At 34.9% G+C, this 60948-nt stretch overlaps 3 protein-coding genes across 3 annotated transcripts; all 3 read left to right on the top strand.

Annotated features, from left to right (window-relative positions):
- Positions 1–2216: 2216 nt before the first annotated feature.
- Positions 2217–6201, top strand: LOC123535791 (uncharacterized). The gene is made up of 3 exons (XM_045318542.2): positions 2217–2780; positions 4270–4433; positions 6136–6201. Exons 1-3 carry the CDS (start codon positions 2555–2557, stop codon positions 6199–6201), a joined length of 456 nt encoding a protein of 151 aa, XP_045174477.2. The 5' UTR covers positions 2217–2554.
- A 51-nt stretch (positions 6202–6252) lies between these two features.
- LOC123537426 (uncharacterized) lies at positions 6253–35060 on the top strand. The gene is made up of 17 exons (XM_053527978.1): positions 6253–6484; positions 13010–13162; positions 13991–14138; positions 15715–15981; positions 16279–16445; positions 17833–18046; positions 18465–18667; positions 21667–21874; positions 23073–23273; positions 23947–24010; positions 30165–30337; positions 30611–30763; positions 31764–31892; positions 32368–32490; positions 32942–33037; positions 33546–33609; positions 34924–35060. The coding sequence occupies exons 2-17, from the start codon at positions 13028–13030 to the stop codon at positions 35009–35011; spliced, it is 2433 nt and encodes an 810-aa protein (XP_053383953.1). The 5' UTR covers positions 6253–6484; positions 13010–13027; the 3' UTR covers positions 35012–35060.
- Positions 35061–35732: 672 nt separating this feature from the next.
- Positions 35733–54450, top strand: LOC123537425 (G-protein coupled receptor GRL101-like). Its single transcript, XM_045321140.2, has 12 exons — positions 35733–35862; positions 37721–37808; positions 39048–39163; positions 41859–42034; positions 43079–43213; positions 46242–46358; positions 47672–47736; positions 47977–49486; positions 49856–49995; positions 50707–50758; positions 51614–51852; positions 53170–54450. The coding sequence occupies exons 2-12, from the start codon at positions 37764–37766 to the stop codon at positions 53320–53322; spliced, it is 2748 nt and encodes a 915-aa protein (XP_045177075.2). The 5' UTR covers positions 35733–35862; positions 37721–37763; the 3' UTR covers positions 53323–54450.
- The last annotated feature ends 6498 nt before the right edge of the window (positions 54451–60948 follow it).

The raw sequence follows: 60948 nt of genomic DNA, 5'->3' as shown, positions 1-60948 counted from the left end.
GCTTTGAATGTCCATGATAAAAGACCGTAGGTTTCTGTGTGGGTTATTCTTTCGTGTTCTATTTCATAACGTTTAAATCAGAGATATCTGGCTTAAAGTAATTGCTATGTTTTGTTTAAAATAAAATAATTACTCCCTGATGCCGCCTCGAAAGGCAAATCGGTCATTTTGATAAGTATAATATGAGATGTGCATATTTAAGATAACATGTACCTTTATGTCTTCAGGATAATGTTTTATTCAAACCTCTCTGTGACTTTTCAGTGGACAAGATAACACAAAGGGAAAACGTTGCTTACTTCAAGCGAGTAGATTCTCCACCCGGATCTGTGTTTAAACCTAATGAAAACCTTCATAACTCAACGGAAGAATACTTGAATCAGCAACTTATTGTGAATGGGCTATTCTGTAAGCCGTTTACAAACTATCACGTTTATCACATTTTCTTTTGCAACAATTCAAAGCTGCCCCTCTAGTTTCTTTTTCCGAAATTTAAAAAGCTTATTGGCAATCGCAGATGAAATAAATTTTAAAGTATTTTTGTGTGTTTTCATGAACTTTTATCTACAATAAAATGACATTTTGATGTTGATCTGGAGGCATCTTATTTTGAATCAATATACATGTACATGTACACTGACATCCCTTTATGACGCGAAAATGTGGGTTGTAATTTCGAGTGTCTTTGACAGCGACATATCCTGAGCTGTGTATGTATTGCAATCACGTTAAGAAAAATAATGCTTTATCTCGGCTGTCAGAAATAAGGAATACGTATTCTGTAAGAAAAGGCCTGTAGTTTATTCTGTGAAACATTATCATTACTACTTTCACAATTAAATTTTTATGAAAATGTCAACTTTCATAGGTAGCAATTTCTGATCGTTTAATGACATCTCTTCTGAGAAATTAATGTTTAAAGTTTAATTTTACTTTACGGCTAATTACCCTGACATTGTCATGATTTGAACATAAAATATCTCTTATTCTTTATTATCCTTTCATGTGTGAATTCTCTAAACAGGCATTATAGACGTCTCATAGTTCAAAGAATTATACGTATTAACGGTCATACCAACATCGAACAAAAATATGAAATAACATATATACCAAAATATCATTTTTGCAAATAACATTCATTTTTATGTTCATTTATTATTCAACAATAAATTTGACACCTAGTTATTACCGTGTTGGAGAGTGACGGAAAGTAAGCGAATGTTCAATACATGTTGTGATCTACAGCTTATCGAACAGTAATACTACATCCATGGTGCTTATTACGTCGACGTTATCCACATGAGCTTCGATACATCTAAATTCTTGGCAAATTCTTTAATTTTAGCAGATTCAAGACGTTAACTGATATTCGATAATTGCTATTGGCGATCAAATAACTACATCCGCAAAAAGGAACCTGAATATCAGTTTCACAAGCGGTAGTCCTGATTCTTGTAGAAAAAAAATATTTACCATCTCTTATGTCATATATTATAGTTTATGAAATAAATATGAAAATTTTCCAGGAACATACGTTTTTATAATCCTAAACTCGTGTTTTTAAATTACTTTGACATATACAACGAAGCTTTATTTGAGCTATATTTAATTTTGTGGATACAGTATTTTTCACTTAAAAATGCGGTTAAAAAGGATGAGAGAACGTAGTAATAGTTACAGTTTTACAAGACAGTTAACAAAGACTTTTTGTATTTTATTTCAAACCGATATGAAAAAATGCTATCTTTAAGCAATATATTTACTTGTTTCAAGATGTATATCTTTTTAAATAAACACATTTTCTTTCATCAGGTTGTTCAGAAAGAGTGAATTTTAGAATTTCTCCGCCTGTTATAGAGCCGTATTTCAAGGTTGATCTTGGTTTCAGTCATAAGATTTATGGAGCAATCATTCATCGAGAGCTTAAAGACAAAGGTTTGTATATCTTTCTATTTTTGTTGATCAGAACTGTACAGCAGCTTGTGTATATGCTCCTAAGAAAGGGTTACCACGCAGACATGTCTAACTGGTGTACTTAATTCTTACATTCATTGTCAAAACGTGTATTTCGTACATAATCTTAAAACAGTAACATGTTCTGGAACATTTTGTCTACAATATACGTGAGAGCGATTAAGTGTCACCGTGAAATGACTTCACTAACGTAGGTGAATGTTGCACTACAGGCTAGTTTTTACATGGTATTAACGGGAATTTCGATAAACCTACACGAGGAACGTGACATCGACTAGGAACTAACGTAAATTGTGTATACCTATATGGACTAATAAACGTGAAAACGACGAGGTAATAATGGTACTTGTATGTACATACACGAAACCAGCAACTCGTAACCAACCAGACATTAACAGAAATTGCATTCGGAAACAAACCAGCAGAAGTGACCCAGACTAGATGATACCGAATTTTGCCGGAATTTGTATATCTTTACTAGATCTATTTAGTAAATGTGTGAGTAAATGTGTCACTAATAAATTTTCTATACAGATTGGTGGTTTTCTTTTCGTTAGATGCCGGGAGTTTTTGGCAGAGAATGGTTCTATGGATAAGCAGGGACGAATGGAGCTTTCTTACATTCGGATCATATATGTGTGGTGGTATGATAAACGCCCATAAAAATGACAAGCACCTGTTCGTATGTGAAGCTCCAATGATTGGTCGTTACGTTACACTACAAACAAATGTACATTCTGATCCGGATATTGTGCCGTATGAATACTTGAACCTTCAGATCAATGAACTTATCGTTTATGGGAAAGGTATGTGAAAATATTTTGGATAAAACCCGGATACGTTTGCGGCTGCAAGGGAAGTCATACTTAGTCGTACTGGTAAATACATGTATCAATATAATTTCTAACCGAAGCTTTTTGTATCTTGAAAGAAAAATGCATTGGCTTATTACTGTCTTCGCAGAGATATTGGTCAATGAATTTCCCTACATCTAGGGCACATAAACGTACTGTAAATGATTGTGTTAGAAACCGTTTTACATTCCTGCCGTAAAAATATCAAAACGATAAAAAACAAAGACGATTTCAATATTATCTATGGATTCAACTTAACCGACGAAGCCTGTTATTCCCTGTGGTCACTATGACTGCCTACAAAAATATTAGGGGTGGGAAAGAATACTGAAATCAATATTCGGTTTGCCATATTCAAATATATTCGAAAATTCGGTTTGTTTTAATGGAATTTTTAAATTCTTATTAAGTGATTGGCATATACAAAATATTCCTTCCGTTGTTTTAAACGTGAATCATCGTACGTAATAAGGCCTAAAAATGTTTCTTTCGGGTAATCCGACACTACCTAACTAAACCCACCGACCCTAGCGTTTTATTTCACGATTCTGACAGTATAATCATGGATATATTTAACTAATTCAGTTTTTAAGCTTCAAAATGATAGAAAAAAAACATTCAAATCTATTATAATTTAGACCGTCGCAACTTCATCTAAAAATAACAGGTCGTCCAATTTAAGCAAGTGTCGCGTTGTTGTTTTACCGCCGCCATTTTGAAAAAAAATCTATACACTAATTTACGAATATTCGAATTTGATTTTCATATTCGAATATTCGGCCGATATTCGAATATACGTTCCCATCCGTAAAACATATATTATGGTAAAATTGACGGAATTTACTTTTGTTACCTTTGTTATTTTGACACTGAGCGACTAGTTCCGAACAATGCTAAGTATTATTCTAAGGGCATCTACCTATTCTTTCTAACAAGATATCATTTATTTTATTGAAGTATTTTGTAATTTCGTGAGTTTTGATGTAATGCGTTGGAAAAAGTAGAGACATAAGAATATATAGGTCTCTTAAATCCGCCATTTTGCTTTCGTTGGAATGAAAAGGAAACGGCTACCATTTTGATCTTATTAACATTCTCCTTTGTGTCAAGCCATGTTTGAAAATTCTTTCACTGCCATAAATAATTATGAAAACCTAATAGGAAGAATGAGCATTACAATGACAAGTTTGCCTTTCTGTTTGGCAGTAATAAACTCAAATAGGCTCTCATTTTGCAAAAAAAAAAGTCAGAGAAGGCTTTTAAAAGGATGTATATATTTCTTATTGTGGTAAATTTAAGTTTTAGCCATGACCACATTTTTTCTACGGTAAACGTCTTCCTTGCAATTAAGTTGAGCATTTGGCATGAAAAATTGAATTGTTACAAATTTCTCTGAGTTAAAAGCAAATTGTTGGTGTATATTGAATCATTGTTCATTCAGCAACAAAATGTGGGCGTCTCCTTGGATTGATGACTGACGAAGTAACATTGGCACAAATAACAACGTCAAGTTTCATTGATGGTTTTCATAGTAACCAATCAAGACTAAATGAAAATGGACCAGGATGGTGTCCGAAAGTAGAGGATAAAAAACCTTTCATAAAGGTAGGGGATCACTGATAAGATTTTATTTTGAAAATAATAATTACGTTTACGAACACAAAAAACAGCTTTAAATGGGTATTTGATAACAGGTGTGCGTTGTAACAGTTGGAAATTGATTTAACAGGTAGAGCATAATACTACGGTGGTATGTTTAGGACATGCAATTATTTTTTTAGGATTAAATTATCTTGAGCGATCAACATCTTATTTCGTGCGCACGAAATCTTATCTTGAGCGATCAACATCTTATCTCGAGCGATCAACATATTATCTTAAGCGATCAATATATTATATTGAGAGATCAACATCTTATTTCGAGCGATCAACATCTTATTTCGAGCGACCAACATATTATCTTGTCATGAGCGATCAACATATTTTCTTGAGCGATCAACATATTATCTTGAGCGATCAACATATTATCTTGAGCGATCAACATATTATTTTGAGCGACCAACATCTTATCTCGAGCGATCAACATCTTATTTCGTGCGCACGACATCTTATCTTGAGCGATCAACACATTATCTCGAGCGATCAACATATTATCTTGAGCGATCGACATCTTATTTCGAGCGACCAACATATTGTCTTGAGCGATCGACATCTTATCTTATCGCTCGAGATAAGATGTCGTGCGCACGAGATAAGATGTTGATCGCTCAAGATAATATGTTGATCGCTCGAGATAAGATGTTGATCGCTCAATATAATATGTTGATCGCTCGAGATAAGATGTTGATCGCTCAAGATAATATGTTGATCGCTCGAGATAAGATGTTGATCGCTCAATATAATATGTTGGTCGCTCGAGATAAGATGTTGATCGCTCAAGATAAGATGTCGTGCGGACGAGATAAGATGTTGATCGCTCGAGATAAGATGTCGTGCGCACGAGATAAGATGTTGATCGCTCAAGATAAGATGTCGTGCATACGAGATAATTTAATCTTTAAAAAAATAACATATGTCCTAAACATACCACCGTATAATACAATGCGGCCACTCGGAAAAGTAATTTATCTAAAGAGGTTAATAATATGTATCTGATGGAAAAGAAAATACTTTCCTTTGTAAAGAGGTATTCATTTCTTTTTAATGGAGTCATATCACATGTAATATCAGAAAATTTTTCGTTGTGAAAATGCCTAAGTTTGTTATTTTTACTGTTAGAAAATATTCTGGCATTCACGAGTTCACAAGAAAATATAGCCAAAAGGAAAATATTAAAACAGAAAAAGAGGAAAAATAAGAAAAAAATGATATTTCAGTATACAGATAGTGAGAAGATTTCCAAATTAAGTACAATGTCAGACAATTTAGAATATTTACATTCACAAAGAATTTTAAAGAAAAGGAAATAATTTTTTTGTTCTTTTAAAAATCTTGAAAAGTATCAAGGGCGACCTTTTCTGTGCAAGGCAGCATGTTAGATCTTACGTCGTTTACAATTAACATAAAGAAAACTATGTCATTGAATCTTTGAAAGTCGGCAGTAAAAATTTCAAAAGGAATATCTATTTGATAGTAAAAATGTCTTGTTTTTACTGACGTTAAGGATCAAGACAATGCGATTTTTTTGGTTAAGTTTGTTTAAGTCAAAATCAGGAACTGTATTATTTTAGATCCTTTCTTTATTTTGGTTTTGGAAGGCAAACTAAAATGTCATATTATAAGATTCTTTCACTGGTTGTTGGTGCAGATGGGAGTTTCCGGCCTCGAGGGTAACTGTTTAGGCGGTAACGAAGCTCCTGCCTATAACCAGTGACATAATCTTTTTCTTGCATACCGATTTCAAAATAATAATAATAATAATAAAATCAATCGAACGGCTTTCTTTTTAGAACTATTTCTTATAGCAGCGTATTTAAACAAAGCGCGGGAAACCAACGTACGTAAACAGGAAAGACGTCATGACGTTTCAAAGACAAATAACAATGTTTAGTTCCGGTTTTGTTTTATCAGCTACAGCGTAACGTTATGAAATTTTGATAAAATAACGTGTTTTGTATCGAGAAATATCCTGTCAGGAACAAAGAGGAACTGTCAAGGTATAGGATTTTTATTTCGTTTTATTTTTTTTAATAAAATGTAAATTACTACATAAATCTTCTACATATATGTAGTTCGTAATACGTCACTTACAGCACGAGAGTCATCTTACACCGCACCGGCAAAAATACCGAAAATCCCCGTCTGTTATGCAAGAAAGGTGAGTCTTTTTTGTAAAGATCGATAGTCGAAGATTTGTTATATGGTTTTCTGATATTGATAAAAACAAGCCTCATATTTTATAGTAATCAACTGTAAAATGTTGATAGTAGAAGCTCGTTCTGGGATGCTGTATGTATTCGGCTCTCGTGGATTTTGCCAGAATGGATCTCACGAGGCGCATAAGCGCCAATTGTAATCCGACCTTGCAAAATCCACGAGAGACGAATACAAAATCCCAGATATAACTGTTGTAACAATGACCCTTATCAAACACCTCCACCTACTTATGTGACGTTTTGTTATCAAACGAAATTTAAATGTTTATCGATGAAAGTAGCCAGGTAACATACAATACAAAAGGTACAATACGGATTTTTTTCACACCCGTTAAAACGCACGTGAAATAACATCCAATTCTTCCATCAGCGTAAACACTTGTACATATGTTAGCAAAATAAATGAACCATGACTCCTTGATTGTTGTTTATCATATACATTTAATCATGAACATTCACAATAACAATGCCGGTGTAACATTAAAGTGTGAACCCGTTGAAAATTGACCCCATGGGTCATTTTTCAACGGATTAATGACCAATTTTCAACGTTGAAAACTGACCCGTCCCGTTATTTAATGACCCACCCACGCGTAAAAATTTGACCCTCGTTGAAAACTTATCAACTATAGTCATGTTATATTTCAACGTTGAAAACTGATCCCAATAATCTTACGCAATATATCTATTACCATACAGATGAAAGATTAATATCTCTGTATTTTTTCAGTAATAAACGTTTAGGTATACATTCGAGCACGCCACGAGCTAATAATACTTCTAATTACTTGCCAATTCATCGGCAATAACTCTGCAGATGAAGTTAAAACCCATCTACACATCTGTGGATGCTTATTTACGAACTGATCAAGTACAGTCGGGTCATATTTCAATGTTAAATTCAAAAGCACTCATCGATTTTGGGCCAATGGTTCGAGTGACAGTACTGACCTGATTGTTTATTACACATAATTGCATTATTTGTTTATATCAGATTATAATCAGACGAAAAGAAATGAGCCGCACCATGAGAAAACCAACATAGTGGGTGTGCGACCAGCATGGATCCAGACCAGCCTGCGCATCCGCGCAGTCTGGTCAGGATCCATGCTGTTCGCTATCAGTTTCTCCAATTCCAGTAGGCTTTAAAAGCGAACAGCATGGGGCCTGACCAGACTGCGCGGATGCGCAGGCTGGTCTGGATCCATGCTGGTCGCAAACCCACTATGTTGGTTTTCTCATGGCACGGCTCAAATTATTTGTTTCCGTATTTAACGAGAGACATTGCCTAGTAAGATAAGACACTATATTTGTATTTGTTAAGCAATTTGGCAAAATATTTGAAAAACATTTCTCTAGTTAGGACAAACGAAACGTGAAACGACTTCTCATAACTTTTAAGATTTTGAAGAAATTATCAGGTGGGACATCTATAAGTCCATGCTTTAAGCGGATTTAATTGCTCTAAGTGTTTTGTGACATACGCGATCTCGCTAGAAAAAGGCGTAGTTAATGATAACAGGCTAAGGGGGAAAATACTACAGCGAACTTAACCTAATTGTTGATCATGATATGTAGAGAGTTTGGCTGTACGATTTCCGCATAAGGGTTCGGAATGTGCGCAATACTATCTCATTTCACAGAGTGGTTCGACTTGATCCACCAATAATGTATTAGGCATTCGTATCAGTTAGTTTTTTGCTTTTGGTCATGTACATAGGGGTCATTTTACAACGTTGAAAATTTACCTCCTAGGCCATTTAAACGTTACACCGCTATTTCTAAAAGCCATATCTATACATTCTATAAATGAATTAAAACAGTAGATTATACAAGTTCGTAAATGACCCTAATTATGAGATAAAATTTCAAACCTAAAGACAAAAAATATATATCTTTGTGTTAAAGAGATATCACTATAATTTACAGAGATATCTCTCATACATACCTTGTTATGATCGGAAAAGATGCTCCCTTTGTGGTAGTCTCGATGTGCCTGTCGAACACCGTCCACATCCAACCACATGTCGGAAATCGTTGTGTTAAATTTTCGGTAACAGATCCCTGTCCAACATATAAATGATCTTGCCTACCTACCCCGGCGAAGTTGTCAGTTTGAGCTCGGGCTCGGTCTTGTGAAGTTATTTTTAAGAAGCTGTCCAGCAAGACTGTGATAGTTCGGGTTCTTTTCAGTGTGTTTCTCTACTACAAACAGACGACTGGCGTTTAATTTAAATTTAGCCAACCTTTAAAAAATGACCCCATTATTGATAAAACTTTAACGACTGATCAGGTCTCAACGACTTTTTGATCACAATTTAATATATTATATATATTATACCAGATTTATTTAATGTTGAAATGTTGGCAGGGTCAATTCTCAACGTTAAAAAATGTCCTAGGGTCAATTCCCAACGTTAAAAAACGACCAATGTGGTCAATTTTCAACGGGAGCAAAATTTAATATTACACTGGAAATAACAATTTTCTAGATGTAAGTTAAACACGTTTGGTAATTTTCAAAGGTAAACACATAAATCGAAGGCACAGTCTACAGACTAACTATTCTAAAAAGAGAATTAATAATCAATCAATGGTCCAGTCGCCAAATGTCCGATCGCTCCGCCTCTTAGATCACGTGGTCAGTGTAACAAACAAGCTTACGATAATGTTGAATAATTTTCCTTAAGGTGTTGGCGAATATTTCTTTCTTAACAAATCATTGTGACTATTAAGTTTGTGCTGTAAAAGCACATTTTCATATATGCGCGTTCCGCGGAAAAGCTTAAACGTATAACGTCCCTAAAACGGATTATTCAGAAAGAAATGACGTCAACGTAAAAAAACAACGTAGACATTTCCGCGCATTTCATAAAATTTGATACTGTTCAGGGACAATGTATTCATTTACTTGGTTATTTGCGTGTTTTATGCTAGAATAGCGTTTAACTTAGTGCATGTTCTTATAGTGTAATAACATCTTCAGAATCCTCCGGGAATCGTTTTTACCTCGGGATTTTGCATATGTTATCACACAAAAAACATGCGTTATCCCTACATTATAGCATAAGATTGCTGTTCTTGTCACTTTTCGGTGGTATTTTAGCAGGAGAAAAAACGTGTGTTAACAGTGAAATTCTCGGGCCCACGTACTGTTTAAACACCTTTTATATATGCGCGTTCCATGGCAAAGTGTAAACGTATAACGGCCCCAAAATGAATAATTCATAAGGAATGACGTCAACGTGAAAAAAAACTCAGAGATTTCCACGCATTTCATGGAAATTTTATGATGTAGGGGGTAATCTATCTAATCTAATGTATCCATTTATTAGTTTTTACGCGTTTTATTTATTTTATTTTATTTTATTTTATTTTATTTTATTTTATTTTATTTTATTACGATATGTACGAACTGAACAAATCTACGACCGTTTGTCTGTATTTACGTTTCGTGACTTCTTCCTAATTCTTGATATCATTTCTCCATTTTCAATCTCCGTATATAAACTGTTTTTCGTTTGTTGCTATCAAATTGCAATTACAACCTGAGGTTTACTGCTTCTAATAAGCTCGCTTAGTTTATTATAGGGAGGGGATATTGGCATCCCACCAGTCACCGATATTTCAGCATGATTCAAACAGGTCTCTTGCCTAGGACTCTTTTTGAATTATTCAACATTTTCAACCCTTTATCTATATTTGAAAATCTGTGTGGTATTTATTAAATTGATAAATATTTTCAAATAAAACCCACACTTAAAGTGGGATAGCTTGAATATTTTCATCTATATTATTTTAATCAAATAAAAGTAATAACTACAATACTGTTGGGAAAATATCAAAAAAATAGGAGGAGTTATTTGAAAGTTTGCGAGTTATGACCGTGTTGCGCTGAAATGTGTGGAAATTTGGTCATTAACTCGATGCAACAATGTTATAACTAAGCAATTAAAGATAATATACTCAGTCTGGAGAAATTAGCACTACTGCATATAAACATTTAAAACATCAAAATTACAGAATCTCTTCAATTGTTAATATCAAGAAAGCTTACAAATTCAGTTTCCTTTTTACTTTACAATAAAATATAACTCGTTTAGTTACAAGACCTCATATCTGTCGTTTCATATCAGGATTAGTAAAAGGGCATATTTTTCCAAGGTATTTGAATATTTTACTGTATATAGGCGTCGAGAACCTTCATGGTCCAAGGTATTCGAATATTTTACTGTATATAGGCGTCGAGAACCTTCATGGTCCAAGGTATTCGAATATTTTACTGTATATAGGCGTCGAGAACCTTCATGGTCCAAGGTATTTGAATATTTTACTGTATATAGGCGTCGAGGTTCATGGTCCAAGGTATTCGATTATTTTACTGTATATAGGCGTCGAGAACCTTCATGGTCCAAGGTATTCGATTATTTTACTGTATTTAGGCGTCGAGAACCTTCATGGTCCAAGGTATATAGGCGTCGAGAACCTTCATTGTCCAAGGTATTCGAATATTTTACTGTATATAGGCGTCGAGAACCTTCATGGTCCAAGGTATTCGAATATTTTACTGTATATAGGCGTCGAGAACCTTCATGGTCCGAGGTATTTGAATATTTTACTGGGAGCCTTTAAGGTCAAAGTTATTTCATAAAATTCAGAAAATAGGCAATAAGAGCTTTTCTGGTCCAAGGTATTTCCATATTTTACACATATAGACACTGAGTGTCTTTATGTACATGGTATTTGCATATTTTACAGTATATAGGCATTGAGAGTCTTCAAGGTACAAGGTACTTTTATAATCTACAGAATATAGGCACTTTAGTGCCTTTAATGTACAAGAAATGTGCACATTTTACAGTATGTAGGCACTGAGTGCCTTTAAGGTATAAAGTATTTGTATATTTTACTGAATATAGGCATTGATGGTTTTTAAAATATTTCTAGGTTACAAGAAATAATTATGCACAATTTCTGCAGCGGAAGTATTGCGCGACTCAGGAGCACAATACTATTCCGCAAAAGAACACGTGCGTACTTCTCAATACAAATCTTAAAGTCTTTTTATTACATACAGATCTACAAATAAACATATTTTTCTTATAAATGATATAAATTTGTTCTTTAGCTAGAGAAACATTTTAAACATAACAACACGCATCAAACTGATATCAACAAAGACTTGACACACCTGATGTGAAATTTGAATATAAATATGGAAAATATAGACGTTTAAGGATCCATAAGTAAGGTGGTATGTTTGGGACATACATTTATTTTTTAAGATAGAATTATCTCGTGCGCTCGACATCTTATCTCGAGCGCACGACATCTTATCTCGTGCGCACGATATTTTATCTCGAGCCCACGACATCTTATCTCGTGCGCACGACATCTTATCTCAAGCGCACGACACGACATATAATTTCGTGCGCATGACATCTCATCTCGTGGGAACCACATCTCATCTCGTGCTTATCTCGAGCGCACGACATTTTATCTCGAGCGCAAGACATCTTATCTAGAGCACACGACATCTTATCTTGTACGCACGACACGACATCTTATTTCGTGTGCATGACATCTTATAACAACATGTTATCTCGTGCGCACGATATCTTATCTCGTGCGCAAGACATCTTATCTCGTGCGCACGACACGACATCTTATCTTGTGCACACAATATCTTATCTTGTGCGCAAGACATCTTATCTCGAGTGCGCGACATTTTATCCGAACCGTACGACATCTCATCTCGTGAGGACGGCATCTTATCTCGAACCCACGACATCTCATCCATATATATTATGGCCCTTTGTATGTATTTTAATACATTGTAACTTTACAGTTTGATGAAACTTTTTAAGGTCTCCAGTTGATTATACTTCAGCCGAGGTAACTGCTTATTGAAGTGAAAAATACGTAAGTCTGCATTCCTGTGGAGAAGGGAAATGAATAACTTGCAAAACTCCAACTTTATTTCAACCAGTTAATAATAAAAATCATCGTTATTAAACAGATTTTGAAGACAAATGCTATACTAATCTGCTAATCTCGACAATCAGCTTGTCGGAGAAAAATGGCCGAGATACGCGGTGCGCATGTATGTGTTAAAGATCGATACTTGATAGGACCACAGATAAGTTTGATTGACAGATGGCGACTGATCAGTTCTAATAAATACACATACAAACAACAATAATTTCAAATGTTTCCATAATTTCGTAAACGCCATCGTAGGAGATAATAGAGGAACAAATAAAAGATGTTGAATTTGATCTTAAATTCTTTCGTTATTTATTCCAGGTTAATTTGTTGCTTCCCATGCTGGTCGAAGGTGTTATCATACAGGGATGGTTACATAACGATGGGAATTTAAAGTTCATAAGTAGCTTTAAAGTACTGTATGGCTTTAACTATGATAATATGGCTTATTACAGTGACAGTTTTGGACCAAAGGTAGGTTAATTTGACTTAAGGAAGTTCGAAATAAGATGATAATGCAATGCAATTCGTCTGCTGTGTGCTCGAAAAATATAGAAAATAGTAAAATGAGATTCGATTTGCTAAGTTTTCTTTACCTTAACATATGTTGGCGTTGAATCACGCTCACAAAAATATGGGGCTCGAATTTGCCCAGAAAAATCTGCGAAAAAAAGGCGACTACATTGTTTCCTACCCGGGAAATTCTGCGAAAATATAAATTCATCTAAAGTGTAACGTGCAATACCAAAGAACATTAACTGAAACTGAAAAATAAAGGCGGGTTCAGTAAATCTTACCAACGAAAATTTGCGGAATGAAAAACAGGCGGCTACAGCATAACGTACCCACAAAACTCCGAGGAATGAAAAAGGCAACTACAGGACATCTTACCCATAAAAATCCACGGAAAGAAAAGGCAACAAAGGTGTATATAACCGACGAACATGTACAATTCCTATGCAATGCTGCAGCCCACAATGTGACATTAGTTTTCAAAACCGACGATAATCCGCGGTTAGAACTGACGACGAAATTTCACCATGCTCAAAAGACTCTGACTGAATATTTTCCATGCCCCTAACAGTTCGCGGCTACAATTGTCTACTAGAGATTTTAATCTATATTAAAAGGCGACTACTTGCACCACGTCCATTAAAGTCATGCTAGAATATTGATTTTTTAATAAAAATGTATTTGAAGCATATCTATTTATTTGCAACATGTAAATGATTAACGTTAGTTTTGAAAACTGCGTCAGTGAATTTTGTATACATGTCTAACGTTTACATGTGATTTTTTCAGGTTTTCTACATATCTAATGAAGCAGAATATAATTTTACTCAGACGTTTTGGTTTTCAAAGCCATTTCTGACAGGGATAGTTGGACTTGAGATTCCAAGCGAAGAAAACTCTTGCCTTAAAGCCGAGTTTATTGTATGTAAACGGAATGGTAATCTACCAATAAAACATCTTTATTTGAAATATGCATGATGTAATTCTTCCTCATGTGGACATGTTCAGCTATACTCCTATTTTAGTTATGAATTAAGGCAATGGAGCCGTAATAGTGTACCCCCTTTTGAAGAGTATTCATTTCCTACCACAAACCTACATTGACTAATTTTTCAGGAGGGCGTAAGTTCAAGCCGCACTAGGACCAAACATTTTTTATTTATATTTCTTTTTTCTAGTTGGTTCAACTGTTTTTTCAAGACTTATTATTGATCTATTGTACAAAAGCTGAAATTTTACATTTGCTAAACCCTTTCTTGCTGTTTAAAGTGAATTTTACCTCTGATACAGAATGGTGCAAGGTTAGAAAATACATGCGTCAAAAGTTCTTTATTTTGCCATCACTCTTTGGTTTACAGATTGTGGAAGAAATGTAGATAGGTTTTACTTCTGTCCTATAGTTATTTTTAATGTACAGAGCAAAGTATTAAATAGTCTCAAAGGACTCGGCCATAATATTTCAGTATTGGAGAGCTAAATTTCTGTCCAATTAATTCCTTTTACTTGAGGCTCCCTAGAAAAAAAGTGTTCTTGACAGTTAGCAGGTGTTGAACTTTTCACAGACTTTATTGTTTGATTATTTCGTTAGTTAGAAGGCAAGCCGTTCCATATGACAATCTAGTTTGTCATCCTAACTTCCTGTCCTTACTTCTGAATTGGACATTAAAAAGGTGTCCAAGACACACATTGCAAGTGCCTTCGATGCTTAACCCGTTTACGGATATGAGCCGTGCCATGAGAAAACCAACATAGTGGGTTTGCGACCAGCATGGATCCAGACCAGCCTGCGCATCTGCGCAGTCTGGTCAGGCTCCATGCTGTTCGCTTTTAAAGCCTATTGGAATTGGAGAAACTGTTAGCGAACAGCATGGAGCCTGACCAGACTGCGCGGATGCGCAGGCTGGTCTGGATCCATGCTGGTCGCAAAGCCACTATGTTGGTTTTATCATGGCACGGCTCATATTATCTTCTACTTAGCAGATGATAGGGACAGGTTGTAACAAAAATTTCAGAGAACAATTTTACTTACAAGATGTTTCAAATACATTTAAAACACAAGCTACTTTCACTTGTATAATTATTCTTTATTATACATTATAATATGTTATTATATTATATATTATATTATATTATGGCCCGCCCGCTAAGCTCAATAGGGAGAGCGCAGATTTACGGATCGCAGGATTGTGAGTTCGATCCCCTGGTTCTCTGTGACTCGTCACAATTTGACAAAGACATGGTGCCTGAAATCATTCGTCCTCCACCTCTGATTCATGGAGGAAGGGAGTTGACAGTTGCTTGCGGAGATCAGATTTGTATTGGTATAGGATCGAAGAACACTGGCAAGGTTAATTGCTCGCCGTTATACAACTGAAATACTATTGAAAAGCGGCGTTATACCCACAACAAACAAACAAACAGATTATGTTAGCGCAAGATGCTTTGGTATAAAATGTAGTTAGAAAGAGGTCAGTTCTATACATTGTTACTAATAAGAGCTATATTTTTTTCAGTGGAACGTAACTGTGCAAGTGCCCCTAAAATTGGATGGCAATCCCTCACAGAAAGGTCTATACCAGGCGTTAAATTTCAAACAGGACGACGGACATCTTCTTACAGTGCTTGTTTACAGAAGTGTAAAAGGACATCACTTTGCAATGCGTTTCAATATAACAATTCATCCAGAGCGTGCAGACTTTCAATAGATCAACCTTTGCCTCCATCATATTCATTTAGGATAACGAGAAATCTATCTTTTACGTACAAATTATGCGTTGAGGGTAAGTTCTTACTGAATACATTTGTATTTTGTATCATTCTGTCACAAAACTGAAATGTGCAGTGGTACTACATGTATTTTATTTTATCAACAATTCGAATACTGTATATATTTGTTATGTGAAGGTAGATGCAGATCAGTTTGTATATATTTAAGGTACAGAAACTGTTGATATGTTATACAGTAGTAAAAAACGCCTACGGCGTGTTTTATTTACAATAGATAACATGGTTGCATGCATGCTTAAATTTTCTTCTTTATGACTGATCACTGTTGTTGTATGTACTTCTTATTTCAGAAGTTACTTTTCCTCAAAACATTTCATCAGAGACAATTATAACGTCACCAAACTACCCACATTACTATGGAGATCATATTGAATATATATGGAACGTACGTGTGACTGATGCAGTCGCCCTCAATATTGACGTTCTTGACGTCTTCATGCCAACCGTAGATAACGATGTGAGTAACATAAATACATGTGTGTTTTGATATCAAAAAGTAACGTTATTCGTGGTATTATCGGACACTGGGATATCTATATGGGGCAAGCCAATTAACGTAGTGTTTAGTAGCTACGATGCTTAGATTAATATATAAGACAACGGTCGAGTACTTCAGAATCTATAAGTTTTTTCCGCCTGTTTAAAAAGTAAAACAAAAGCTGTGCCAAAACTATTGTACAATTTACTTTAAAGAACCGTAAATGCATAATTAGCTTCGAGTTCTAAATAATTTGTTTGTTTTTTTTTTTGTTTTTTTTAACACCGTTTTTCAACAGTATTTCAGTCATGTAACGGCGGGCAGTTAACCTAACCAGTGTTCCTGGATTCTGTACCTGTACAAACCTGTTCTCCGCAAGTAACTGCCAACTTCCCCACATGAATTATCAGAGGTGGAGGACGAATGATTTCAGACACCATGTCTTTTATGAAATCGTCACGGAGAACATACGCCCCGCCCGAGGATCGAACTCGCGACCCCGCGATCCGTAGACCAACGCTCTCCCTACTGAGCTAAGCGGGCGGGTTCTAAAATTAATAAAACTCCAAGTAGATATTTATTAAAATCTCAAAAATCTAATTTAAATCAGTTAATTAAATTTCATTTAGATTTTAGAAATCTAATTTAAATCGATGAAACAAAATATGACGATGTACTTGAGAAGTTTGTGCTGTGTAACGGAAATCTGAATATTCTCCGACGATAAATGCATTGCTTGATTACTGAAAGATGTTCTAAGATGGGATATTATCTGACCAGATGTCCACATATCCGGATCTGGATGCTAAGACCATTATGCAACAGTTTCTGTCCACGTGATCTTGGTTGAAAAGTAGATACTTGATTGCTGATATATCAAATAACAGATAAAGAATAATAGACGCAAACATTCTGGTAACACAAGATGATAATTATATTAAAGAGATATATACTATCGAATATTAAGTCATGGTGATGAAGTGTAATAACGCTTGCTTGAAAAAATAGAATTGAGCCGTGCCATGAGAAAACCAACATAGTGGGTATGCGACCAGCATGGATCCAGACCAGCCTGCGCATCCGCGCAGTCTGGTCAGGCTCCATACTGTTCGCTTTTAAAGCCTATTGGAATTGAAGAAACTATTAGCGAACAGCATGGATCCTGACCAGACTGCGCGGATGCGCAGGCTGGTCTGGATCCATGCTGGTCGCATACCCACTATGTTGGTTTTGTCATGGCACGGCTCAGATGTTGGTTACATATTGATGTTATACCACTTGGTATGTAAATTTTTATTTACCTTCATTTCGATCCAACTGACAATTGTGCTGAAATATACTAATTGGCTTTTTTGTTTTATTGCAGAAAAGTGGATTACTGTGCTACGATAGATTAGACTTTGGTCAGAATGAAAAGCATGCCAACAGAGTAGAAATAGCATCAAAACAGGATCAGCACTATCATCGCCAGAGCAGAATTATTTCGGAGAAAGGGAATCAGTTGTTCATTCGAATTAAGTCTTGTTATGCAAATCGAGCGATGCCTTTCAGAGGTTTTGCAATCAAAATTACCAAATCCGGTACTGTAGTATTACTCAATGTTGTCGATTTCTTTATCTTAAGCATTTACATTACTCATCCTACTGCTTAGTGTAGAGTTCACTTATTGATTTTGAAAAGAAGTATAAAAAAATTCAAGTTTCTGTTTTAAACAGTACTTATATTAAACAGAAGCGAAATTTAGACTTTTTCGCCAATCAACAATCACACTCTTCAATAAAGCAAACACCTACTAGACAATTATTAAAAGCGATTTTTTCATAAATAAATGCTATCATATCGCATTTGAGTATGCGACTTCGCTATAATGTCAGTTTGAGAGTTCCATGGCTGTTTTATTCATAGAACTTTATTTTAGAACAAAAATACACAGATACATTTAAACATAAATAAGTCCAAATATGTTTTTTATGGAATTTGTTGTGTTTTTATTTTCAGATTGTCCTGCTTGTAAACGCAAACAGGACTGTAATTATCCCTGCGGCTACATCCAAAGTCACTATTTCCCTACTGGAATGTATCAGAAATCCTCATCTGCAGTCATATTTAAAGCATATACAATTCGGGGCAATAATTACGAATACGTGAAGATACATATAATCTACCTTGATGTCCCCGAAAAACGTACAGTCTTCCTTTCGGTTCGTTTGTCTTGTCTTTACGCTTTTCTTATATGCTTTTCTTCTGATATTTCAAAATGCTGCTTAGTTACTCGAGAAAACAACTTCACATATAACCTTTTTTTAAACATACCTGTTTATTTTAGGTAACGTTTTTTCAATAAGTTTCATCCTATAGTTTATAATTCTAAGGATGTTTAACTGATGTATTTGAACATACAGAAATGAAAATATTGCTTTTATTATAGAGCTGTCAGTATGAAATACTTAGATTCTAATAAATAATTTATTTTTGGCACTTGTTACTTTACTGGCACTCAAAGTTTTGTTCTTTACGTTAAAACAGAGTCAAAGCAAAACAGCAAGATAGTTTAGACTTTTAAGTTATAGCACATTTTAGTATGTGGCCCAATTAAGAATGGCTTCATTAACTATCACATTAGCAATATTAATGGGCCGTGGGGCGGCTATAAAATGTCTCCCCATACTTGGATTCTGTGTTGTTATATTTTCTGGTCCTTTGGAATCATGGAGTCAATTCAACATAATATGTATTATAGAGTTCCGCTTAAGCCGGTGCTAGGGGGCGTGACGGGTTTTGCACATTTCATTACCTCTTATGAACAGACTCAGTCAAACCGAGTCTGCTATTATTCTTAGTGGTTGCATTCTTTGCTTCCACCGGATCTTGTTACAGATTTTATTAGTCCCCTACTGGTTGAAAACCAGTTTCGGGGACTATAGGAATGCACTTTTCTGTCATTCCGTCCGTCTGTCCGTCCGTCCGTCCGCAATTTCGTGTCCGGTCCATAACTGTGTCATCCATGAAGGGATTTTAATATTACTTGGTACAAATGTTCTCCATGATGAGACGACGTGTCATGCGCAAAACACGGACCCCTAGCTCAAAGGTCAAGGTCACAATTGGAGGTCAAAGGTCAACAGGGCTTTTTTCCTGTCCGGTCCATAACTCTCCCATCCATGAAGGGATTTTAATATTACTTGGCACAAATGTTCCCCATGATGAGACAACATGTCATGCGCAAAACCAAGACCGCTAGCTTTAAGGGCAAGGTCACAATTAGAGTTCAAAAGTCAACAGGGCCTTTTTCCTGTCCGGTCCACAACTTTCAGACCCCTAGCTCTAAGGTCAAGGTCACACTTAGCAGTCAAATGCTAACATAGCATGAACAGGGTCTGTTTCGTGTCCGGTCCATAACTCTGACATTCATTAAGGGATTTTAATATTACTTGGCACAAGTGTTTCCCATGATGAGACGACGTGTCATGCGCAAATCCCGGACCCTTATATCAAAGGACAAGATCACAATTTGAGGTCAAAGGTCAAGAAGGGTTTTTCCTGTCCGATCCAGAACTCTGTCATCCATCAAGGGATTACAATATTACTTGGTATAAATGTTCCCCATGATGAGATGACGTGTCATGCGCAACACCCATTACCCTAGCTTAAAGGTCAAGGTCAAACTTTGAGATCAAAGGTCAATAGGATTTTTTCCTATCCAGTCTATAACTTTGTCATGCAAAACAGGATTCAGTTATCAGTTGGCACAAATATTCCCCTGGATGAGACAACATGTCATGTGCAAAACCCAGGCCCAAGGTCTAATGTCAAGGTCACACTTAGAGACCAAAGGTCAGACACAAGAATGACTTTATCTGGAGCATTTCTTCTTCATGCATGGAGGGATTTTGATGTAACTTGGCACAAATGTTCACCAACATAAAACGGATTGTCAAGTGCAAGAACCAGGTCCCTAGGTCTAAGGTCAAGGTCATATTTAGAGGTAAAAGGTCAAATTCAAGAATGACTTTGTCCGGAGCATTTCTTCTTCATGCATTGAGGGATTTTTATGTAACAAGGACCAAATGTTCACCACCATGAGGCACTCTTGTTTTTAGAATTACGTCTCTTTGTTTTTACTATAAATAGATTTTATTGTAACTTTTTTATTACTGGCCATAGAGAAAAATTGAGACCACTTTCCTGTGATACAACATACATGTTACATCCAATTTATAGGTATATTTTGACCTATCTCTACATGGTAAAGAGTTTCTTGTGGACTTACATTATATAGATTTTTTTTTGTTTTAAGATTAAGTACTATACGGCCAAACAATTCAATATGAAAATAACTGTGGGTTTTTATATATGCACATTTCAATTCAAGTGTGTTGTTATAACATATTGTATATATAGTACAATATTGTTTATACATCATTGACAGATATCAATTTATTATGTTATACTGCAGTAGAGAAAATTAGGTGCCTTCCAGTAGGGGACTTTGTATTGCCGGGCAATAATTCTTTCACTTGTTATATTTGGATTCCAGTTGACATTGCGCCCAGTTACACTGTCATAAACAAAAACTAAACCGTCAATAAATTGTTGTACTTGATTCTACGTAGCAGGTGACATACAAGAGATATACTACTTGCGAGTTTGTCAACACCGACTTATACCACATCTTTATTTCATACTATAGGGATTGGAGTCATGTTTCTCTGTTCAACTATATTTTAAAAAAAGCACAAGTTTTAGACAATGAAACTAAAATTACAAACTTCAGGTATATACTACATTTTTATATGTATGTAGTTAGGAGCACAACAGTTAACAATCTGAAAGAATATTTAAAAGATCCTTTTCTGAAAATGTTAGGTTGAACTAATGAGCCTTGTTTAAATATTTGGAGGGAAAATGAGACAACTCAGAGAAAACTTCTTTATTTTTATCGAGGCACAGAGAAAGCATACATAATAACTGCATATAGATTTGAGCAGAGCTTTTATTGGTTTAAAAAAAGGAAAAAGAACAAGAATCAAGAAAACCCCTAGGGAAATTGTGGCATTTTCTATGAGGTCACTTACAATCAATAGACTATATGTTTAAGAATAATACAACCATACTACAGAGTTTTCACTTACAAATTCAATTTCTATAATCAGGTTGTTAATTTTGTGTAAAGAGGGTAAAGCTCTTTATATTTTTGTAGTTTGCAGATATTTCTCCAGAAGGGACTTCAATCACAACAAATATAGATGGGATATCCATGCCGTACCCAATCTTTTATTCGCAAAACAACTTCCTACATGTTAGTTGTCCTTATAGTGTGAGCACAGAAAACAATGGGTATCAACTCCGCTACAGCTTAATGAAGATGCGTAATTGGAAAGAGTCTGTCTATCATATGAATACGTCAAGTAAATTACTTTACTATTTACTCGTAAAAATTCGAAAATTTGTAAATCTTATATTTGACAAATAAATGAATACATGAAATTGCAGAAATAAGAAATGTATAATTTATAGAAAAAAGATATTAGCAAATCGGATTTCTACCTTGTGCAATACACATTAGATAGAAATCCGACTTGCTAATCGCTTTCAGTCTGCCCTACTTTCGTCAAAATGCATGACCTTGTATATAAATAGTTCTTCCTTAATAAAAGTGAAGTGTATGCTTAAGTAAAATAAAATTGCTTTGACATGATTAAAAGGATTTTAAAGTCGTTTTTTTTAATTTTTTTTTTGCTAAAATAGAAACAGGAATTCTTACATTATCAGTTTTGCTCGAAATTCGTTTAGGTAGTCTTTAGATGCAAATAAACAAAAATGAAAAATAAAACCGACATATGTTATTGAGAGCAATTCCAAAAGGCAGCTTCGTTGTATTTTGACCATTCCAGTATTTTCCCTAAATGTGTTCCATAACCTCATTTTCCCCAACTATGTTTGTTTTAGCTTGTTCATATTGTAATAATTTCATATCACAATTAACATAATACCACTGGATGATGGTTTGAAGGATACTGCGCCCTTTTATCTTTGCTTCTTTTGTTTGATGATTCCTTTGTTTAATGCTTAGCCTAGTGGATATAAATCCAAAGGTAATGTAAATTTCATGTGTTGTGTGTACAAATGTTCTATTATCTGGAAGATTAGAAGTTTAGATTTTTTGTTAGTAATTTCTAGTTTACATTCAAAAGAGGTGAAATATTATAAGCCGTCTACGAAATCCTATTTTCAGATGCTTCGGTATATATATCGCTATTTAGTTCACGAGTAAGACTTTCTGCAAGTAAACCTGTTTAAAGATTCCAATTATAGTATTCCAAGAAATTGCTTAGCTGTGATATTTCTTCACTTTTCTTTTCCTATTCATCTTTTTGTATGTTTACCTAGTCTCTCTCTGTGCATTTATATTAACACGTTCCATTACTTGCATATAGTCTAGTTGACCGCCGGTTAAGGTTAAGTCTTTTCACATATTAATTAAAGGGGTTGCGGTCTTGGAACGCAGCCTTAATTTTTAGATTATTTGTACTTGCTTTTTAAACAACATGGGTATAAAGGACATGTCATTGATATTTTAAATTCAAAATTAAACTGATACTTCAGAATGCGAACCTGGCTGGATGTTTTTTAAAGGAAGCTGCTATACTCTCACACAGTTTTCGGAGAGAACATATTTGGAGGCCCGGAGATCATGCAAAAGTAATGGCGCAGACCTTGCAATAATTACCAGCATAGAAGAGTCAAATGCTATCAATTTTTATCTTCTATCGCACAGGAACTTTGTATCGCCGGATATAGTATTTGGTGAGATATATTTATAAATTGGTAAAATGTGTCTTTGCAGATTCAGTTAACTTGGTATTTTTGTTGCCTATCTTAAATTTCAGTTGCTTTTTCATTTATAGTCACAATAACTATGCATTTATAGTGTTTATGTGTCCTTATTTGAAAAGCCGTGTCAAATTCTTGCTGCTAGAATATGCTTCCATTTGATTTTGTATATTATTATTATTATACCAGATTTATATAGCGCCCTTTTCATGATCAGTTTCACGTTCAAAGGTGCTTTACATAGTTCAAATACAGCCACACAGGGCGCATAATTCATCCTCTACTAGTACAGACACAGAGCGATCTGACCAGAGAGACAGAGAGACAAAGCCCCAACGACAGAGAGATCTGAAATCAGATACAAGCTTGTCCGGCTAACTTAGCGTAGCTCGTTGCGAATAGACAGCCTGGTTCTTTAACGTGCCCAGTGTATATCATTGATACACGCAAGGATTTGAGACAAGAAAATAAAGACGATATACATAAAATTATATATCAAAGATTTTACAGTTACTTAAACTTTCCGAATTTGCTTTATGTCGTGCGGTTAAAGTATTTCGGACTAAGCCCTCGTGTACCAAAGTTATTATGCCGCTATATTTGTCAAAGCAAGCTTCTGTATATAGTATTTCTTAAATTATACAAGGTTTGGGAGTCAAAGACAACAAATACAAATGGATTGATGGCTCAAGAGCAATCTTCCAAAACTGGTAAGTGTTTTTGCATAACTACGAAGTTTTTGTAGGTTTATAGTTCAAACATTCATTCTATCCAATGAAAAGCGAGGGATTTTAAGGTGGTTCGCGGGGTTCCTACGAAAATTTCGAAGTATGAGATATAAGACTGATAGTAAGTCTGTATGTACTAACATATCCTGTCTTTCATTTTGAGAAAAAAGAAAATCGTTCCGAGTCCATATTTCCTTTGAAGAGTGCCACCTAGCGGCATATGTATATTTCAAGGGAAAACGCCGTTTTTCTGTAATAATCGCATTAAAATTAATGTTAATTTATTTTTTTTAACTCAGGAATATAGCTAATTTCAATGTTTTTGTTTACATGGTGCATTTTGTAAATAATTTCATTTAGAAAATGCTTAAATAAAGAGATATGCGTAGTAGGGGTGGGGAAAAATGGCGAAAATATTCAGCGTGTTTCATGGCCGTTTAGCTGAAATAAAATAAAATGGAACGGTCAAAATTATTGATTTTCAAATATATTCTTCTTTAATCATTTCTGAACAAGAAAATAAAATAAAAATAGGGGGTCTTCACGGCAGATTTTTTATAAATTTACTTTTTATTTGTTTTGGTAATGTAAATATTGTGACGTTGATACGTCATTTATGGTGTTAACGTCACACAAACGTTTTGTTCATTATGTCCTTTAAAGATACATTTTTGTATATACAAGATGATGAAAGTACACAGAAATGAAATATTTTTACTAAATAGATTCACATTATTTACAGTGTTAAGTAATTTACAATCTAAGTATATCATCTAGAAATATACTTCTGAATACTGGCGTCGTAATTAGCATTGCGTGCAACCAGTACGCAGCTGCTAGATTGTTTTATCCATTTTTGAAACAATTTTAGAGCTAATTTAATGCATTAAGGCTTCACTGTAATCAATTCAAGGTACATTTTTAAGCCTTGGATCTCCAACACAATGAACACAGTAATTCATTAACTTAGGAATATAACCTGCGTAGAATAGTAAACATAAACCAAAAACAACATTTATTTTATAATGAAATAAACTAATATTCTAGACAAGCGATTTTCATGCCAGTTTGTTCCGTTGAAGCAAACTATAACTAAAATATAAGCACAACATACATCGTCGGAGGGAGGGCGGGAACAGACTTTTTGCTGCCAATCATAAACCTCGAGTGGGGAGAACAATGTCAGTTCACACTTATATACGCCGAAATATTTCACGAAATTCACGTGACAAAGAGCGCCCAAATATACTAGCATAAACTTCAGACCAAACTAGTACTGGGATAAACTACCAAGAAAAGTAATTTTGAAACGCGAATAACTTTATTTTGATGCTTGCATATCGTAGCTTCTGTTCACTTTGCGCTCAATGTCACGGACATTCTTTATATGCGATGTTGCTCATTGCAGTCTGTCATAGCTGGAGCGGTCTTCTGCGCATGTCCTGAACTGATTATCAATCGAAGCGCACGGCAAAAATACGCAAATTATTGTACGACAGCATGCATTTAATGTATAATATGTATAATATACTGACAAAAGGTTAGTGTTAGTATTACAATGGTCACAAAATATTTACATTAAAGATAATTTTCATTCAAATTGCTTGAATCCGGTATATTCCGAGGTCTGTAATTTATAAAGGCGTTCCAGGTCTGCAGTGAGTAGCAGTCTTGAAATGTCCGAATTTATTCGCATCTGCGTCAAAATGCACTTTTACACTAAATACCAGTCAAATATTTTGTTTTCAGCATTCTGGCGAAAACATTTCAAAGTACATGTAAATGGTGGTTTTATTTATTTCTTAGTTTTATCCGTCTTTTAAAATGTTTGAAACACCAAAAGAAATGCACGAGATGAAATCATAGTGGTTACTTTCTTGATATTACATTCACCACTGGAATACAATACTTCGATTTTGAATAAAACCTTCATCAAATAAGAATGATCCCAATTTGAAGCCAAAATTCTATAATCGAAACTTTTTGTATGTACAACAGTGAACCATGCCGAAAGTGCATTTCCTTGAAAACAACTGACAGAAACAGCGGGTTTGAACAATGAACGCATGCCTCTAAACCTTTCGCAAGAGCAGCCTCAGTTAAACCACCCTTCTTCCATCTTTCCATCATAAAATATCGTCTGCGTCGACTGTATCTGTTTTATATTATTTTCTGAATGTTTTGAAGCGAAACGAGTTAAGAGTTTTATTTTTGTTCTGTCATTTCGAAGCAAGTTTTCCCTCAACACGGTTTGCATTGTGCATTCACGTTGACGTTATAAGTTTAATGCACTAAGCAGCACCAAAATGAGCTTTATTCAAGTAACGGTTTCAAGTTCACAGACTGAAGTACATTTTTACCGTAAGAGGCATTATCTCATTTATCCATCATCTGCTTAAGATTCCATGATTTTATTTATTGAAAATATTCAATATAGGTTTAAAAAGCAATAAATATAATACACAATTAGAATTATAATGAAAATCAAAACCTCTAAATAAAGTTACATATCATAACAAAAAAAGAAACATATTGATGTTTTAGCCACCCTTCAAAATGTTCCTTTTCGTTAAAAAATGTATTTCATTTTTGTCTGGAAAACAGTTTCACCACATTTCATATCTTGTATCTTCGTTGTTAGCTAGTCACTTGAAATATTGAAAAACGATAAGGAATGTCGTTCAGTTTCGAACTTAAACATTTCATACAAAAGGTAAAATGAGCCGCGCCATGAGAAAACCAACATAATGGTTTTGCATCCGCGCAGTCTGGATTCCATGCTGTTTGCTAACAGTTTCTCTAATTGCAATAGGCTTTGAAAGCGGATGCGCAGTCTCGTCTGGATCCATGCTGGTCGCAAAGCCATTATGTTGATTTTCACATGGCGCGGCTCAATGTAAATTTGCAAATCACTCTTTTGTTTCTATTTTCTTGTCGGGGAATAATTAAAGAAACCTATGTTTGAAAATAAAGAATTTTGACAGCTCCGTTTTAATTCAAAGCGGATAAACTGATAAAATTTTTTCTACACTCCCACCCCCGTCCCCCAACACTTTACTAACCCTTACATACGGAGCCAGATACGCGAGTTATGTAAGATTTAACATTTTCATAAAAAAAATCACCCACTTATACCATATTTAGGAGTTATAGTACATGTTTTAGCGCGAAATATTCACATTTTGTGCCAAACTTGGTGAACATGAACATGTTAAAAAATTTCAACGAAACTGTGGGCATGTCGCTTTAACTGATATGTATAAATAGCGACTGCAAAATACGCAACAATGTACATCATGTGAATATATTCAAATAAAAAAGATTCTAAAGATGTTTGTGAACTCTAAAGGTCCTGTTTATATCAATGAAAGACATAATGAAATCCACGTTAGCGCGACGTTAACGCCGTCATTGTGTATCAACGTCACAAAATTTACATTACCAAAACAAATAAAAAGTAAATTTGCAAAAAAAATCTGCCGTGAAGACCCCCTATTTTAATTTTATTTTCTTGTTTAGAAATGATTAAAGAAGAATATATTTGAAAATCAAGAACTTTGACCGTTCCATTTTATTTTATTTCAGCGAAACGGCCATGAAATACATTGAATATTTTCGCTATTTTTCACCACCCCTACTACGAATATCTCTTTATCTAAGCATTTTCCAAATGAAATAATTTACAAAACGCAACATGTAAACAATAACATTGAATTTAGCTATATTCCTGAGTTAAAAAAAAAATGTAATAACATTAATTTTAATGCGATTATTGCAGTAAAACGGCGATTTCCCTTGAAAAATACATATGCCGCCAGGTGGCGCTCTTCAAAGGAAATGTGGACTCGGAACGATTTCCTTTTTCTCCAAATGAAAGATAAGATATGTTAGTACATACAGACCTAATATCAGTCTTATATCTCATACTTCGAAATTTTCGTAGGAACCCCGCGAACCACCTTAAATAAGAAGAACAGTTTATAATATATATTTTTATATCAAGGCATTAACGTAGACATCCGTAGTCGGATGTTTCGAAACAGTTGTCCCTCGCCGCTGCCTGTTTTATTCTTCACATGGATGTAGAGTTCTTCATGCAAAAAAAGACATTTAGCTGGCTTCTAGAAGATTTTTGGTTCTACCAAGGTGCCCACCCACGGCTGAAACAATGCCCAGAGAAGCACATCGAGTCTCCATTCATCTGGAAAAAATGAATAAATCGCCATAAGACTAAAAATAGTGTCGATATAACTCTTCGTTCAACAATTCACAAAAGCAAATGATTTTCTGTATTGTTAAATTTGTTCTACAATTCAAAGTAATGCGTTTGCATTTTCATACACTTTGATCTACTAACAGAAGGGCTTAAATGTGAAAACTTGGCGTAAAGTAATTATTTTGTTTAGTAAAATGAGAGGGAAAAAAAGATTATACATTGGCTCCTTTTCGTGGCATGGAACCCATTTTACAATTTAACATTTTATCTGTGAAGCGTCTCTGGTGTTGCTCAAATGGCAATGATATCTAAACAAATGTAGCTTTCTGAAAGGCTGGAATTTTCCTGCAAAGGTACATTTACAGAGGAACGTTTCAACGGTTTACCAACATCATATAACAAAATCTATCTAATTATCTGGCTGAACGCAAAATTTGCATTAATCGTGCACGCTGACGATGTCCAGTTTCAAGGTATAATAGTATAGTGATTCGACCTTTCACCAAAAGCACATGACTCGATGCGGATAATCGAATCGTCAGTCTCCGTAATGGTTATTTTTAGTCCACAAGTTTATTTTAGTACAAATGGCTGTACTATTGCGCTCTTTAATAGATTCCACCGATATTAAACGCATTGAATTTATATGATATGCACGTTGCTAGATATGTCTGCTAGGTTAAACATGACTGTGTGATTATACATAAAGATTACTTGATAAAGGAGGTAGAACTGTTTTTAAGTACTGCTTTGTTAGGCTTTTTGCATAAAGGAATAACTGATTTTTGAATCTATGTATTAGATTAAGATGTAATTCAACTTATATTAAGCTGCATCTTGTAGAGATCGTACAAGAGTTCTTCGAGTACTTCGAATTTTGCAAATAAAATGGTTTTTACAAGTGCACCGGTTACGAGTAAAATGTAAACAACGGATTCTGTCTTTGAATCATTAGAATGAATGAATGACAGTCGAACTTAGTCATAATACTGATTGACAGTGAATGCTAATAACTTCGTGTGTTGCAGAAAGGTAATTAGTTTGTACTTGTAATTTCCTATCAAATAAAATCCTCTCGAAACTTGTAAATTATTGCTTAAATTTGGACAAAGCTCGCTGTCTAGGCCGTTTGCCTGCTGCTAAAAGGACAAATATAAAAAATTCGGTGTAATTTATATTTCACTGGCACTACCAGTTAATAAGTTCATACTCTAAGAAATACGTCAGAGAAAATTGAGCACTATTGACCGATTAAAATGTTGGCAAAACTAGATTATATTTTTCCTTTACCCGCCGTTGCCGTTAGGTAACAAAGCCATTACGCCGATAATCGGGAGTACACGGAATATATTATTGTCACAAAATTGTTCCAGTTCAAGTAATACAGTCGGGAGGAGAATAAGGGTCCACTTAAACTACCTAGCTATAGCTACTGCTGTTATAGGGAAGTGGTAGAGTGTCTGCCTTGGGTTTGAGAGGTCCTAGGTTCGAGTCCCGGTCAGAACTTAAATATTTGCGTTCTGTTACAGCATGTATTTGCAGGTTATTAGACTGTTCCAGATGTTCTATATTTTATAAGTGAACAGTATCATGGATCATTATTAAGCAATCCATATCACTGCTGAATGTTAATAAATGAAATACACCCGAATAGAAAATATTCAATATATTATGTCCCTTTGATGTTTCTGCTCTCCATGTTCAAATGGTCATACCTATACGCTTCTGGTTAACATATTGTCAATATATCTATTTTTGCAAAAATATATGGACATTTACCTTCATTTCAAAGCTTTTTAACTTCATAGCTTGAAAAAAAATAAGTACTATTTCTACATCTTGCCCAAAGTAGCTAGAGGCTTTACTGGTGGCAATTTGCTGCTTTAGATAGGTCTGACTGAATATATATATAAACTGCAGGTTCATGGACTGGTCAAATGTTCACAATGCACGTCCTAGTTTGCCAATGGTAGATGCTTGTGCCGTTCTTCGATTAACATCTTCACAGAGCAGCTCAAACTGGATCGTACAGAGATGCCGTACAAATTATACAAATGCCATATGTGAGAAAAGACTTTATAAGGACATTTCCGGTATGTTGGTCTTAATGGATATCCGACTATTTAAGATCTAGAAGTTTCTTATGCATTTATTTTATGGTGTTCGTTTGTGCCCAACACAAATTTTCATTGTCAGAACTTGAGCTGTGAAGGCCTTCTAATATTTCAGCTTAATACTTATTTTAGTGGGAAATTAGGATTAAATGAAAATAAATAGATGCAGACAAAATTTTATGAATTTCGTAAGTGTATATATGTTTTATTGTCATTTATAGCTCATTTTTAGTTTAATTATATTCTATATAGCCAACCTAAAACCAGTAAGATATAATTTGAAACTGGCAAATAGAACCTTACGGAAGACAACTTTTAAATGCATCGATGGTAGCTTGATAGACTGGACTGGAAGATGCGATCAATTTAATGATTGTCCAGACAATTCTGACGAGTTCAGTTGCGGTGAGTAAATAGATAACTGCATAAATGCATGGATATTGAATTTATTATTGCTGCTATTGTTTTCCTTTTTCAAATATGCACGAAGTATTTATTCAGTGGTCTTTGATGTTACTTCTTCTTCTTCTTATCGTTCGCGACTACACTGTCAGACCAGTAGCCTCGATGAAACTTGTGGTTTGCCGCAGGTCCTCAATGCCTCCATACCTCCATGGTGGATTGAGGTATCTATCGGCCAAGTCGCAGCTCGCTCCTGGTCATGCCTTTTACATCTCTTTGATGTTACCAACTGGTGTTAATCGACTGACTGAAATAAGTTCCCAAAATACGAATTCAGTGGCTGTAAGTGCTACTATGTCGTGTTTCTATTAATGTTTCTGTTAAAATTTCTAATAAACATATCATAAATTTTACCTCAGATTAATTTTATAGATATGCCATTGAATATGCCTTGAAATAGAGGTATGTAAATTAGTGTATAGATGCCATTGAATATGCCTTGAAATAGAGGTATGTAAATTAGTGTATAGATGCCATTGAATATGCCTTGAAATAGAGGTATACATGTAAATTAGTGTACAGATGCCATTGAATATGCCTTGAAATAGAGGTATGTAAATTAGTGTATAGATGCCATTAAATATGCAATGAAAGGTACCTGTGTAAAAGATTTGATAGATGCCGTTGAATATGATAGGCATGTGAGGCATCAAATATGCGTTTAGGGTCAGGTATATGAATGAATTTATAAATGCCTGTAAATACGCTTGAAAGATGAGCATTGGGTGATCTGACAGATGCTATTAACTATATTAAGTATGCATTAAAACGTAAGTCTGAAAATGATTTTATAGATGCAGTTGAATACACCTTGAAATGAAGATCTGTGTATGACTTAAATAAAGCTGTTTATTCGTTCATTTTCATTTTGAGAGTCAGATTTATGATATTAAACAATCAAGCTGATTATGGTGTTGTACTGGTAAGTGCTCTTTTTCTTCAGATTTGTCGAGTTCCAGTTCCGATTGCAAGGTACAGGAGTTCCAGTGTGAAAATAAACAATGCATACCAATCAGCAGATATTGTGATTACATCCAAGACTGTGATGATGCATCGGATGAACGTGCCTGCGGTATGAACAGTAAATTTTGATAATAATACAACAGAAACATAGGTATTTACTGTTGATTCGGGAATGTCCGCACTGGTGTTATTTTCGCTTATATTGGGGAACAGAGCGACATGTAAATTTTAAGTACTCATGAATATCCCGCTGCATTATATCCAGGAATATTACCAACTGCATATCGCGAATTCTAGTCTTCACGAATATCGTGAAATAAACATGACGCAAAATAACACAATAAATTATCAGGTCTTGTAAGGGGGCATTAACTCTGTTCAACACGAGTTAAGTCTATATCGATTCATATTATTCAGGCAATGTTTAAGGCATGTACTTAATAGAGATGTCTACAGCACAAAGCATAGGTTTATTGTTTTAAAAAGCTTCCTCAAATATAGCTTAGATTATTAATGTAGGTATTTTGACGTAACTAGACAGTAATATCCCTTTTAAACGCGTAATTCGCTTTTTATACTTGCAGTTCGGCCAGATTGCAATAACGATGAATTTCGTTGTGAAAATGGACAATGTGTTCCAGACTCTGATAGATGCGACATAAAAATTGATTGTTTGGACGAGTCGGATGAGCTCGACTGTGCAAATGGTAAATGATTAAGGAAAGACATTTGCAAAACATGTTAATTTTATTTTGATCAATGTTGATGACATTTAGTGTTACTTTTAATTAATTTTAGTTTTTTAAGGCCAAAGTGTGTTTTGTTGTTAGATTTTTTAAATGACAAACTCTAGGCGATTTAAAGCAAGGCATATTTGAGCCGTGCCATGAGAAAACCAACATAGTGGCTTTGCGACCAGCATGGATCCAGACCAGCCTGCGCATCCGCGCAGTCTGGTCAGGATCCTTGCTGTTCGCTAACAGTTTCTCCAATTCCAGTAGGCTTTAAAAGCGAACAGCATGGATCCTGACCAGACTGCGCGGATGCGCAGGCTGGTCTGGATCCATGCTGGTCGCACACCCACTATGTTGGTTTTCCCATGGCACGGCTCATTTATTTTAGTATGTGCGATTTTAAAGTCTTTCTTATCGTTACCAGTTAATTGCACAAACGGTGGAAAATTGTTCAGTTGTCCCGGAGAAAATGCATGCATCCCAATGAGTAATGTGTGTGACGGTTTTGTCGATTGTCCAGGTAATTGTCACCTTAATTTCTCAAATTAGTAAATCTGAATCAAAACGTAATGTGCAGTTTCACAGACATTGACTCTTTTGTAAACCAGAAGAAAGGAATGTTAAAAAGTAAAATCTTAAATCTGTAAGACGATAAAGCTGGATTCAGTGTTGTTATATTTTCTTGTCATTTGGGATCGTGGAGTCTATTGAATATCTCTATGATAGAGGTATGCTTAAGCCGGTGGTAGGGGACGTTGAGGTGTACACTTTCCATTACCTCTCATGAACAGATTAAATCAAATGCTATTATTTTGCTTCCAAATAATCTTCTTATAGATTTTATACTTGTAAGTTAGTATCATTCGCCAATTGCTTACAGAAGGTTTTAATGACATGATGTTTTCATTCAAATCGTTTTATTAATTGATTCTATTAAATCTATTCATTGGCAGAATATTAAAGGTACTAAAATATTGCTACGATTTTGTTGTTTATAAATTTTTATCGAAAGCTCGGACTTAATTCAGGTACGTCGGGGTACGACGAAGCTAATTGTGAACATGTGATGATCAAAAGTTCTTGCGAGGAATGGTAAGTGTATGTCAATTGACAAAACAACATTCGTTTCAAGATCAATGGTAAGCGAAATATACTTAGAAATAGTTTTCTTAAGAGAGGTAAGTGTTTGTCAGCAAGTGTTTTACAATGATTGGTAAATATTCGAACACAGCATTTGTTACACGATGAGAGGCAAGCACACAAAGGGGATAGTTGTTACACGAAGAGATGCAAGTAAATTTATACCAAAGTTGTTATACGATGAGAGGCAAGTACACTTTCGCCACAGTTGTTACACGATGAGAGGCAAGTACACTTTCGCCGCAATTGTTACGCAAAGAGATTCAAGTACACTTTCACCACAGTTGTTACTTACACGATGAGAGACAAGTACACATTCGCCACAGTTGTTACGCAAAGAGAGGCAAGTATACTTTTGACACAGATGTTGTACGATGAGAGGCAAGTACACTCTCGCCACAGTTGTATCGCGGAGAGAGGCAAGTACACTTTCGCCACAGTTGTAACTAGATGAGAGGCAAGTATACTTTCGCCACATTGAATGTTTCCATGGTGAATGGAAGGAGTAGCGGACATCTACCGGGAGTGTATTGCGATTTACGAAGAATAGTAAGTACAAATGTATATTTGACACCAAAACTTTTTCACGAAAAATGAAAACTAGTAAGTGGACTGAATACTGAGATTTATGTAGTTGTATTTGGCGTAACAATCACAATGAATAATAGATTTAGTATTTTTTCGCAGGATCTGTTTTATCTCGTTAAAAGACTGCTGTTCTGGCGTAAAGTTTACATAGTTACATTTACACGCCTTGTAGCTTGTTAATTTGCGTCACTTGGAATCAATGTTTATGTTTGACAACAGTGTTAAGAATCCCAATGACCCTACCTATGTCTTTACTTATAATCAAGGATGAAAAAAGCTGGCAATCTGAAACACTGTATATTATCAGACGATGACATCTAGTAAAATGTAAGTGATTAAAATAAAAATTAATCAAATATTTTGTATTCGGTTGCAGTCTGAAACCTAGAATTAATTCCAAACTTATACAAATGAGTCCTAGTTTAATATATTAATTTAGACCAAAATGGTACTCACGGTACCCGTGTGCTTATGACTTTTGTTTTCCGTCACTTGTCAGGTGCCATGCATATCGCTCAATTAATTTAAGTTTCATTCCGCTCCTCGTCATGTACCCTAGAGATTGATATAAATTTGAGTCCCCTTATATATGTTATGTATGGATTGATTAAACAATATATCGTTATACCACACGAAACCTCTTTGAAAATGAAATGTCCTGGTGTGATTCCGTTTCAGGTACAGAGACGGATTTCGACAATCTGGAACATACAAGATAGATCTAGGAAGGATTGTAGGAGTGGTTGATATAAGTATTGTTATTTAAAGATAAGATCATCGTTGTTGTCTTGTGGAATATTGTGATCACGTGAAGAGTAGTTGCATAGGAGATGCCAAGATAAACACCTGTCTTCAGTTTTGTGAAAACAAGGTCGCCATAGAACCTCGTAAAATGACTCTCCTCTATTGTTTGTCTTACCAATGCTAATATTAATTGTAGCGAAGTTGCAACGTCGATGCATAGATTATCCAACAGCCTATGTGAAAGCAAAGTCACAGTTTTGTTCGTAAAGGTGATTTTACTCCCTGCTTTATATGTCTTTGGAGCGGAGTATAATGTTCGATATAGAGTATTTAAGTGAAGTTTAGATAACCAACCTGCTCTTAATTTGGTAAACAAAAGTCGTCAGAGCAAGACGTTATTCTCCGCCTGTCCTGTCTTTGGAACGGAGTATTATAATTATTGAGGAGAAGTGGTGGAGGAGTTGTCTACATAATCGACCCATAGCTGAAATACCAAAATACTGAAAACGTTTGAAATAGTCACTTTTATATATGTCCCTTTTGCAACTACTTGGCTTTTCCATGTTGTGCTTACAATTTATTTTGAACTTACGCCGATTATAGAGATCTTTCATACGGACTGCTCTTACCTAGCAAATACATGAATCTAAACCAAATTAGATTTGATTTTTGTTGGCTATCCGTGCAATGATACAATGATTCTGTTTGACTATTTCTATCTATTACAGAATTGTTTTCAGTGGAGTGTGAATTTGACGATATAACAGGAATCATTTCTACAGTTATCCACCATACAGACGAAGCGTCCGTCCCATATAAAAGTAGCAGAAACAAAGGCTTAGTCGTCTATTCATATGGTCCCGGATTCAAAAGGTATTGAACAAATTATGCTTATCTTTATTTTCAAGATATTTGATCGAATAAATTTAGTTTAAGCAGAGAAATACGTAAAGCATTAAGTTATTCATATGACTCATTTTGTATCTAAATGAGCAAGATGTAATTTCATATACATCGTATCGTATCGTTTTTTGTCGTTTTTTTATTATTATTATTAACATTATTACTATTATTATTATCATTATTATTTATATGTCATCCTACAGTCATGCTATTTTCAGCTCTTAAATGTTTTTCTTAGTTTTGGTGCCGTTCAAAGACATTGTTTAAGTTATTTAGCGGCGGGCTGTTAATCAAACCAGATTCTGTACTAACCCTGTATTAACCTGTTCTCCGCAAGTGACTGCCTACTTCTGTACATATTAATAAGACTTCAAAAATTTCAGAACACGAGTTATATTTAATTGTCACAGGGCTTCCGCTCGTAGATTTACTGAGTCTTATTTGTGAATTTAATTTAAACCATATGGAGTAATTGGTGTGTCGATGATGAAATTAAGACATTTGTACAACTGTCGCCATAACATTGACGTTTTTAAAACTATACGAGCAGAACAAGGGTGTACACGAAACAGACTATAAAACATAACATAGAGTGACGCAATGTTTAGTCGTGTACTAAAGAGAGCTCTAGACACCAAGCTCGATAGTGCTAATGGCTGCCAGATTTATATGTGAGTAGTTTGAACAGATAAAGTCTGAAAAGTATTTGATTCTAATTTAGGAAACTCAAAAAATGACATTCTTCTGAAGTCTAACAAGTATGTCGTTATATGAAAGTCTCATTCAAACTATAACTTTATTTTCATTAAATCTCATATGAGAAAATTCAAACTGTTTTTTATAAAATCATCTATCAATGAAACTGATTTTGAATTTGATGATATAAAAGAAAATTTAATTCCAGATACACAACTACGGACCTTTAGTTTTTATATGAAAACTGCCTTTTTTATATGAAAACTGCCTTTAAAAAAGTAAGTCTGAAACATATCCGGAAATATTCAAAATACAGTTAAATCAAATCACCTTACATTCGAGAGATGATTTTAAGGTGTCAGCCACCTTCATCAATCAAAATTACGTTTGCCAAATAGCGCAACAATATATTCGGTCGAGGCAAAAGCTATTGATTTATCCCTAAATACAAAGTGAAGAAAAGATTATTATCTTTTCCGACTCACTTTCTGCTTTCCAGTCAATTCGTAACAGAAATATGGAAAATCCTTTCATTCAAAATATTCGTCTTAGGGTTCATGCACTATCTGTCGAAAAGTCTATCATATTTTGTTGGATTCCAAGTCATGTTGGTATATCTTGAATAATGCAGCAAAAAAATCCCTTTCATTATCACAATCTAATTTGAATTTACCATATACTGCTTTTAATCCAAATATAAATAAATAGATTTTATCTAAATAGGGGAAAGGAGGAAGTTCTTTCTCGCTGTCGAATCGGTCATCAAATAAGTCGCTAGGCTGTTAGGAACATATTACCTGGCGGCTTTGAATTATCGTTTCCAAAAATGATTTTAATGATCTTTACTTTTTTACTTTTTTAAATGAGCCGCACCATGAGAAAACTAACATAGTGCATTTGCGACTAGCATGGATCCAGACCAGCGTGCGCATCCGCGCAGTATGGTCGCGCAGGCTGTCAGGTTTGTAAATACGGAACATTTCTTTTTCCTGGACACACTCAAGGCTGTACGATGCGTACAGATTAGTAATCGTTAACGAATTCAAAGAGCGCATATCAGGGAGCTTGCCTTCAACTTTTGCTTATAATTTTATTGTTTTTACATTATTTATATCATCCATTTAATCCACAGATCCCTTAATCCCAATCAGAATATTATCGACATATTTGAAACTATGGGAATGGAATGTGCTCAGAAAGTCGAAGTGGAGTGTTACCATGTACGTATTTCAATAAAATCCTTTATCTTTTCTGTTGCTTAAAGAATATCTATTGCCTATTCTTTCACTAAAACATTTTGTCTTAGATTAAATATTTTAACTTTGCTAAATATATAAATTAAACATGCAGAGCTATTCTTATAATTAAATGCAATATCATGCAGTAACAGTAAACTAGTGGTGGTATGCATTTATACTGTATTTAGCTATACATGTATGAAGCGGTGTTTACTATTGTAAACCTCGTGCTTAGTTCTGTTAACAGCATAAATGTTTTAACGTTATGTGTATATGAACTATATTAAGTAAGTGCTCATATTTTAAGGTTTGATATTTGGTTATAGTATATATTTACACATTGCTGAGGTTGGAAATATAGGATATATATGTTTATGCCCCAAATCAATATAAATGATATAGCAGATAAAGCAAATGTTTGTTCGAAATTTGAGAAATCACGAGTAAGAGAAATGAAAATGATAATTATGTATGAATAGAACATTAAATTTAATCTTTTGCATAAAAATGTATAAAAAGGGTAATTTTCTTCAACTTCTGACTGGAAAAATACTATAAAACTAGATCATATTACCAAAACATCTAGAAATTCGAAGAAGATGCTCTAATTCAAGAAAGAAGAAACACAGAATAAGGAATACTAGTGTGCTTAGCTTATAATAAAATGTCACTGGTATGAAGGTGCACATTGGAATATTCCGTTCAAAGGTAACTGTTTTGGCGGGAACAAGGCTCTGTCGAGAACCACATAATCCCATCTGAATCTGCCACCACTGGTAGATTATTTTTCATGCATGCCGTATTTAACGAATCAAAACAAATACTTCTTACTGTAGCCTGTAGCGTATATAAACAAAACCTAGGAAATCAGCAACCATAAACAGAAAAGATGACATAACTTTTCAATGACGCACAAGAACGAAGTTCCGGTTTAGTTGTATTATTTTTTGCGTAACGTAATGTTTTTGTTTTCTTAGAATAACTTATTTGAAAGCCTGAAATGTACTATTAGAAACAGAGCGCAGCTTTAAAGTTATTAATTTTATGGAATTTTACTTACGCAATAAACATCGTTATAAACAGCACGAAGGTCGACTGACATGGGGGCGCCAAATGATTTTTGCCAGCATGTGTAACACTGGAAACGTTAGTTTGGTGTGCGAGGAAAAAAAATCTTTATTTTCGTTCGTTATTTTATTTTATTTTATTATCCGTTTATAGACGAAAAATGTAGTCAATAGAATCTGGATATATGGATATGGCTCGGAACCTTGTCTCCTGTATCAAGAATGTCTTGATCGACTTGGAAACCCTGTTTGTAATGGGACACAGAACCAGTAAGAAATAGATATAAGTAAAACTGGTTATGTCTCCCATATGTATTGCGGGAGACATATTGATTTATTGTTGTCCGTCTGTCCGTCTATACGTCCGTCCGTCACAACGTTTGTCAAAGCAACTCCTTCGACAACAACGGGTTGATTTACACCAAACTTCCCAGGAGTAGTCATTATCAAGTCCAGTTGTGATTCGTCAGTGTTTTCTGGACTGATGATTTTCAGCGGAGCTATGGTCCTGATTCATTAAATTTTATTATGTTTTGGCCACTTCTCTTATATTACTAAACCGATTTCCACCAAACTTACAGGAGTGATCAGTTACAAGCCTTATTGTAATTGTCGGCATGTTTAATGATTTTCCGCGGAGTTATGGCCCTTGATTTATTGCATTATACCTTATCAGGGGCAACTGCTCCGATACCACAAGGAGGAAATACATCAAACTTCTTAATAGTGATCATTGCCAAGCCTAGTTGCGCATATTTTTGGCATGTTCCGGTTCGTTATTTTCAGCAGACTTATGGCCTTTGGTTCGTCAAGGTAAATTATGATTAAGCCACTTCTGTTATATAATACGGCGGATTTCTATCAAACCTTACAGGAGTATTCTTTGGCAAGTGGCCATGTTCCGGTTCAATGATTTTCAGGGATGTTATGCCTCTTTATTCGTCAGATTTCTTTTGGAATTTTTCTCCTATGCCATTTAACAAATTCCAACAAACCTTACCTGCGTTATTAGTGCTACTTATACATACATCGGCATGTTCTATTTCAGTTATTTTCAGCATTTTAGTGATGACCTTTAATTTTACAGTGTTTACACTACTTGATGATTAGGCTTAACACCAAACCAAAAGTGATTAGTGTTAAGCGTAGTTGTGTATATTACCGTCATGTTCTGATCAAATTATATTCAGCGAAGTCATTACGCTTGAATTGTTAAATTCTTATATCTGTCCTAGTTCTCCGATACTACTGGTTGGAATTCTTTTTTTTTTTTTTTTTTTTTTTTTTGGTTATAGGACAACCTACCTAGTTGAAAGTGGCACAATATTTTTCTTACTGGGAGTTTTTTTTTTTTTTTTGGAACGGTATGAATTAAGCTGCAGTCACTACGTCGTCATTTGAAACTAATTCCGCCGATAATGTTTCACAAATAAAGAGATGGATATACATTTATACTATCTTGCCATTCCGATATATACACGTCTTTAAGCTTGTGTCAGCCGGTGCTAGGGGGCGTGAGAGGTGTTGCACATTTTATTACCTCTCATGAACAGACTCAATCAAACCGAGTCTGCTATTATTCTTTTTTGATTGCATTCTATGCTTCCAAGCGATCCTTTTACACACATTTTTGTTTAAAAGTTTTCAAACAAAATGGAAGTGATACATCGTGATTGTTTGACTTTTACTTTTGAACATATACCAAAGTTCTTTAGGCTTTTTGGTCTTATTTTATTCATTTCATAATACCCCCAGATTGTTTCAATTTTGTAATATAATAATATTTCTTATTTCCTTGTATTATTGTAGGTCTATTTTTGTGGTTGTGCTACAAATATATCCTTGTAATGCATTTTGATACAAAGTCTTCGTTTCTTTGCATTGATCATTATACGACAATTTGCTGCTGTTACATCATGTATCAGAAAACGCAAATTTATCATGAACATTCAACATCTTTTTGAAAAATCTATCTGCCCGCGCTGCTCGGTACCAACTGAACTGTTCAACCATGCATTCAGTGACAATTAATTGTTCTCCATTTGGAATATAATTTCATTTTATATGTTGATATCTTGAAAGAAACTCTTAACTCTTGATGGTAATTGTCATTTAAAGTCAAAGTAAAAAGATGTAGTCCTTTATTTCTCGCGCTTGCCTTTGAGTTGACTCGTGTTTTAAATGACACCGTGGCCTGATTTGAGGATTCGTTGAAGTCACTGACGTATACGTTGAGGACGATTATGTTTGACTACTAAGTATTTCTCTCACTTGCTATTTCAAAAATGCAGCTAAAACGAATTATTTAGACACACGTACCTCTTACAAACCATAAGACATGAGAAGTTGCTTTAATGAATGAAATATTTCGTATTTTGCAAACCTTAAAATGGGTTAAGATATCAAAATGAATAAAATAATGTGACTACATAATTTGATTTTACTGTATTTTTGAAAATGTGTTGACGACAGTGTTTTTTAAATGTACGTAAAACTTCAGAGGTGTTTTAAAATATTTGTTATATTACAATACTTTAAACGTTGCGTTGGAAAATTTATTAAGATATCTAATGGCCATCTTTCAACAAACTATTGTATCTTTAGATATTCACTTAAGATGTATTAAATCTTCATCAAATGTATTAGATATATAAAGTATGCATATAGAGCTTCATAATTACATGTCATGCAGTAACACTTGACTGTTCAGTCAGTTTTTTTGTGGTTGTACACATTTATACTGTGCTTATTTTTTAATTTAGTGTGTTTAATTTTAAATCTAATTCATAGAACTGTCAATACATATAAACTTGTTAATATTGCATAAACTATGTGATGTAATTGTTCTTGTTTTAAAACATAAAAAATGAATCTAATATACCTTTGCGTATGCAGTATCTTACAAAGCGGTAAGCGGTAAGGTTAGTTAAGGATTCTGATGGGGTTTTTTGCATTTGAACAACAGGTGTCGATGCAATATGACTGAACAGGACTGGTCAAAGACTCCAAGGGATATGTGGTTCAAAGATACATTTGTATTAGACAACATGGCATATGTTCCCGTCAGAGTTATGAGAACAAAAGGTTTCAACTTACAAGGCCAGTTAAGAATGGCTGTTGGACCACTTGTCTGTAACTCAAGTAAGTGTCTGCAGTTAGATTGAAACTGGTAACACGTATCGGTACTTCCGGCCAAAGAGTATATTATACATTTGAGTATCAGTGTTAAGATGGACTTATTTGGCTTTAAATATGTATCAACTTTTTAAATTCTTTTTTTGTATAATATCGTTATCGTCATACCAAGTACTTGATTAAATTCCTTCGTGTATGATTATTAAAAATGTTTTAGAATTATTTCGGATTTGTCTACAAAATGTCCTATGGTATCATAATATGTCGGTCCCTCGTTCTTTTGTCGCAATTGTTCCAAGTCCACCCAGTTGTCTTTTCTGGTCAGTCTGACCAAACTCACATTTCAAAGTTTGCCAACATCGAATATTAGGATTGACACTAAATTGGCACCTAATTCATTTAGTCCAACAATGTTTAAGACTCAGTTATATTTTCTGGTCCTTCGGAATTATGAAATACATTCAGTTTTACTGTACTAGAGTTTCGCCTATAGAAGTGCTTTGACATGCCTCGCATTTCAAACTTTTCAAAACCAGACCTAAGTCAAACTGACGCTACCGTCTTTAGCTAGGTTGTGTTGTCTACTTCTAACAGATGTATTCGGCACTTGCGATGTATTTCTTTTTAGCGTCATTTTAGCAAAAAAGAAAGAATTAAGATATGGGAATGTTACTAAGAAAATGAAACGAATATCTGTTTCACTCATCTATTACTATCTAACAATATGTGAGATACAAAAAATAATAATACGTTTCAGCCGATTTACCTGACATGTAGTAGCAAATACCACAAATACTTTATCGATTGTAAAAGTTGGAAGGTTACTCATTCATTGATATTTTCATATATTCATTTGTTTTTCTATGCAGGTCTGCTTTCAAACTAGTTATTATCGAAATGTTAACTATAGTTTATGATAAAGGGCATGCTTGCAAATCATGAACGATTATGATAACCTAAAATATCATTCTTGGAATTGAAAATACATCAGAAATTTTCTTTTTTATCCTGTTCGTTTTGTTTTGAATAGCTGCTCTTTTGTTTCTACAGCCATGCCAAGGTCTTCAGACAAAATTAAATGCAACAATGGAAAAGTAGTTCCTGCTGATACTCGCTGCATATATAATGTTGATAGATACGGATCTGCGACTGGGTGCAGGGATAACACACATCTTCTTAACTGTGGTATTTCTGTCTGCCTTTTTCAAAGTTTAACTTAGCTTATCGTTTTATGAGTTAATCTTTTAAAAATAGTAGTATACCATCATAAACGTGTTGTTCTTTTTTTCGGGCATAATTCAATGTTAACCAGTTGTAAAGACTCATTTTAAAAGAAATCAGAAAAGATTACACTCTCGTAAATTCTGAAACTTAATCATGTATTTACAAAACAGTTGATCACAACATTTGGGATTAAATATCACATTCTTTCATCGTCATTTCAAATGTTGACGGCTAAGACTATAATATTACGTTTACACCTATTGTGGAAGGAACAACAATGTCTGCTGTTCGATCAATCAGATCTGTAGCAGGATATTCCGTGATTAACGTCTTTATCTGTATCAGATTTTATTTATGAATCATTTCAGAGGTATTTTGTTAACTTTAATCCTGTAAGTAACGTAAATTTCAAGGTCAAAAGGTATCTTTTCATTTGTTAAAATTCTGACCTGTGAAACAAAATCGAAAATAATATTTCTTCGAACATTTTTAAAACCCTACGCAATCCATAATGTACAACAAATTAAAAATGTTCAAGATATTTCAAAATTTTAAGTTCCTATTAAAACACATTAAATTGTATAGTTTAAGGCAGTGATTTTTACTTAAAGAGACATCAAGGAAACCCTCGTTACAGAAAAACTGATCAAACAGGATAATCTACTCTTTTTGTCCACCTTAAACTTTTCATGGCCGCTAGATATAAAACTGACATTCCATGTATCCTGTTTCAGTAGATCCCTGCATATTCATAATTTGCAGTGTTTTAATACAATTGCCCTCTTATCTCAGTAATGATTGTTCCAAATGTTATGCATTTTGTTTTGACGAAGCAGCTGAGACACATGTTATTTTTTGTCTTATTTTTGTACATTACATATAAGTCATCATATTTCCCAGAAAAATGTTTTACGGAGTATTCTCGGTTTTGTATAATCATAACATGTACCAGTGTACAAATTAAACCGCATGCAATACGTCTGCTTCTCTGGTAATTTCCGACAAATGAGAAAAGTCAATATCAGCTGTTGGTTGAAGCTGGCATAGACAACAAGATTGATTGTTTGTAATAGGTGTTTAATTGCAAAGTCTGTAGACAAAAATCCAAACTTGTTTTCAAACATTCGCTCCTCCCCTAAACCTGATTGTATTTGTACTGTGAGTTCAAAAACAACATAATTTCAATGTGAGGATAGATGTCCTGGTAGTACAGAGCAAAGCAAACACGGACAGAGACAAACATAGCAAAATAGGTCCGCCACAATTAGAAATAAATAGAAATTGAAGTGAAAAGATATAGCAGACGGGTTGTATCTATTAAAGAAATATCCGCCTGCTTAGCTCAGTAGGGAGACCGCAGATCTACGGATCTCGGGGTCGCGAGTTCGATCCCCGGGCAGGCGGGGCGTATGTTCTTTGAGACGATTCGATAAAAGAAATTGTGTCCTACATCTCTGATTCATGTGGGGAAGTTGACAGTTAGTTGCGGAGAACAGGTTTGTACTGGTACAGAATCCAGGAACACCGGTTAGGTTAACTGCCCGCTGTTAGATAACTGAAATACTATTAAAAAACGGCGTTAAACCCAAAACAAACAAACAAACAATAACAGGAAATATCCTTAACAAAAACACATTCGGCGTTGGTAGGGATTTAATATGCTGTAAATGTTGGATAGAAGTCCTGCGCGTTATTTACTTAAGCAATGCATTACTTCTTAACAAAATTTTGACGCTTTACGAAACAGTTCGAATATTGATGTGCATTGTTAGATATTAAATACAGCATTTTTGAGACTTTTCCGTACATATACCACCAAATAGACGGCGTTTGGTGATTCAAAGCCATATCAAACACTTGCACTATTAGTTTTATCAAGCGTTGGAAATCAAACCGTGAGTATATTACAGAGTTTACGAAGAAAAGCCGAGATCACCATGATTGCCAATTGCACTATGCATAAATAGTTTCGCGAATTTGGAGTTCCAGAAACCAATCATCATTCAAGTAAGAATCCAGTATTACGTAGTCCGAAGTAATATTTTGTGCTTCTCCGATAAATGTCATTAGTGACGGTATCTACCATACTTGGTTCAAATGTAACGAAACTTTTTGTAATTTCAGGCAAATAAAGTACGCATGTATTAATTTCTGGCCAGTCCCGCTGTTTCTATTGGTTGCAGAATTGTAATTTTACAAGGTTTTATTGGTTCTATAAAAAGGTAAAAGTTGGCATAGACAGCTTTGTAAAGCCGAAAATGGGGATTTGTAAGAGAAAGGGGTATCTTATTTGGGACGCGCTTATACATACACATGCATGCACGCACGCACACACGCACACACGCGGACGTACACACATAGATATACATAGACAAAGCAAAACAGACAAGTAGGACGGTGACAAAATACTACTTAAGAGCTCCAACATTTAGATGCTTGGTATCGAACGTCATTAATAGTGAAAAGAAGAAAGGCTTAACAGTTGTGGCCAGTGGCGGGTGGGGAATGGATAAATAACACCACCAACACTCAAGACAATATACATAACATATAATAAAAAACGTTCAAAAAGCAAGTTTGAACGGTCAGAAACCTATATAAAGTAATCTCTATAAAGGAGGCTAGGGTTTAAACGCGTTTATGGTATGCAATTACCCCCATTTCAACTAGTTAGACAAGATTGTGTAAATAGAATAACTCCCCGTTGAGAAAGGCTCTAACACAAGATTACACAAACTGAAACATACAAAAAAAGAGTTAATCTAAGGTATTGGTACACCAATGTGCTTAGAGCTAAATGTATAAGGGCACCGAGCTATCATATCTACTGAACTTAGCAGAACAACAGGAAACATAAAAGGCAAAGATCCAGTTTAAAAAACGTATCATACACTAAACAACTCTTTGGCAGTATAACTTTCAGTAGATCTTTGCTCGTCATTGCAGCATGTATCGTATTCTGATTAACTTTTATGTATATGCATTTTAGAATCGTTTAAATGTCCATACGGCTTTGTGAAATGTCCTAACAGCTTTTGTATACCGATAAAGTCCGTCTGCGATGAGCGTATGGACTGCATGTTTGGTGAAGACGAATCATTCTGCGGTAAGATTGTCATACAAGTACGCCATTTAAACAAAATCTGCTTATATTTTACCTTCGTACGTTTATCTCATTTCATTATTGCTTCAGATATTCAAATTTAACCCAACTCCTTATCTCTTCGGGGCGCAAAGAGTTCAGTCAGCGTTATTGTGACCATTCATCGTCTGTCGTCTGTCTATCTATGTCAGTATTTCCTTCTAAGCATATCTCCCGTTTGAACTACCGTACCGCTATGTTGCAAAATAAAATAAGATAAAAATGTCTTCTAACAACAGCTGAATGCCGCGGAAGCCTAGTAGTAGAGCGCCCGCTTCAAGTGCGAGAGGTCATGGGTGCGATTCCTGTCGCGTAATACCAGTGACGTAAAAACTGGTACTAGTAGCTAATATCTTGTCTTTGTTTTAAATAATTCCATAGAAGTTTTTCCTGGATAACCCTGCAATAAGTTTATTTATATTATTCGGATTCGTCACAAACATAGCAGCAAGAGCGAAAATAGAAAGATCTTTAAACGAGGTCTCCTTCTATACCTCTGGTTCGATTTCGAACTCATTTCACAGAAATATCTCTACTATAATTGTTTCACGACTAGCTTAATATTTTCAAAAGAAAAATCAATCAACACCAAATCATAAAAGGATTGTTTTGCATGAAAATTGAACAGCATCTATGACATGTATATTACTCTACAATTCAATTGTTAATTTATTGATAAATACATTGAATTTCGAGAAAAGTTCTGCATAAAGAGGCCACACTTTCGGACAGTTCAACGCTTTAAAAACTATTTCCAAAGAACTGTTACCCATCTTCGTATTGATGCATTTACAATAAGGTCCCAGTTCTGAAATTTCACATAACTAGATGGAAAGTAGTTGTCAGCGATTGTTTATATTTATTTCTTTATAAATGGCATTCAGTTTAAAGGGGAATAACTTTTTGACGGTAGAACATGTAATGGACAGGAAGATATTTATTTCTGTGTTTTAATGACTTGTGTCAAATTTGTCAAATGTTGTGAAGGGTCTAGTTTTTCCAGTATTGCTCCCCGAACCCCAAACCCCGAATTTGCCGATGTTGCAGAGATGTTTTTTGTACATGTTTAAGCTGTGAATCTCTGGAGAGCGGCATAGGGTTATAGCCCTCTTGCTTAGAATAAAACAAATCTTTAATGTAATGAAGACAGTATTGCATGTGTACAATTCTATGCCCAGAAAATATTTTTTATTTTAATCTGATTTTAATCTGATATCAAGAAACAATGTACTTATTAACTTTTAACATTGCAACAAATTTATATCAAAATTTTATAGATACTTGGAAATGTCCAAACCAGTTCAGATGCAGAAATTCGAAAACATGTATACCCCTGACTCAGGTAAAATTGTTTTAGTGTTCATCTGTTCTATCGTCGTTTAGATTTAATTATTAATTATTAGTTATTATAAGATAAATAATACTTTATTGTCAAATCTTCATAATGAGTAAGTTGTGTCAGGCCAAATTTACAGATATAAAATGATTACATTACATACAGATTTTTTTTTTTTTTTTTTTTTTTTTTTTTTTTGCTTCTATTTACCATTACATTATGAAAAGGACTGATTTGCTTTCTTAGGTATGCAATGGCTATAACGACTGCTCTTCAGGCGACGACGAAACACACTGTAACGCTACGTGCCCCTCCTTCTGCACTTGTATTGCGGGTGATACGGATTGCAGCATGAGGAAACGGGATCTCAGAAGCCTTACATATGTTTCAAAAGACACAAGAAAGCTGAATTTAAATAATAACCGAGTGTTTTTGAAGAATGATAAATCTTTTTTTGAGGGACTTGATTACTTGTTCGAACTAAGTTTGGCATATTGTGAAATTTCATTGATACCAGATTTATCATTTTGGAATCTTAAAAATTTGCATAAGCTGGATTTAAGTTTTAACAAACTTGTGAAAATCTCAAAACAGTCATTCAATGGGTTAGAAAATCTAAAAGAAATAAAACTAGAAGGGAACAAACTTCTCTCAGATATAGAAGTTAATTCATTCCGTTTTTTTAAAGATATGACGATTTTGGATTTAAGCGGTTTATCTTTGAGAAAAGTTGCTGAAAATACATTTCAAGGAATGTCGAAACTTCAGGTCCTAAATATTTCTTATAATCAAATCAATACAGTCGATGGTAATGCTTTCAAAAGTTTACAAAACCTACAAATACTGGATATGCAACAAAACGCAATTTCAGTATTCGGAAAAGATTCATTTGCCGGTTTAAACACACTGTCCTTCTTGTACACCGATTCTTATATGTTTTGTTGCATAAAGCCAACAAGTTTAGACATAGATAATTGTTTCCCATCACCTAATGAATTCTCTTCTTGTTCAGATCTAATGCGTAATGAAGTGTTGCGTGTGTTTATTTGGTCTGTAGCTATATTCGCCTTTTTCGGAAATATTCTATCATTTGTATTTCGCTTTCTGTCAGAACGTGACACGTGTAAGTGTGGTTATGGCATTTTGGTCACAAACTTGTCGGTGGCAGACATGCTTATGGGTATTTATTTGTTAATTGTATCAATTGCTGACGAAACCTATAGAGGGCGTTATATTTGGAATGATGTTTCATGGCGAAATAGCACGTATTGTTCACTTGCTGGCGGGTTTGCCATAGTTTCAATGGAAAGTTCTGTGCTCATACTCACTCTGATCACATTGGATCGTTTCAAATCGACCAAATTTCTGTCAGGTTTCACAGCGTCATATGTCCTGGTTTTGTGTGCCGTTGTTTGGATCACAGCCATTATATTTGCAGTAATACCTATCCTCCCTTTGGAGCAAATGAAACATTATTTTGGAGAGTCGTTCTATTCTACATCAGCTGTTTGCCTTACTTTGCCATTGACAACCGAACGTTTGTCCGGCTGGCGTTATTCGACGGGTGTGTTGATTGTCTTCAACTTTTTTTGCTTTGTTTGTATCGCCATTGGTCAAAGTTTTATTTACGTAACCATCAGCAGAACCAAAATTATGCTCGAAAGTCCAGATCGCCGAGTTCAATTCCAAGTTTCTCGAAGGCTGTTGGCAATTGTAATGGTTGATTTCCTGGCATGGTTTCCAGTTTGTGTTTTTGGTAAGTTGTACTATATTATAACTTAATTTAAAAAAGTGTATAGAGCGGACATATTTACTGTTTAATATTATTGAAAATTTCCATGTGGACATTGAGACAGTAAATTGTTAACATCAATCGTCATTTATCAGATCAAGAAAAACATTTCTCTAACTGGAATTTGTTAGATGTCCTCAGATACAGTAGAAGTATTTATGGTAATCTTGTTGTTAAATGCTTTTGAATTTTCGTAGCATACGATGAAAGTTTGTTGAATCAATTGCCTAACTAAACTGTACTTACGTTTTCATATACATGACAAATTGCATGACGTTGTAGTATAACATTAATTTGATATATCATAATGTATATAATTTATATGGGTTTAAGGAGCAATTGCATTGTATGGGGGAACCGTTAGTGATGATGCATACACATGGGTTGCTGCTTTTGTTATGCCCCTGAAGTCAGCTTTGAATCCAATCTTATATTCGTACTCGACATTCAGTAACTCTCGGTTGGGTCGCAGGGTAAGAACACTTTCTATTTACTGTTTTAGATACGATATAGTTGTATAAGATATGATTCAAATCTACAGTAGTATGCATTAACTAGAACATCTGTTTCAGATAGAGCTGCATTGGGTAAATAAATGCCCATTCAAACTTAGTTCAAATGACGTCGTTTACAAACATACATATCGACCTTTAAGTATAGCATGTAATTCTCTTAAGGTTATCAGTTACAACTTATTATATTAACTATAAAACGAAAATCCCACTAAAATATACAAGTATTCTGCATCCACTGCTCCAAGAACAGCGTGTCATATGATATCTTGCAGTACATTTAAAATTGCTGTAGCTGCAGTTAAAATCTAAAAAAACACCGCAGTATCTTTTCGGTTAGTTACTGGACGGAATTTGTTTATTTCTTGTTTCAGTCCACATACTATTCATGTTCCTTACAATTATAATAATAGCTTTCACCGTAAATAGAAAGGCATGACCGTCAGTGTCAGGCTAAATGTGTTCTCTTATTTCTGTAAACAGTCGTATCAATGCAACATTGAAAGGATATTTGCTAGAAAGTAATTTAAAATGTGTATAAACAAGTTCGACCCTACCATTTATTCACAACAATTACCTAGTGTTGTTTTTCGTTGGGTGTTTTCAATCGCGACAGTATTTCTGTATTTCAAGTTTTGACCACATTGCCATATTTTTTATGTATTATTACAGATTCTAAAAGTCCTTAGGTGTCAAACCACTCGAGTTTCAACGGGAAAACAAGGTTTGTATTGTATAGTACATTTGTTATTCAATTACTATGTTCTGACCATATATAGTTTTGAATGAGAAAAGGTAATCCTAATAATTAAGGTTATTATTTTGCTAATAAATATAAGTTATCTATTTGCCATCCTAACTGATAAACCAAAACGAAATAGACTTACTGTACTTCCGCAGGACCATTTGTTCAAGAGAAAGAAATTATCTATGGTACATGAATTAGGTAAAAATATGTTCGTCTTTGCTGATAATTTATATTCTTCGCTGATCTTTAAAATTTGGATTAAAATCTGATTCATATTTTCGTCGCTATGCGATCTTTTCTAATAGTTAGCTTTTCCAGTATTTTCATAAATACATGTATATTCAGATAAACCTATTTCTAATATCTCGGTGATATGATGGAATGTACCTTTGAAAGTGAAATTCCTCTAGTGTGAGGATCCAAAGTCATTAGATAATTACATATGATCTTCTGAAGAACGCAAGATAGTATCTTGCAATCTATATATGAGCCACGCCATGAGAAAACCAACATAGTGGCTTTGCGACCAGCATGGATCCAGACCAGCCTGCGCATCCGCACAGTCTGGTCAGGATCCATGCTGTTCGCTTTCAAAGTCTATAGTAATTAGAGAAACCGTTAGCGAACAGCATGGATCCTGACCAGACTGCGCGGATGCGCAGGCTGGTCTGGATCCATGCTGGTCGCAAAACCATTATGTTGGTTTTCTCATGGCACGGCTCATATATATCTGTACAAGTCATCTATCGCATTGAATGTATTTTTGTCGAGTAGTTTTATTATGTAAACTTAGTATATCTAGCGTAAGCTGTTAATTCCGTTCTGAAACAGTTGCAGAACATCTACAAAACGTCCGCAAGGTTAATAAAATGGGATGTCTCGTGTCGCACCAAGACAAGAAATATCTGTCCCTCAAGGAATACTTCACATCAGCACGCACTATTCCAATGATGAACTTGGTTATTGTGACAGCACGTGTAGCGTTTATCCTGGACAAAATACATGATACGGGCCTGACGGTAGGCCGCTTTGGAGCTGACCACGTCATGGTGAAACCCGACACAAACAAGGTGGGAGTCAAAAACTTGTTTACAACAGAAATATCTATGTATCAAAGTTTGGCTTTAATATTTATACCTCAAGCGATGGAGTTGTGCGGAGACATATTTACTTTGTGTTGTCCGTCTGTTTGTCAGTCCAAAAGTTTGTCCGGACACCACTAGACGGATTTATACCAAGCCTAATTATTGCAAAGTAAAGTTGACATGTTCCGGTTCATTGATATCCAGTGGAATTACGGCCCTTTATTCGGCAAATTAAATTTTTTGGTAACTTTCCTTATATTATTCGGCAGATTTCCACCAAACCATACTAATTACTACTTATCGTGATGAACAGTAGCAAGCCTATTTGTGTATATCTTCAGCATGTTACGATTCGTGGATTTTCATTTGAGTTATTGTCCTTTATTTGTCAGATTTAAAGATTTAGCCTTATATTGGGCGGATTTCCACAAACTTTACATGAGTTATCAGGGGCAAGTCTGGTTGTGCATATCATCGGCATGACGAGTGCTCACTTTCAGTGTTTTTCTGCGAAGTTATGGTCCTTGGTTTGTCGTATTTTAAAGTGTTTACATTACATGCGTATACAATTGCTGAATTTCAACAAACCCTCATAAGTGACCAGCGTGACGCGTTGCTGTGCATATTATCGAGATATTCCAGTTTTATGATTTTCAGCAGAGTTTATTTGTCAAATTCTAGGATGTCTGTGTGACTTTTCCTTTACCATTGTTTGGAATTAAACCAGACTTTACAGGAATGGATAGTGTCAAGCCTTATTGTGTATATCTCTAAACTTTATGTTTCATTGATTTTCACGTGAGTTTCAGGCCTTGATTTGTGGTCTTTTACAATGTATGCGAGTTAACTAGTGGGAGACATATATGTTTCGTGAAAAACAGTCTCTAGTTTTGTTTTGATTTTTATTTTTACTCGTATCAAATGAAAAACGACAGTTTCGTAATTATTGGTTTTGACCTCACAATAAATATTATACGAATGTTTAATGCACACGTTCTTAGAATTATCTGTTACATTGCGCTGTTGAGTTTCTTACAGCATACAATTATTCAACTGCCTACCCCAGATGGAATTTAGTAAACATTGCTATTTTTTACAATATTAAAAAGGCAAATTTTCACCGAATCTCATACAGTTATAAATCATAGGAATCTTTCAGTGATGAAAATCACACTTTCTTCTCCTACATCTTACTAACATCATGAAAAGAAATCAGTTAACATGTTTGATACCATGATTATCATTATTTTATTTTTCATTTGTGTCTGTTGAAAATAAATGAAGTTATGTTCTTATTTACAGACAATTTCTAAACTCGTCATGAAATGTTTACCACGTGAAGTAAAAAATGAAAAAGAGAAAAGAATGAATATTGGCGATTTTGGTAAATTGTTAGGATGGATGCTAAAGCGTTACAATAAGCAGAATGTAGGGACAATCGAATACCCTAACTAGTCAGAGCGAAAACAAAACATATTTGGAAAAAACAGAACAGACTCTTTTTACACATTCTAGTGTTTTATATGTAAATGTTTATTAATAATGTTGTTTTGAATTTGTTATTTTAAATATTGTACGAATTTAATATTTTGTGGTGTCTTTGTGTCCGTTTAACTTTAGTAAAAAAACTGTCTGACTAGCACATGACTGTTAGTGTTTTGTCTTTTAAACGTTTACATTATTCAGCTTTGTTTTTAATTAAATGTTTGATCCATGTTGTTTGGTTTTGTGATGCAGTGGGTGTCTCTTTGGAGTCCATTTATCGTTCTAGTCAACGCATTATTAAAATTTTTATTGTCATCCCAATCTTGAAATAAATTTTCGATGCCAAAATTGTATATGGTAGCATTAAAGACATTTTTTATTTATTATCGTTATATCGTTTATCATAATAAGACACAATGGAGGACAACCGTACATGTACATGCGAAGGTTTGCGTTTTCCGGATATTTCGAAGAGGACAATTTTTGGGGTTGCTGTTTTTTTCTTTTCTATTTATTGTTGTTCTTTTTTTTTTTTTTTTTTTTCATTTTCAATCATCAAAGTTGTTGTAATCGTACTTAAAGGTATTGTCTTTATTGTTTTCAATACAAATCAATAATAGCACCCATACATATTTTAAGTGATTTTTAAACTTATCTTAATATGTAATTTGTAAAGTAATTAACTTTGATTCTACTTTTTATTATTTATCAGGGATATTTGATAACTTTTCTATAATTGAGTACAAACTTAAACCTTGATTTGACTTATATCGAAAAATATTACAGTTTCATTGAAAGAATATTTTTTTCTTTTTTTTTCTTTTTAAACTGTAAGGACGCATTTTGTGACTTTTTAACTCAGACTTATTTTACATATTAGACTCTTGTTGTTGTTGTTGTTATTTGACTAGATTAAACAAGCGCGGACAAAGAGAATCTGTAGTAGAAGATATAGTGCACGGGTTGCTTCTTATAGCCAAACTAAGGGAAGTGGTGATCAATTTAATTTTTGATTTGTTAAGATTTATCTTTTGTTGTGTTTTTCGTGCATACAGTCAGTGTATATGTTTAGTACTAATAAACGTAAATGTGCATCTATACTGTATTGTTTATTTCTGTCTCTAAAATATTAATTCGCTAATTTAATTGTTTCAACCAGATGTAATAGTAAAAATGATATAATACGATAACTCACACACCAAAGCATATGTATGAATGAATATTGAGAATTAACACTAAAAATTATCGTGTAAATATGTGTTATGTAAAGATACAATGCATGCCCCACATATCAGTGCTAACGTACCTTTTTTTAGGGTATGTTGGTGAAAGTACGTATTGCAGACAAGCCATGACACGAGTCATACAAACTGTAAACACGAGTCACAATAAGTAAAGACTGCACATGATTGCCATATAAACTGATGAAAGTTTATATACCGGATACTTCTGAAGGACGGTGATTCGGGGACGGTGACAATTCAGCAGTAATACATTGTCTATAATTAATCATACGTTAAATTGAAATGTAATTAAAGAACGAGCAGAAAGATACCACTGATCAACAGAAAAATGTTTATAGCGATGATTTGCAGTGATAACAAGAATTAGAACCTATATTTTCATCCTGTCAAGTCGCAAATCTTTGTTATTTCCCTTGCATCATACACCGAACATGTTGTAATGTCTTTGAAAGCAAGCAAAATAATTCATAAAAAGTAATGAAAGTGCAACAACCATAACTGAATGTTCTCCATTGAAAATATAACAGAACTGAGTCCAAGAACGGGGAGACATTTTCCAGTCGTCACATCGCCGAGCTTATTGAATGATATGTCAGGGTGTCAAACAATATACCGATTCTTTTGTCCGTTACAGTAATCAGTTAAATAAATACATAGAATGTACACTTTACCATGCGTGCTAAAGGAAGACGAAGAAAGACATGACGCGGTTCTTAACTTTTAGCCTGCTGGCGGCAAGTGATTCTGCCTTTGCGACCAGTGCAGACCAAGATCAGGCTGATCATGGTCTGCACTGATCGCTATACAGTCAGTAAATTTCCATTGAACACCCCTTTGTATAATATATATAGTATTAACTTGAATGATGGATCAGTCCATTTTAGAAATTTAGCAGGGTAAAGGTTAAGAGCTAAAAGAACACATCTCGCTGCGATAAGAAGACATTCACACAGACAGGTAATAAAGCCTGTTGTGGTCTATCCTCTTTCATAACTGATGCAGAACGGCTGGGAAAGACATACATACAACAAGTGTACTATGTCGTTAACTTACCATATTGCTTGAATATTTGGACATGTAAACAGTTCCCTTGTATTATTTTCTTCTTTTTTTCAATTTGGTACAAAATAAGAAAAGAATCACACGTCATGTGCAAATCTATTACGCCCAATTAGCTCTGACATGCCACAAACAGTGACATTTTCAATGTTCAATTTTAAAAAATCAACTTGTGTGTTAAAGAACTTGTAGGCAGAATAAAAAGTTAAATCAAGTGAATGCAAGCGCAAATTGTGACTAATGAATTCACAATAAATATATCAATTAAGACATGTAAATAATTGAAAAATTATGCAATTTGTAGACACTTAATCATAGATATTCACATTGATTGTCATATCAACAAAACATCACACAAAAACATTTTTCTGACACACAATGTTTGGAATACATTCTGACACATGAAAATTATCATATTGCTCAAATATTCTTTTTAACAAGAGCTGTCTCCATAGGATGACACATGCCCCCGATGGCACTTTGAATGAATAGTTATGGCCGATGTTAGAGTTTAGGACCTTTGACCTACGGACCTGGGTCTTGCGCGCGACACGTCGTCTTACTGTGGTACACATTCATGCCCAATAATTTTAAAATCCATGCATGATTGACAAAAATATGGACCGGACACGCCCATCAATGCACTATCATGAAATATGACCTTTAACGTTTAAGTGTGACCTTGACCTTTGAGCTACGGACCTGGGTCTTGCGCGCGACACGTCGTCTTACTGTGGTACACATTCATGCCAAGTTATTTGAAAATCCATCCATGGATCACAAAGATATGGACCGGACACGAATGCACTGTCATGAAAAATGACCTTTAACGTCTAAGTGTGACCTTGACCTTTGAGCTACGGACCTGGGTCTTGCGCGCGACACGTCGTCTTACTGTGGTACACATTCATGCCAAGTTATTTGAAAATCCATCCATGGATGACAAAGATATGGACCGGACACGAATGCAGTAGCATGAAAATTGACCTTTAACGTCTAAGTGTGACCTTGACCTTTGAGCTACGGACCTGGGTCTTGCGCGCGACACGTCGTCTTACTGCGGTACACATTCGTGCCAAGTTATTTGAAAATCCATCCATGGATGACAAAGATATGGACCGGACACGAAAATTGCGGAAAGACCGACAGACTGACAGACGGTTCAAAAACTATATGCCTCCCTTCGGGGGCATAAAATGCGGCATTAGACTCATACCTTCTTTTTCATGAGAAAATAAATGTTATATGTATTTGTTGCGCTGTGTGATGTCACACGGCCACACTTACATTTGTCAGTTTATAATGACTGAAGTACCTTTATTAATTAATTGAAAAATCACAAACAAGTATACGTGTATCTGATTTGTGTCAACTGTGTCTCTGTACAGCTAAAATAGAAATAGGAAAAAGTTAGTATTTGTTGTCACAAGTTCTTCTATTAAGCTAAAACTTAGACGACCCTCTTGGTCCCTCGCGGCATTGACCTCGCACAGATATTGTGCATCATACAGTGAAGGCAAGGAATTCAAAAATTGTTTTAACACCAAAACAATTTAGGTTATGTTGCGACTTTTTCAGCTATTGAAGTTGGAGGAAAACCTGGCATTACTTTACTGCAGACACAGCGAGCTTTCCTAAGTCAGCTGGATGGCTTCCTTACATGAGGAATTCTACCACCCCAAACGTGCTTTTGAACCCACATCGGTGCGAGGTAACTGATTCGAAGCCAGCGACTAAATCCACTCGGCCACGGAGGTTCCTCTCAAAATCATGGCCCGAACAAGTAAGTTCCTTGTTGACCCTTTTTACCATTGTCTTCAAATCTTAGTGATATATTCTCTGCACTGCATCCCGCTAATTTTGATAAAATTGAAAATAAGTTATACAGAAAGGGCTGGGACGCAGGGAGACGGATATACGGACAAAGCAATCACTGTAGGGTGTCCGCATAAAGCATGGCAGTCGTTTAAATGACATTTCACACGACACAGCACGTTTTTTGTGTTTTTTTAAATATTTTACCCAGTAACATTGAGTACGATGTCATTGTTATTGTAATATATAAGGGCGGAATATACCCGTTTTATGTTTCAAAGGAAGTATGGGACACGCCCTTTGTAAGAGAAGATCAATATCAGTCATGTTATTTATATCATTAGATATTGCATTATTTATCAATTTGAAAAATCACTTTGATATTACGAAGTATAAACCATTTACATTTTATGACAGGTATTTACAATGAAAAAAATAAAACAAGCCAGATATAGGAAACAAAAATGTTATAAGGATCAGCTCAGGTGTTTTGAAAATACGGAGGGGAAACACATGAATAATAAGATGGAAACGTAATAGGGGCCAATGAAACAGATACTCATTCAATGTGAATAATTTACAATTCATCATGCTATTAAATCTTAATTTGTTGAAAGTTACACCGACAAATGTTACGGAGAAATTAATGATTTTTGAAACTTATATCATGATCTTGTAAAATCAGCATTATATTAAAATATTTTCATTTTTTAATGGTATGTTTGTAATTACAGGCATTACGGCAGGCACAGTTAAATGCAATTTAAAGTCTATTATGTTGTCTGCAAAAGCTGGCTTCCTGTTTTTATACTTTTCTCTTTATATACAAGTTATACATACCTTCATGATTTAATTACATATTTTGCTATTTTATAATTCAATTAAACAGTTTTCAGAAGAGAAATACCTGTTCTCCTATTAATCAGATTTCTAGCATACTGGAGCTAACGGCTCTGCGTGAGGTGTATATTGGTGGATACGCCTGCTTCGGACTTGCTTCTTGATACTGGTATGTAGCATCCTTGCTACGACCTGTCTTGAAGTTGTATAAATAGTTCCACTAACACATGTGTCACCGCAGCTAAAACAGAAAAAAAATCTTTCACGGGCGGTTTTATGGACACTGAAGTCTATAACAGCATTATTACCTATGTCATTATTATTATTAGCTCACCTGTCACGAAGTGACAAAGTGAGCTATTGTGACCGCTTGATGTCCGTCGTGCGTCGTGCGTCAACAATTTGTAAAGAAATCTTCTTCTTGAAAACCACTGGGCAGAATTATACCAAACTTCACAGGAATGATCCTTGGGTGGCCCCCTTTCAAAATTGTTCAAAGAATTGAATTCCATGGAGAACTCTGGTTACCATGGCAACCAAAATGAAAAACTTTAAAAATCTTCTTCTCAAAAACCAGAAGACCTAGAGCTTAGATATTTGGTGTGAAGCATTGCCTAGTGAACTTCTACAAAATTTGTTCAAATCATGACCCCGGAGTCAAAACTGACACCACCCCAGGGGTCACTTGATTTTACATAGGAAAATCTTAAAAATTTCTAAAAATAAACCAGAAGGCCTAGATCTTAGATATTTGACATGTAGCATTGCCTGGTAGACTTCTACAAAATTTGTTCAAATCATGACCACCGGGGTCAAATTGGCTCCGCCCTATGGGGTTACTTGATTGTACATAGAAAAATCTTCAAAATTTTCTAAAAAAAAACCCAAAAGGCCTAGAGCTTGATTTTACATAGGAAAATCTTAAAAAATCTGCTTCTCAAAAACCAGAAGCCCTAGAGCTTAGATATATGGTGTGAAGCATTGCCTAGTGGACCTCTACCAAGTTTGTTCAAATCATGACCCCGGGGTCAAAATTGACCCCGCCCCAGGGGTTACTTCATTGTACATAGGAAAATCTTTAAAAATCTTCTTCTCAAAAAGCATAAGCCCTGGAGCTTAGATATTTGACATGTAGCATTGCCCAGTGGACCTCTACTAAAGTTGTTCAAATCATTACCCCGGGATCAAAATTGACCCCGCCCAAGGGGTCACTTGATTTTACATATGAAAATCTTCAAAAAAAATTCTACAAATAAACCAGAAGGCCTAGAGCCTAGATATTTCACATGTAGCATTGCCTAGTGGACCTCTACAAAATTTATTTAAATCATGACCCTCGAGGTCAAAATTGGCCCCGCCGCCGGGGTCACTTGATTTTACATATGAAAATCTTCAAAAATCTTCTTCTCAAAAACCAGAAGCCCTGGAGCTTAGATATTTGACATGTAGCATTGCCTAGTGGACCTCTACTAAACTTGTTCAAATCATGACCCCGGGATCAAAATTGACCCCGCACCAGGGGTCACTTTATTTTACGTATGAAAATCTTCCAAAAAATTCTACAAATAAACCAGAAGGCCTAGAGCCTAGATATTTCACATGTAGCATTGGACCTCTACAAAATTTGTTTAAACATGACCCTCGAGGTCAAAATTGGCCCCGCCGCCGGGGTCACTTGATTTTACATAGGAAAATCTTCAAAAATCTTCTTCTCAAAAACCAGAAGCCCTAGAGCTTAGATATTTGACCTGTAGCATTGCCTAGTGGACCTCTACTAAAGTTGTTCAAATCATAACCCCGGGGTCAAAATTGACCCCGCCCTAGAGGTCACTTGATTTTACATATGAAAATCTTCAAAAAAATTCTAAATATAAACCAGAAGGTCTAGAGCTTAGATATTTCACATGTAGCATGGCCTAGTAGACCTCTACAACATTTGTTCAAATCATGACCCCCGGGTCAAAATTGACCCCACCCTAGGGGTCACTTGATTTTACATATGAAAATCTTCAAAAAAATTCTAATAATAAATCAGAAGGCCTAGATCTTAGATATTTGACACGTAGCATTGCCTAGTAGACTTCTACAAAATTTGTTCAAATCATGACCCCCGGGGTCAAATTGGCTCCGCCCCATGGGGTTACTTGATTGTACATAGAAAAATCTTCAAAATTTTCTTTAAAAAACCCAGAAGGCCTAGAGCTTAGATATTTGACATGTAGCATTGCCCCCCAGGGTCAAATTGACCCAGCCCCAGGGTTACTTGATTGTGCATAGGGAAATCTTCATAAATTTGCTAAAACTAAACCAGAAGGCCTAGATCTTAATCTTAAAGCTTTAGCTAAGAAATTTGTTCAAGCAAGCACCTCTACTCAGGTAAGCGATATAGGGCCATCATGGCCATCTTGTTATCATTATTATCATCATCATCATAACTACCGCTACTACAACTAGATTTCTACTACTACTACTACTACAATTACTACTTTTATTAACATTATTTTAACTTAATGTCACTGTGGAACTGTTTAAAACCAAACAAGGAAAATATACAAAACTGATTCCAAGAACGTACCCCAACTCCTTCACCCCTCCTCCACCCCCATATATACATGTACACCTTAAAACAAGAACTCTA

The sequence above is a fragment of the Mercenaria mercenaria genome, chromosome 17 (genome assembly GCF_021730395.1).
Source record: "Mercenaria mercenaria strain notata chromosome 17, MADL_Memer_1, whole genome shotgun sequence".
Lineage (NCBI taxonomy): Eukaryota > Metazoa > Mollusca > Bivalvia > Venerida > Veneridae > Mercenaria > Mercenaria mercenaria.
Note: the sequence above shows the minus strand (reverse complement) of the source record. Positions and strands in the feature narration are given on the sequence as shown.

What these genes read in the sequence shown, in the direction of transcription:
- LOC123535791 (XM_045318542.2), top strand. Translation starts at nt 2,555, where the DNA reads ATGGTTCTATGGATAAGCAGGGACGAATGGAGCTTTCTTACATTCGGA. An exon ending in ACTTATCGTTTATGGGAAAG is followed by an intron (nt 2,781 to 4,269) that starts GTATGTGAAAAT and finishes TTGTTCATTCAG; the next exon opens with CAACAAAATGTGGGCGTCTC. An exon ending in ATAAAAAACCTTTCATAAAG is followed by an intron (nt 4,434 to 6,135) that starts GTAGGGGATCAC and finishes TTGTTGGTGCAG; the next exon opens with ATGGGAGTTTCCGGCCTCGA.
- LOC123537426 (XM_053527978.1), top strand. Translation starts at nt 13,028, where the DNA reads ATGCTGGTCGAAGGTGTTATCATACAGGGATGGTTACATAACGATGGG. An exon ending in GTACAAATTATGCGTTGAGG is followed by an intron (nt 15,982 to 16,278) that starts GTAAGTTCTTAC and finishes TTCTTATTTCAG; the next exon opens with AAGTTACTTTTCCTCAAAAC. An exon ending in AGAGCAATCTTCCAAAACTG is followed by an intron (nt 24,011 to 30,164) that starts GTAAGTGTTTTT and finishes TATAAACTGCAG; the next exon opens with GTTCATGGACTGGTCAAATG.
- LOC123537425 (XM_045321140.2), top strand. Translation starts at nt 37,764, where the DNA reads ATGGGAATGGAATGTGCTCAGAAAGTCGAAGTGGAGTGTTACCAT. An exon ending in TGTAATGGGACACAGAACCA is followed by an intron (nt 39,164 to 41,858) that starts GTAAGAAATAGA and finishes TTTGAACAACAG; the next exon opens with GTGTCGATGCAATATGACTG. An exon ending in AGTTTCAACGGGAAAACAAG is followed by an intron (nt 50,759 to 51,613) that starts GTTTGTATTGTA and finishes GTTCTGAAACAG; the next exon opens with TTGCAGAACATCTACAAAAC.